Source organism: Canis lupus, chromosome 29, assembly GCF_011100685.1.
Source record: "Canis lupus familiaris isolate Mischka breed German Shepherd chromosome 29, alternate assembly UU_Cfam_GSD_1.0, whole genome shotgun sequence".
Classification (NCBI taxonomy): Eukaryota; Metazoa; Chordata; class Mammalia; order Carnivora; family Canidae; genus Canis; species Canis lupus.
In genome coordinates this window covers 11,859,243-11,931,331 of record NC_049250.1, presented here as the reverse complement: position 1 = coordinate 11,931,331, position 72,089 = coordinate 11,859,243, and the positions used below count along the sequence as shown (strand labels likewise).

General features: G+C 45.2%; 1 long non-coding RNA gene across 1 annotated transcript; it reads left to right on the top strand.

Annotated features, from left to right (window-relative positions):
* The first annotated feature begins 47,285 nt into the window (after positions 1 to 47,285).
* LOC111093137 lies at positions 47,286 to 70,134 on the top strand. The gene is made up of 4 exons (XR_005380991.1): positions 47,286 to 49,011; positions 67,865 to 68,004; positions 68,394 to 68,540; positions 68,861 to 70,134. It is a non-coding gene; the product is annotated as an uncharacterized LOC111093137 (long non-coding RNA).
* The last annotated feature ends 1,955 nt before the right edge of the window (positions 70,135 to 72,089 follow it).

Genomic DNA, 72,089 nt, shown 5'->3' with positions numbered 1-72,089 from the left:
CTGCACCCTGACCACAGGGTTTTACCCCCTTCTGCTGATCCGGCTTCCACAGATCCCAACAGAACACCAGATTGTCTGGAATCGTGCTGTGGCTGTGATGTAGGTTTTAGCACTGGGAGCTGCCCACGCATGGGCCGACCCACCCTCCTCAGGGGAGCGCTCCCCACTTAGGCATCCATCTGCTGTGCAGTATCTCCTACCTTCTAGGGCTATCTCCTTCCCTTGGTCCCAATAGTTCAACTTCAATAAAGGGAAAAGTTAAGCCAAAAAAAAAAAAAAATCTTATGAGAGGAAACTATAAACATCTTTTTGTCAATAAAATTGAAAACAGATGAAATGAACCCAAAATAATAATAATAAACATCAGGCTGATATAAAGGTCATTTGTTCTACATGTTGGTTCACCTGTCAAGGTCAGTCCAGCCCTGATGTATCCCAGAAACTACAACTCTCTTTTGCCAGAGGGAGCGCCTTCCTTGGGCAGTAAGCAGGGGTACAGGGCCCACTAGAGGCAGAAGTGACACCATAGCCAAGTGGTCTCGTTTGAGCTTTTCTTTTCTTTTCTTTTCTAAAGATTTTATTTATTTATTCATGAGAGACACAGAGAGAGGCAGAGACATAGGCAGAGGGAGAAGCAGGCTCCATTCAGGGAGCTTGATGTGGGACTCGAGGATCGCACCCTGAGGCCAAGGCAGATACTCAACCACTGAGCAACCCAGAAAACCCTCAAGCTATTCCAGATCTTGGCTGGATTGAGGACAGCTCACCAGCAGTCCCACAAGCCCCTGAGGCAGGAGTAGTGAGGAAGGGTGGACCCTGCACTCGCCCCTGCCACTAAAACTCCTCTGTTTTCCCCTCCTTACCCAGAAAAAAAGATCCGTATGACAGCGAGCCCCATGTAGGAAACCCTGTCTGCTCTGTGTTCTCTCCCCACTGGTCCCCTCACCGTCTCCTCTCTAAGGTGTATCCTCAGGAAGCTCTCACTTGGTCAAATCCAGGTTTCCATATAAAGGAAAAAGAACAGGAGCTCATCCTGTTGCACACACAGACACACAGCAACAGAACACCCATACACAGCACTGAATTGCTCTGATACTTCACTTCCCACACGCTGCCCTATAACTTGGCAATACCCCCCTGTGGATGGGGTCACTTCCCCACCTCCTCGCACTGGGCTCAGCCTTGTGACTTGCTCTGAGCAATGAGGGGATAGCCGCCGACACAGGGCAAGCAAATATTTTTATCACTGGCTTGCTCTCTTGTACTTCCCAGAAGTAAAGATGTCCCAGAAGAAAGATGAAGGACACCAGGACCAGAACCATTTCCAGCTGGAGCTCAGGGCCTCTGACTTGTAAGAACTAGTAAAGGACTGTGGTTTTAAGCTCTCATATTCGGGAGAACTTTGTTACATAGCATTTTGAGGCAATAGCTAACTGATACATCCTTTTGGATTTTCCTACCCGGGTCTGTGTCAACTTATTGCACTGTAATTTTACTTAAGAATAGAAGACGCTTTAGAGACAGAAGGTTCTGGAAGAAGAAATTCATACATAGCCTTTCACTTATTCTCAGCCCTTCCTCTGTAGTCTCAGCTTCCCATGTCACATGGCAGACTCTTAAATGGTGGAGGTGTTTATACAACAAAAAGGAACAACCTTCTGGCTGTTTTCATTCCTGTCCAGCTTTTCTTTAGAGGCAGAAGGCCTGCAATATGTCCCTAAGTCCCCCAAGACCTAATTGGTGATTGACATCTCCTATTGATAGCCATCAGCCCTTTGGCCAGCCCCATTTTACTGCCAGACTGGGTCACACACATTACCCATGGAGGAGACAGGAAGTCGCTTCCAAAAGAGATTCTGACTCACAGGTTGTGGAAGACAAGCTATGGAGGCCCTAGAGAAGCCAGAGCCCATTACCAAGTTGGCTTCCCCCCCTTCTGGCTTACACAGAGTCTGAGAAAATAGCCCATGAGGTGCTTAATGATGAAGAGCACTGGGGCAGGAATGTTTTAAGCCAGGACTCAGCACCCGCCCTGTTCCACCTCCCCCACCTCCCATGTCCACCTGGCCCCCAGGGCACAGCCTCTCCTCTCCCGACCTGGAAGCAGGGCCTACTGATAGCATCACCATTTTATCCTTAAGGCCACACGCATCTTAGGCCTGGGTTCTGCTCTCTGGGCCAGCTAGTTCTGGCGGGGTTGCACAACCTGTTCCCACACCTCACTCCCTATAACACACAGTATCTCTGAGCCTATGCGAAGATCAAATATCATTGTCTGAAAACCAAAACCTTGCACCGTTCATTGCCTCCGTATTTTATTTGGTTTTCTTGGCCCCTTCTACCCAAATCCAGAAAGTTCTCCATCTTCTATCTTCTCTTTCATAAAATCTTAACTCTGCATCTTCCCTCCATGGTCGGGTCTCGTGTAAAACATATGGCAATTAGTGTTTTCTTGCTTCAACTGCATTTTACTCCTCCTGGAAGCACACCTATTCTACAAAGGATTTCATCAGGAAAAGCCACGAATCACCTTGTCCCCATTCTGTATTGAATTATTAATGCCACTCACGCTGGTAGATTTCAAGTTCCTTAATGGCCAGGAACTTAGCAATCGGTTTGGTTGGTTTCCTCTGCTGTGCAGCTCTGGATTCATTTACTACTTCAAACAGAAAATAATGAGAGAGCAACAGCATAAAACCTCAAGGAGTAAAATGGTGATTTTCTTAAAAGGTACCAAGAAAAATTGGGACAGTGTGGATTATTCTGGTGTTTCTCACCCCAAAAGTGCCACAGAAGTTGCCCTTTTAGCATTTTGCTCTGGACAAGTCCTAGTGTGGAGATGGATGGAGCTGGCGGGGGGGGGGGGGGGCGGAATCCAGGAGGAAGGTGGCCTCTGGGTGGGTAAGGTCCATCCCTGGCAAGATGACACCAGAAGTCCATGCTGAGGGCCCAGCAAATGCCACATCAAGATGTGGGTTCTTGATGACCTGGCTCCACACCAGGCCAGCAGGTCAAGGGAGGCAAGGCCAGGGTGCATAAAGTACCTCCCTTCCGGCGACCCTCCCCACCCCTCACTCATCTTCCCTCCCCTCCTCCCACCCCCAGCTCTTTATCTTCGGCCTGAGGATTGGCTGCCCAGGCATTCCATCCAACTCTGTTCTCCTTGCAGAATCTTCCTCTCCTTCATCTCACTGAAATCCCTTTCTATCAACTACTAGAGCTACAATTTACTGAGTCACTCAGAACTTCATAGACTTGGAGCTCACATATTCCAGAGTTTAAATAAATGATCTCATTTAATCCTGAAAGCAGCCCTACAATGACATACGAGTTATTATTATCTTGATTTTACAAACTAGGAAATTAAAGCCCTAAAAGTTCCTAAAATGCCCAAAGTTACAAACCCAACAGACATTTGGACCCAGATAGCCTGACTCTCAAAACTCTGTCTTTCTAGAGCTCTGCACCCCTCCTTCCGGTGGCGACCTCAACAAAATATTTAGGCAATGTATCTAAGGAATATGAGGAATTTGGGGTAGTGGAGGAGCCTTCCTTTTAGGCAAGGACCTTCTCAGCACCTTGGAAAGCCCGGTGCCTGGCACAGAGTATGTGCTCAATAAACATCTGTTGAATGAACAATGAACACCTTGCCAGTAGCCACCTTCTCCAACACTGCAGAATCCTGTCCCAAAGTTGCTTTGTCAAGATATTCTTTATTTATGTATTTATTTCAGTGAGAGAGAAAGAGAACACTAGCAGGGGAGGTAGGTAGGGGCAGACGGAGAGGGAGAAGCAGACTCCCCCTGAGCAGGGATCCTGACACCAGGTTCCATCCCAGGACCTTGGGATCATGACTTAAGCCAAAAGCAGACACTCAACCCACTGAGCCATCCAGGTGTCCCTGCTTTGTCAAAACGGAGAGTAGGACTTTACCCAGCATTAACTCGCCACTACTATTTGGTAGATGGATAAATGTAAAGTGTCCAAAGTACACCCATGTGTGCAAAGACATATTCACATTTGTTGCTCCCTAACCAAACGTAGCTATCTCCAGAGATCCCCATTTCTACTGATGTTGAAAATTTTAGTCTTACTAATTTCATGATAATTTAGCCAATTGCAATTTTATTTCAATCCCTTTTGGGTACTTGGTCATTCAGACATCACTTCCCATGCCTTCCCATTCTTCCCATGCCTTCTCCCCTTAGGGTGATCTAAGTTCCCGTGGAAAGGAACATTTCTTCTAAAAGACTGAAATTAGGGGCATCTGGGTGGCTCAGTGATTGAGCATCTGCCCTTGGCTCAGGTCATGATCCCAGGGTCCCAGGATCCAGTCCCACAGCAGGCTCCCCACAGGCAGCCTGCTTCTCCCTCTGCCTATGTCTCTACCTCTCTCTATGTGTCTCTCATGAATAAATAAATAAAATCTTAAAAAAAAAAAGACTGAAATTATTTCTGAATAAAATGTCTTAAAACCATAGTCTTGTTAGTAGTAAGTGCTCCAGTCTGCATGGAGACACAGGCATGAGTCTCCTGTGGTTGGCCCAGGGCTGCCCTGCCAGGCATACGCAGTGGATCTGCCACCAAATGGGCAGCCCAAATGTGGCTCTTGAGGCTGGGCTGTGCCAGGGCTTCAATGAGGATTCCAGTGGTTTCTGGAATTACTGCAAAGAGACCTTAGATGCAAATATCTTTCAACAGAAGGGATGGGACATAAGAAGGACTTCCTTCCCCGCAAACTGTCATGGAGCCTACTCTGACTTCTAGGAGCTTGACGATCACACTGATGGGCCCAAATATGAACTAAAATCACCCCCACCTTCATCCTTGTTTTGCACCCTATTATCAGTAAAGGCAACAAATAAGCACCAAAATTTTTGTGGCTGAACACAATCAAAACGTATGTCTCATCCAGATAACTGCAAAACAAGAGCTCCCCTCTAGCCACGTCCTTTCAACGCAAAGTTCGTCCCTCTCCCGGCAGATAGAGGAAAGTGTGGTAGGGGCATCTCTGATTCTTAAAAACCTCAGCCCCGAAGTGACATGTTTCACTTCCAGTTGTGTCCCCGTGACTGATCTCTGTGCCCCTCCTCCCCCCCGTCCCTTCTTCACAGTTGACCCACTTTCCCTGTGTGGCTGCAGGGGCCCCGCAGGAAACCAGACGCGCACAGGGAGGCGACACCTGCCAGGGCTCCAGGTGGAACCTCTTGGCTGCTTGGGAACCTGACGTTAAGAGGCGAACATTGGGGACCAATAAACCCGGGTTAAAGTCTCAACCCACCTCTGCTATGCTAGACAACCTTGAGGAAATGACTTGATTTGTAACTCAAAGGGACGCATGAAGATACACTTAAAACATTTAGCAGAACATTCGGCACGTGGTACATGTTTGATAGACATTAGCTGCTAGGTTCACTGAGTTCTCCTAGGCAGACTGCATGGGCCAGAGCAGGTCCCCAGGCTCTGTGGCATCTGCTTCTGGCCACTGGAACCATCTGGATGGAACCCATCAGTTGGGGGAGAACAGTGAGCCCCCTTGCCTCTTTATCCTCCTCGGAGCTGCCATCACTAAAGAAGAATTGAAGCAGAAACAGATTCAGGGAAGTCCAGGCAGGGAAATGGAGGAGGGCAACCAGCAGATGGAGGATGTGCTAGAAGGGAGTAGGTGGGGGTTGGCCAGGAGTCTGAGTGAAAAGCAGGATCAACACAGAAGACTCAAGCTACATGGGGCATGCCCTAGACTTCTCCCAGTCCAGCCCCTGTCCACTTCTCAATGGATATGGGTATGGGTGCTGACGGTTGTCCTGTCCGAACTGCGTTGGGTAATGATTCACCAAAGCATTCATCTCAAAAATGCACTCACGATATTCACCATTTGTGAAAGGTTGAACTACGTTCCCCCTCATCAAAAAAGGTATATTTCCATCCTAGCTTCTGGTACCTGGTATGAATGTGATATTATTTCAAAATAGGATCTTTCCAGAAAGAAGTCAAGATAATGTCAGCCAGGAGTAGAGGCATGAGCAGAATCTTCTGAGAAGATTCTGAACCTCCAGGAAGGAACCAACCTATTGATGCCTTGGTTTTAGACTTTTAGCCTCCACAACTGTGAAAGAATGAATTTCTGTTGTTGTAAATCATCCAGCTTGTCGTATTTTGTTACAGCAGCCCTAAGAGTCGGATGCAACACTGATGGATTTAACAAATACTGTTAAGACTCTATTACCCTTCAGTATTAGAACGAAAAAGATTTCATTCTTGCCCTCCTAAAGTTTACAGTGTGGTGGGAGAAACAGACATTAATCAAATAGTTCACTATGAAAGTCCAAGGGGCCTCCTCTCCTTTTGCCCCAGTTGTGAGAGCAGAAATGAACTCGTAGTCACTCTTTATTCCTAGACCCTAGCATAGTGCTTGAAATATTATATTAAAGTTTAATTAAAGGTAGATCACATGAAGCTTGGTTATCTCGTGATCAGTCTGCCGCAGCATTGTATTCAAAACAGCAAGGCCTCCAAAAGCCTTAAATATAATGATATAGGTCTTGAGGCAAGAATCCTGGAGAAAGTGGCAAGGGGTGTGTGGGGTGGGGGGCGTACATTGCAAAGCACACAGCAAGATTTCCTAAAAGTCCGACTTAGGATTTTCTTCTTCAGAGCAGCAGCTCCAAATTCCTTACCTTTCACCTGCCTCCCTCTGGAGGTTTGCCCCAACTCCTGGTCTTTTCTCATGCAAAGGAATATGACCTCTCTTGGCTTCTCAAATATGGTTCTGCTTAGATACTGGGAGAAGAGAGAAGCTATCTGATATTTAGACTTCATTCTTTGTGTTTCTCATGGATTTGTGAATTACCATATGAATGAGCAAACAGCCAACTCCAAGGTTTCAGGTCTTCGCTTTCTGCCAAGTAGGAATGATTCTGAATTATTGAAGCAGGCTCAGAACTCTAACACTATGCAAGAGCCCTTCTCCTAGGGCAGGAAATTAACCCATCCATAAAGGATCTCCAATGATCCAGTGTCTTACTGGGTGGTAAGCACTCTAGCATTTTCCTCTGTTTGGCCTCAGCTGACTGCCTGGTCAATGTGCCCTGTTGGAGGCCAGAAGGAAGAACCCTGGACCTGGGATATACAGGTATGGACACCTGGGGAAGTCCTTCCACTTCTCTCCCTCTCAGAGCAAGCTCCAGGTCATGGTCAACTTAGATTATAGGCAAGATCAAAAAGAGCAACCAAAGAGCAGAACCTCCTTTTGGGAATCTGCAAGTTCTTCGTTAACCAGCACCTCGTCAAGCTCCAAGCTCATCAGCGTTGCTTTGATGACAGGTTGCTCAGGAGACTCATGGAGCAGCCAGCACCCATAGAAGAGCAATGACCTGGATACCACTCTCAGCATTACTGGACCCACCAGAAGCCAAGTGGCCAGTGGGGAAATCTCAAATCCTACCATCAGGGAAACGCACTGAAAGACTGCAGGAACTTCTAGAACGGGGCTTGACATGACCTGACGCCTCAATTATCCTCCTCACAGTAAATTCATTCAGGAATGAATTTTTTTTTTAAGATTTTATTTATTCATGAGAGACACAGAGAGAGAGAGACAGAGACACAGGCAGAGGGAGAAGCAGACTCCAGGCCTGGGAGCCCGATGCAGGACTCAATCTCAGGACCCCAGGATCACGACCTGAGCCGAAGGTTAGATGCTCAACCGCTGAGCCACTCAGGTGCCCCCAGTATGAATTTTGATGTCATATATGCAATACTTCCATAAGAATTACAATGATGATTAATTAACATATCATTAATCATCTTTATTAACCCATTATTAACTAATCAATCTTTTTTTAAGATTTTATTTATTTATTCTTGAGAGAAGAGAGAGGCAGAGACACAGGCAGAGGGAGAAGCAGGCTCCACGCAGGAAGCCTGATGTGGGATTCGATCCCGGGTCTCCAGGATCATGCCCTGGGACCGAAGACAGGTGCTAAACCGCTGCGCCACCCAGGCTGCCCTCAATCTATCTTTAAAGTGAAAAGTTAACAATCAATTCATAGTACTTGGATCCTCAAGCCACTGGCAGAGCCTTTATTATAATTATTTACTAACTGTGCAAGGTATTTTTGAATACATGTATTCACAGGTTTCTTCCTGTCCCCTATCTATACATCACTGCTGCCTTGCCAAATAGATTTGTCTAATCAATACCTCAGTGTCCTTATCTTTAAAGATGTCACCTTGTGTTTGCAGCAGTTAGTCCATCAATACACGTAAAGATTTCTGAGCTGCTTCTGTAGCAGTGAAATGTATCATACATTCATTTATACCACATTCATCTCAAGGACCATCCAGATAGGGAAAACATCAGGATCTTTTCTATTAAAGCATGAAAATACTCTCTTGATTGCTTAACACACCTTATCACTGTGTGGTCGATTCGCCAATAAACAAAACCTATATTTTAAAATGTGGATGTTAGAATCAGATTACTTTGAAGGGAATGATATTTTAAGTCCTAGGACTTGTTATGAGCCTGTTTAGTGTATCACCTCAAATATCCTGATGACAAATGAAAAATGAAAAACAATGCAGATATTTGTCATATTCTTACCGGACAATAGATACTGTAAATATACATAGCCCATCAGTTCTCTGTCACAAGGCGTGGAGAGAGACACAACACACCAATGCTGGAGAAACATATTCAGAAAGGAAACCCAAAATGGTAAATCACCGGAGTGTTGACACTTCTTGAACTTGACCTTAAAGGTCTCAACAGCAAAGGAGAGTTATTTTTAAATGGGCCAAACTATAAACTTAATTTATGTGGGGTCTTGAGATATGGACAAGTAAAGGTGACATACATATATAATTATGAGTCGGACAACTCATTTGATTCATTTTATTAATTCCACTTCAATTTTTGACATTTGATTAGCCGTCTCTGTATTTAATTCCCAAATCCCAAGAGCAAATGCCTAACATCTACTATGTTTGTGTGTGTGTGTGTGTGCGTGTGTGTGCGTGTGTGTAGAACACAACCTAACATAGGGTAGTGAGTAGTTTATTGTAAAGTACAGGATCCATATTAATGCACATCCTTGTTGACTTTTATCAGGAAGACAGGGTGAGTCTCCTTGAGATATTGTTTGTCTCACTCATGGGTGTGACAGCATGATATATACGATCTATCATGCTCATTTCCTTCATACGTTCTTTGCCCTATTGGAACAGGCACGAGATGATGGCAATCTCATGAAAATGCAACATGATTTGTTTATTACTGAAGGTTTATTTAAGGCTGTCACCATGACCTGTATCCATTAGTAACCTCACAGGTTCTTAAAGCGACACTAGCGACAATACTTGATGTTTTTTTAATTCTACTGAGCTTTGGGGAAAAGCCCCTGCAAAGGAGGTTTCTTTGCACCCCTTCTCTGCTGCCTTTCCATCCCTTTTGAGATTTATTTTTGAATTTTATCCACCTTTCCACAAAAGGCTTTCAGGACTATATAAGCCAGTGTTACACAGTGAGGCACTCTACAGAGAATAAGAATAAAAGTACTCTACAATCTTTTACAGTGAGACTGAGTTCCTGGGATTCGACCTGATTTTGAAATGTTTATTTACTTCCATGGGGAAAAAAACCACAAATCTGGCTGAAAGCTGTGCTCTTGTTTTCTCATGTCTACTAAACCAAATCCATCACGTGTAGCAGAGCAGTCCCTGTGCTTCCTGCATCCTCCAGATTGCAAGCAAGTGTAGTTTCTGGGGCATTTCTTATGAACACTGTATGGGATACACCCGGTGCCTGAATTCTTCCAGCAAAGAATTTAAGCATCTGACCAAGCGCTCCCTGGGAAAAACAGCTGCATGGATGAGAAGATGAATTGGGCAAGTCCTTAAAGAGCATTTTAGGATCAAGGCCTTCCCTTTCAAAGCACAAGCCCAAAGCTCTGGCCTCAGCCGTCCGTCTGGATGACATAGACAGGTGCAGCAGTACCTGAGGATTGAACTTGCAGCCCCGCAGAGCATAACTCTGTTCAAAATCACGTTCAGGGTCTGCAAACAGATGCATAAAGCACTGTGTTCTTAAAGTGTTTTCATTTCATCATGAAAGTGTTTATAGTGTCCAGACATATGAAACTAAGCAGAAGACAGGTACATCCATTGTGAACCAGGGCTCGCACACAGCAATGATGCTTCAAAGACTTGAGTGTACCTTGTAATTTACCCAGGATTCAGCAGTTAGGTTAGGGACACACACACACCCCCCACGGAGACCTCACCCCACGAAGCCCTGCCACCACGAAGCACACCAATTTTCCTGCTAGGGAAGAAGAGCCTCCGGCTTTTCAAAACAGAAGTCATTCTGGAATACCAAAATACACCGATGGCTGAATTAATTCTCTCACCTTCTGTATGAGTTTGTAAGGGCTGCTGTAACAAAAGATCACAAACTGGGTGGCATCAACATTAGCAGGAATTTACTGTCTTACAGTTCTGGAGGTAAGATGTATGAGGTCTGGGACACCTGGGTGGCTCAGGGGTTGAGTGTCTGTCTTCGGCTCAGGGAGTGATCCTGGGGTCCTGGGATCGAATCCTGTATCAGGCTTCTCACAGGGAGCCTGTCTCCCTCTGCCTGTGTCTCAGCCTCTCTCTGTGTGTATCTCATGAATACATAAATAAAATCTTTTTTTTAAAAAAAGTACAAGGTCAAGGTGTCAGCAGCTTTGGCTCCCTCTGAGGGCTCTCTGAAGGGAGGGTCTCTCTCTGTGGTGTAGAAATGGCTATCTTCTCTGTGTCCTCACATGGTCTTCCCTCTGTGCCTGCCTGGATCCTAATCTCCTTTTCTTACGAGGACACCACTCCAGTTGGAATAGGGCCCACCCTCAATGACCTCATTTAACTTAATCACCTCTGTAAAGACATTGTCTCCGAATACCACCGCCACATCCTGAGGTAGCAGGGGTTAGTCAGGACTTCAACAAGTGAATGGGGGAGGGGGCACAATTCGGCCCATAACACCTTCCTGTAGGTATTTCGATGTCAGACAGCACAACCTTTTAGACATCTTGTTTCTGTTTTTTTGCATAGAAGAATAAGACAAACAAATTAACCATTGGGTTTGGGGGAACTAGTGCATGCCCGGGTTTCTTTGCCAACTCCTTTAAACTCAGTAGAATTTTTAGAAAACCCACCAAATACTGTATTTGACCAGAACTAGAAAACCACAGCACTAAGTGGGGATAAACCAACATGCAGGTGGGTAAGTGCAGGACAGGGTGCCCAGAATCACCTGCTGGCTGCTTAGCCAAGACTTGCAGAACATGAAATGAGAGCAAGACCATTCCCACAGGGACCTATCCATCAAAACCATCTGAATGAGAATAATACCAAGAAGACGGAGTGCCTGGGCGGCTCAGTCAGTTAAGCATCTGCCTTCAGCTCAGGTCATGTTCCTAGGGTCCTGGGATCGAACCCTGCATCGAACTCTCTGCTCAGCTGGGAGTCTGCTTCTGCCTCTTCCCCGGCTTGTGTTCTCTCTCTCTCTCTCTCTCTCTCTCTCTCCCTCTATCTCAAATAAATAAAATCGTTAAAAATAAAAATACCAATAAGACATGAACTACAGGGCCAGGATATTCAGACGAGCTTGCCTTGGGTTACCAGATGGAAGAAAGATGGTTTTACCTGGAAAATGGACAACTTGACAAAATAGCCTTTGGTTTTTTCCTCACACCTCTGACTGGCAAAGAGGAAGGTTCTCAGGCAGGCCTCCAAGAATGGGATTTTTGCATTAAACACAAGCTCAGGGGGATCCCTGGGTGGCGCAGCGGTTTGGCGCCTGCCTTTGGCCCAAGGCGCGATCCTGGAGATCTGGGATCGAATCCCACATCGGGCTCCTGGTGCATGGAGCCTGCTTCTCCCTCTGCGTCTGTCTCTCTCTCTCTCTCTCTCTCTCTGTGACTATCACAAATAAATAAAAATTTAAAAATAAAATTATTAAAAAAATAAAAATAAAAAAATAAACACAAGCTCAGTAACAAGACCATCTAGCACCACTCAGTCTGCTTTTCTTGCATCGAATGAACAATATAGCTGAGGTCTGAATCTTGCTCAGAAGATAAAATGGTCTTAATAATCTTCAGAGATTTGTAACCGAGCTCGTGCAAAAGAACTATAAATTATGTTCCCAGTCTGGCTACTCGTCCTTTACACTTCTTTTCTGTACCAAAATCTGAAGAACATGCTTAGAAGCAATGGGGCATGGAGCTACAAGGGAGCAGGAGAGGTTTCCTGTTCAGGAGAGGGAGGAGGATGGGGAAAATGGATTATTACCACTGTTTGAACCACAGGACTTGGTGAAGAAAGTCCCATTTTTCAAAGAAGGTTCTAAGATCTTGTTTGAATTTATTAATAACAGGGTGGATTTAATGTTGAAATCCTCCTGAGAGGGGATCCCTGGATGGCTCAGCGGTTTAGCACCTGTCTTTGACCCAGGGCGTAATCCTGGAGTCCTGGGATCGATTCCCAGGTCGGGCTCCCTGCATGGAGCTTCTGCCTCTGCCTCTTCTCTGCTTCTCCCTCTGCCTGTGTCTCTGCCTCTCTCTCTCTCTCTCTCTCTCTCTCTGTCTCTCATGAATAAATAAATAAAATCTTAAAAAAAAAATCTTCCTGAGAAAGCACAAAATAGACCATCCCAAACTCAGCAAAAAGCCTAAAACACCATCTGTTGCTCTGTTGAACCATTTGACTGGGCTGGGGGAGGGAGAGGAGATGGCTGACAAATTGGAAGATGCTCTGAGACACACAAATAACCGCTCTGAGGCCTCTGCTTGGGAACCTAACGGAGAGAAAAGGAACTTCCTGGGTGCCTGGTTGGGTTGCCTGGATCTTAGAAATGTGTGAAAGCATGGAAATGGCACGCTTCCACAACTTTACGGAAGCAGGAGAGATTAAACAAAGGTGTCAGAAAAGTTTGGAACGAGGAATACTTTAATGCTGCTGCTTTGAAAGGATTTCCTTCCCAAAACGCACACAGCCATCATTTCACGGTGGTTTATTTATGAAACTATTAAATCGAAAGTACATTTAAACCAGCCTCTGCAACAAGGCCGGCCTGGCGGTCGCCCCTGCCTCCCCAGAATTCAGGAGTCTTGGTGGGGGTGGGGGGGGGGGATTTTCCTGCAAACAAAATGCTCTTTAAAATGCAACACATGGCAAAATGCAGCATTGTCTTTATCTGGGACATCATGCCTTTGGCACCAGCCGCACTGTCTCTAAACATCAGTGTCCTCTTCAATCGGTAACATGCATGAGCAGAGAATGGCTTTTGGTAACGAAGGGATGGCCTCCCGGATCTGCCGGGCAAACAGCAGTTTGATTAGATCATCTGGCCTCTAAGAGCCAGGAAGGCAGCCGCAGAACACTCCAGACCAAAGGTGTCGGCTGGCTTTGCAGCCGGAGCGGAAAACCCTCCTCCAGCCTGCACAGCAAATCTCCCTGCGCTGTCCCCGCGACTTCAAGTTGACCCACAACGACGAAGCCCGAGGGAGCAGTTAGCACACTAGCTGAGAGCGTCGCCCGGGCTGTGATTTCCGCGGTGACCTGTGCGCTGCGGCCCCACTGGCTGCCCGCGGAGCCGGCCGCGGTGCCCGGACCGGCCGGTAGGTGGCGCGCCAAGCCACCGCAGCCGCTTCGCCCCGGCCAGGCGGGCAAGGATCGCGATTCATAAAAAGAATAAATTCTACTTGATGAACAATAATAATAAAGGAAATGGAGTACTGGGCACCATAGAGATGAAATTTTAAAGCCCCGAAATCAAGTTATTTGAGATTATTTAATTTAATTTACTAAATTTGAATAACTGTGCGATGTAATGATGCATGGCAGGGCATTTAGGTTTTATAGCTTCTAAATGCTTCTCTTTAGGGTGATTGCACTCAGTGGCACCGTCGCCAGAGAACTCTGTCCCCATCTCCAAGCTGTGTAAACAAATTGAGGAGAGAATGATTACACGTTGGGAAAAAGGCAAGGAGAATCTTATTGAGAGGAGACAGAGAGAGACAGCCCCCCAGCTACCAAATATCACCCCTTTTCGGATCACAAACTACCTCCCAAGTACTCAAAGACCAACAGCAAAGGTTGTATTCATATTAGCACAACAGCAGAACCCAAGCTAAGCACTGTCCAGGTGCTTCTTGAAGTAAGATCCTAGTAAATCGTAATAAGACAATTAGGATCTCTAGCAACCTTTACGTTCACGTCTCTGGGTTTTAAGTTGGTGAATGTACACGTCTAATAGCTCCTCAACCGACAAATTAGGGCACTGCAAAAATCTAGGAATTGATCCGTGAAGATTTTCCGCAAGCAGAGGTAAAGAAGGGTCCTTTGATAAAAATGCAGCCCCACATTCTCGTCAGCGTAGCTCCAGTGCACACATTCTACATTTGCAAAATGTGCGTGCCTAGCTGCATCAACATAGGGAGCTGCACACACGCGAGTATTAATTCAAATATGTGTGAGTGTGTGCGCATAGACGGGTATATAGATGCTGTCTGTGCACCACTCTTCTCTATTGTTTTCAACATAACTGGTTTTGGCACCCGCTCTGTAGCACTTTGGAAGGGCCTTCATTAGCACTGGGATAGTATCCAAAAGGAATCCAGAAAAATCAACACATGGCTGCTCTTGTTCTCACGATAAATGACAGCTTTGGTGGAAAACAACAACAGTCAAGAAGCAAAACAAAAACCAAAAAGCAACAAGAGTAGCAATAACATGAACAGAGGAAGTCAGACATCACTAACTCAGATTTTTTTTTAATTTTAATTTATTTATTTATTCCATTTTTACAACTTTCTTCCTTTCCCACTAAGCCTCGGGGTCCTTCCCCGCAATTAAAAATATAAATAGTGAAAGTATCTTCGGGACCCTGGGGCGGGGGGGCGGGGAACAACCGTGCGGGCTTCTGTCTCTTCATCGACACAGACATGCTTATTATAATCTTAAAATTGTGTGAAAGCGTGTAAGTGGCCCACTTGTGTGATTTTATTGGTATGGTGTGACAAAAAGCTGCCCATTAAACTATCTCAGCCCCTCCAGACTGAAAGGTGTCCCCTGAAACATCCACACCAATAGAGCACAATTCTTTGGGACCAGAGGTCTGAAGAGATGAGCCTTTTTTAGAAAACAGAACCTCCCTAGTTACTTGAACGTCTTCCCTCAGAATCCTAGATAGGAACTCTTGGGTCATTCAGATGCCACAAGAATGGGAAGGGAAAGCAGTAATCTCTAAATTAGTCAACAACTTCACAACATCCAATGTGTATGTGACTGTACCCTCACACCGTGGCTTAACAGGTAGATAATAAATCACACTTCAAAGAAAAGCAGTCGGGGCACCAGGGTGGCTCAGCGGTTGAGCATCTGCCTTTGGCTCAGGTCGTGATCCCGGGGTCCTGGGATCGAGTCCCACATCGGGCTCCCTATAGGGAGACTGCTCCTCCCTCCGCCTGTGTCTCTGCCTCTCTCTGTGTGTCTCTCATGAATAAATAAATATAATCTTTTTTTTTTTAAATAAAGAAAAGCAGTAGTCAAACTATAGAAGATTCGATTCAAAGAATTGATTCCTTTGTACTTCGGCTGTCAAAGCAATAGTGGGAAACAGAAGTGTGTGTGGCCCTTTAAGGCCGGTGGCTCTGCCCAGGACACCAGACATCCAGGGGGGGACCCCCGGTGGGTCTTCAGAAAACAGAGGTTATGATGCTATTCAGTCCCCCATCAGCCCCCTGACTTCTCTTTCCTCGGTTTCTCAGATTCTGTGAGTTGTTCGTACTGGAGGGTCTTGAAATTTTTCAAGGAAAAGAGGAAAGTGATGAAATGATATTATGAAGAGGAGGGGGAGGAGGAGCCCTGCACGATGCTGGAGGTGAGGGTCCAAAGGAGGAGAAAGCTATGCGTAAGCAGGTGGCAAGAGGAGCATCCGAAGGAGCCAATCTTAAGCCTCCGACATGCTAGAAGGGTGGCTCTGGAGGGATACAAAATACAGGAACGGCCTGAGACGTAGATCCCAGCAGACAGGGCGCAACGCGTCTCCAAAGTAATCCATTCACTCCACAAACGTGGATTCTGTTGTGACGGGCCCCCTGTTAAGCACAAGGCATCCAAAGGTGAACACGGTATTCCTTCTCGAGGCCTTTCTGATGTAGAAGCATGACCACCATTTCGTCTGACTTTTAACCCCATCAGTGCGTGTAATCCAGGGGGCAGAGGCTGAAACCCTATGGGTCTGTGCACAGGGAGGACACCGAGCCCCAGGGCCCGAGGGTGCTGTGTTCTGGCAGCACCTTTAGCTGTCTTCCCTTCTCCCCCTGACCACTGCACACTGAGCACAGACCCCCTCGGGGGCTCGGGAGCTATCGCATATGCAGCCTAAGTATCTGTTGACAACAGTTCATCCTTCGAAGCAGCTCCATTTCACCCTATTGCTGATAATTATTATGAATAAGCTAACACAATCTCATGTTTGACAGAACTGTCTCACTCCCCAAGAAGGGCCAGAAAGCCGATTGAAAGGTTTCCAAAAGGAGGAAAGATTCCAAGTAGAACCGAGGCTACTTCTCAACAGCCTTTTCAATAGCCCTTCTCTCTTTCGTCTCCCCCAAGATGAGGAGAGAAGCAGCCTGGCGTTTGGCAGGGAGACCAATGTCAACACTCTATATTTACTTATTTATTGGCAGTTTGGAAGGCAGCCACCATTTATGGTCCTTCATTCCCAAATAGAGGGAGCGATGATTCCTGCCAACAATGTCTCCACGCCACCTGACTGCCCTCTCTCTACACAAGCCAAGAGGGGACTGGGTCCAGGACGTTCACTGTTGGCCACCATATTTATAACACTTTTAATGCTGCCTGTACTCTAAAGGACCCCAACTGGAGAAGATAGTGGGCTACAACTCCCTGACATTAACCATGTGGTTGAGCTCTCACAGAAGCAAGGTTTTGAAAGGCAGAAGCTGACTCTATCCGTACCCAGCCACACAACCCCAATATTGATGTTCTCTTTGGAGGTGTGATGTAAAGACCTTGGAGAGAGTCCCAAAGTGTTTCACGGACACATGGATGGTGATATGTTTGGGAAATTGTCCTCCTGAGAAAAGACCAAATAAATTGGGATTTGTTTGGGGAGCAAAAAGAGACAGCTAGGATGGGAACGTAGGCCATAGAACTGTCTTTTAGAATGATATCGGGAGAGTGAGATTGTCTTTGAATGAGACCCAACAGAGGTTTTCAACTTCTAGCACAGCTAGAACAAGAGAAATCAGAACATTTAAAAACCAGATGGGCCATTAGCAAGAATCTGGTCTAACCTCTTCATTTAACAGATGATGCAGTTTATTCTTTAGGAAAAGATTCTAGACTAGATGTAGGTCCCCTAAGTCTAAATAGAGTGCTAGAGTCACTTCTCATAAGTGTCTCATAAGAAGAGTCACTTCTCATAAGACAGTGACACAAACACCAGAAAGATGAGCCTAGACATCATCAAAAGCACAGACACATGTCACCAAAAGCACTCAAACCACAAATTAAATTCTAGATCAAAGTAAGCAAGTTTGTTCAGTCAGGAGCACAGCACACCCCGGGTCAGGAGTCGAGAAATCCTGATGATGGGAGAAGACAGCTCTTAGTGGGCTGCCTATCATACTGCTTTTGAAAGCAACCTGACTGTGGCAATAGGAGGCAGAGCAAGTTCCACCAGTCGAGGGCCTCGGAGAATGTCGTCTTCTTAATTGCTGGACCAGGCCTAGTTATGAAATCCCAGCAGCCTTCTAGACAGGCACTCAGCTGCAACTTCCCAGGTTGTCCACACTCATGGGCAATTTCATGGGAAGCAGGTTGTGGACACACCACATAAGCTACAAATGCTCAGTTGGCCTCCACCATGGCTGCAGCATGAAATTTCCCGTTTGCTCCACAACCTCCAAATTCGAAGCGAAATTGCCACCAGCTGTGCTTTCAGCTTTCTCCACTGCAAATGAAGAACGAGACATCTTTGATGATAATGTGGGTGGAGGAAAATTTAGGGAAGCCCTCCTCCACTGAGAACTAGTCAAGGTTGACCAAAGTCAAAGTCAACCATACCCCAGGAGTTGTCATCCACTCTCAAAGATGACATCCTGTGGATACGGAGTCCATTAGCTGGAACAGTGAGATTGGACTGGAGGTCCAAAAAGACGAGAGTTCTCATCTTTCCACTAAGATAGTACGCAATCAAGATATAAGTGTGTCCACAGGAGAAAGGTGACCTGGACGTTGTCAGCAGGTTAGACATTAATTACTGAGGCAGAAATGAAGTAGGTGACAGGCCTTTGGCTTCTGAAACTCTTCACTCTCCTTTTCACCCTATATTTTATGCACACCACTCCCTCCACCATTCCCAACCCATTTTCCACCCCTATTTGGTTAACCCCCGATGATCCTTTAAAAGTCAACACAGATATCTTCTCAGTGAAATCCCCCAACGTCTCCCAAACAGAATTAGGCACACTGTCCTCTGTGATTCCAGATATAAGATATGTATATATTTATCACTGACCACATTAGGCTGTATGAAACAGTAAGGAGGAAAGATAACTGAACTTTGGGATCAGGAATAAGACTCCGCACCTTAAGTCTTCAATTGATGAGCTCTGTGTCCGTGAGCAAAGTATCCAATCTTCCTGATCCTAAGGGCAATTCTATCTGTGCAATAGAGACAATAATGGCCACTTTGGAATATTCTTGTGAAGATGGCATGGCTCCTAGCATGGAGCCAGTCTCACAGTCAGTGCTCTATCAATCAGTCCCCTCACCTTCCTCCTCCCTCCAAAAGCAAAAAACATGTTTTTCATCATGTGTCCTCAGTGTTGAGCACGAAACATACTAGAACATTCTAGGGCCCTAATACATGCAATCATCAGTGAATATGATAACTAAGGACAAATATGGGCCTGGGGTTTTTGAAAAGAATTTATTTATTTGAGAGAGAGAGCACGAGGGAGCTCAAGCAAGGGGAGTGGCAGAGGGAGAGGGAGGAACAGACTCCCTGCTGAACAAGGGAGCTCCAAGCGGGGCTCGATCCCAGGACCCTGAGATCATGACCTGAGCTGAAGGCAGACGCTTAACCGACTGAGCCACCCAGGTGCCCCAGGGGCCAATTTTTTTTTCCCCCAGGGGCCAATTTTTAATAAAAAAATGTCAGGCCTAGAAAGGGCCCTAAGCCAATAGCCTTTGGCCCCACGATCATTACAGAGAAAGCTCAGGAAAAGCAAGGAGCAGGGCAGGAACGAGACCCTCCTCTCCCACTCCCAGGCCCGGACTCTCCCACCGTGCCTCGCTGCCAGCACAGGCTCACCTGCTTCTAGGTGTGATGGACCAGAAGCTGCGTGGGCCTTCCTGGGGTCATATGTCAGCCGGCCTCTCTGCCCGTGGACCTGGAGACCAGCGCCAGCCTTGGTGGCTGTTCTGATATGAATCCCCCCCAGCTATTAGTGGTTACAGGCAATTTCTCATCATCCACACTAACACGGCTTCATTCAAATTGGAAATGATAGATGATTAACAGGCATGAGAAACCGTGTTGTGCTACATTCAGAAAGGATGCAAATGACAAAAACATGTTGCCTTCTGGATAGGCAGGGAAATGGCGTATAGCACAACGCACCCGGCTTCTTGCACCTCCGTGTCTGGCTAGACGGTTTTATGGCATTTAGCAGCGCTGCGCGAAGGCACCCACGGCATACCAGAACTCTCACAAAACAGCGTTTTCATGTGCTAATGGCAGCTGAATCAGAAACACATGGATTTAATTTCCTTCAAAATACCCCCGGGTATAAAAATCAATGCAGGCAAGCCATTTGGCTAACCGTCTTTGGGGCTTTTCTGAGCCCAAAAATGGCGAGAAATTGTCGGAGCTGGCTGGTGAGCCCCAAATCCCGCCAGGTTCAGCCCTCCCCAAGCACGGCCCGGCCTAATGCGATGTGAAGGCCCGGCTGTCTTTTTGGAGAGAGGCAGGTGCTTGCTGCGCGGTACCTTGCCGGCTGCCGTCTCTGCACATTTCCCACTTTCCGCCCTGAGTTCATTTCCTCAGCCTCTCCCGCCACACAGCCATCAGGGAGATCTCATTTTGGCAGCAGATCGGGATCCCTGCCTGAAAGTTGATAGAGGTTGAGCTATTTGCAGAAATAATGCTTTCCAGACGTACTAAACAGTACCCCTCTTTCCAGATGGAGTGGCATTAGTGTTGCTTCCAGCCATTTCCTCACCTTCTGGTATACTTGTCAGTTCTCCCATATGCACCACAAGCCTTCCGTATTCTGGGGAATCTCAGAAAACTGCTCAGGCCCTCCGCCTCTCATCACTTGCATGCACAAACGCACGCACATACACGCACATTTACACAGCCTCCGCTTCTATGGACGCACATACAGTTTTCTTCCCTGCCCCCCACCCCACCCCCGCCACCTCCTGGGAGCCCACGTAGATTTGCAAGAGAGCTAATCACTATATGTGATCGTTGAACAGCCCCGGGGATTAGGAACATCCAAAAAGCCCCTCGGCTTCAGCTTCGGTGGATGTTGCTACCAGCACTAGGCATCAATGATTATTCACATTATTCACATTGCCTTTTGGTGGCCTCTAGTTTTGAATGTCAGAGGGGGGCCTTCGTGAAGAGGCTGCTCCCTAGAGAGGAGCGCAGAGGCCTTTTCCCCCAAATAAATCTGTTGGGAGCTGCGTTAAGCGTCTTTGTATGGTGGCCAATACATAAGACACTTTGTTTGGACGGCGGGACCCCAGAATGTCACCCCCACGTGCTCTTTCCTTACTGAGAAATTGTCCCACTCGCCACATTGTATTAGCTCTGGGTGGTTTAAACATGCCCAGGCCAGAAATCAGGCTACTTCGAACAGGCCATATATCGAGGTCCTTCCCGGCTCTGCGGTCTGATGCTCTCAGGAGTCTGGATGTTGCTCTCATGTCCGGAGAAGCAGGGCACAGGGAGGGTGGCAGCCCAGTAGGGAAGCCATCTTCATCTTTCTAACACTTTGCCTTTCTCCTTCCTTTTCTATTCCTTCCTGAAACTGGGCTATCTTTTTCCAGGGGGAAAGCAGAGAGGGGATGAGAATGCTGTACACACATGCAGAGTTTCTCCTCTCCCATTGCTCTCTTTTCTCAATCTGCCTGACTTCAGTCCTGAGTGTGTTCAGGATGGCTATGCTCTCCCCCCAAAATCTAAGATCTGCTCTGTCTCTCTTCTCACAGAGTAAAGACCCATGCATCCTGGAGTGGATGAAGGGGTCAGGGTTAGCTTCTCAGGAGAGCCTGGCACTGGAAGCTCTCAACGCTACTACATGCCATGAAAGTCAGGTTGAACAGTCAAGGTCAGTTACTAAACACAACAAAGACAGAATAAAACAGAAAACGCATTAAAACAAAATACAAATCATTGGATATAACTGATACCTTCCTCCTCAACTCTTCAATTATTACACAGAGTCAGTATATCCTGTGTGACCTTGGCAAGTTACTTAACCTCTCTGTGCCTCGGATTCTTCACCTGTAAAATGGGGCTAACGCTAGTAAACACCTCACAGGTTTGTTGTAAGGATTAAAAGAGGGAAGGGAGATAAGGCATTTAATGTGCTGAGAAGGTGGTTGGAGTGTAGCGAGTGGTCTCCAGGTGTAGGCTCACAACCAAACCGTAAATTTTCTTTTTACCTCCAGGAAACCTTCCATGCTTTTTGGAACTGAGAAAACCTTGGCTGTCAACCTGGCAATTGCCACTGGTGGATTTGATATGTATCACACTTTTTGGGTCATTGTCTTTGATGCTTTTGTCTTTGGGCGAGTTGGGTGCTTAGGCTTCTTCCTGAGGGATATGGTCCTCAATGATGAGCCACTTCTTCTGGAAGGGCACTGTCCTGGCCATCTCACGAAAGAGCTCACACATTCGAGCCTAATTTCTTAATCCCCACATCTTTTGATCTTGCCAGAATGACAAAGATAAGATCATTTGTGGAATCTTTGTACCCGATTGTGCCAAGAGGACACATTTCGTCCAATCAGGAAAATGGAGAGCTTAGCAATCAAATAATTGCTTTATTTGATCAACTGTGCATCTTCTGGCCTTGATCAAGTCTCCAGATGCCTTGAGTCTTCCTGACCCAAAGCTTGGCAGATTTGCCACATTTGTTAAAAGCCCCAAACCCTTTTCTCTGATGCTTCGAAACACACAAAAGCAACAACAAAAAGCTTTTTACAAGTTTCGGCAATTTTTCTTAACATTTCAGAATGCATCTTACTGTTTCATTGATGCGTCTGTACAGTTTACGGGTACGAATCAACTATTCCATATTCATTTGCTCCATGCTCACACCCTTTCATTTTTGGAAGTCCCAAAAAGCAAATACTGCCCTCTCTAATTCTTTTGCACTACTGCTGTTGATAAAAGGAAATGAAACGTATTAGTCACCACCCCTCAACCCAGGCTTCTGATTACATTGCGGGAGCCTTGCTCATTAATGCAGGTATGGGATGCCGAGCAGAAAGGAGGGGTTTCCATTCAGCCCGCGATGGGAGTAACCAGTTGATCGGCAGGACAAACCAGCTCCACGAGGGGGAATACCTTCAACAATTCTATCAACATTGATTTACTTTAACCAGGTGATATTTTAATGAGCCAACCCCAGCGCTCCCTGGATGACACGACTTCTCACATGAAGAGAGCACGCCACCTTTAAAGGAAAAAAAAATAAAATCATGAAAAAAGCCAGAGAGTTGACACTTGCAGATGAGTCTGATTCCCTTTGTCCTGTGGACATGCGCTGTGTTGGGAGAGCTCCAAGAGCATCGAGCTGATTCTTGCTGTCATCGGAACTGACCCTCGGGCCCCCAGGAGGCCCACAGCCTGTCTGCTCTATAGTGACAGGGAAAGGAGCCAAGCTTCAACTTGGGGTTCTCAGATGTGTAGCACAACAGGCTACATCCAACCCTGACGAGGGCAGCTGGATCACATGAATTTTTAAAGTAAAACAACTGATTTTGTTGGGGGGAGGAGGAGGGGGGGAAACGGGTCTTGCTTTTTCCCCCCTGTGAAATCCCCACGGAAGAAATGCACGGACCCAGCATGTTGATTTTGGCATCGGCACACACGGTCCCTCTGTTCTGAAGATGAGCTGACACGTGCAGATTTGCAGATCAGCCATTTCAAAAGGTTAATTAAATATTACCATTGTTTTCCAAGCTATTAATGTATGTTCTTTCTTCATGTGAAAGGCTTCTCCCCACTCAAAAATCAGGGTTTGGATTTGCTTCCCAATCTCTTCCCCTTTTAAAACCTGGAAAGAGAGTGACTGAGGGGCCTAGCGAGAGACAGAGAGAGAGACAGAGAGACAGAGAGGGAGATTCCCAGGCCAGAGGCAAAATACAGTTTGGAGCTGAAGAAGGAGCGACTGTGGCAGGCATTGTCTGAAGCAGCGCCCTTGAAACACATTCTCAGCTGCAGCTGGGGATTAGAATTATGTCATTTAAGGAAGGTTCTAGAAAGGGGCCAGGAAGGAACCCCTGCTCTTTTCACCTTTATTTATTTGTTGACATAACTGACCACACTGGAGCTCAGTGCAAGCCTTGGCCTGGGCTGGTTCTGGGGAAGGGTCAGCAGGTGCGTCGGCCAAAGGGCCAGTGAGGACTGAGGCAGGGACGTATCCCACTTTGCAACGTCCGTCTGTCCCCTGCTACTTCCGAATGATGTGGTTTGCTCTCTGCCTGAGGCATCCGGAGGCTGGCAGGACAAGGCCTTCGTGCAAACGGGAGAAGCATCCCAAGATGGACGACAAGGGATAATAAGACAGAGGTCAGGGAGAGGACAAGGTTTCTCTCCGGCAGGAAGTGCCACCCTCTGTGACTGCAGTTTACAAGAACCCTGAGCCAGGATGAGCACAGCAGTCTGCAGGAAATCTCTCCAGACAACCCATCTTCCAGGGCAAGCGGGACATGTTTTGTTTGCAAAGTAATAATGCCTCCCTCGATGTGGGGAGGAGAAGCCAACCTAACAGTGTAATGCATGGAAAACAAAGAGGCAGAATGAAGGCAGGTGATGCAGGGATGCGGTGGGCAGGGTGGGGCGGGCACCGATGGAGAGGGGAAGGGAGACAGCCGGTACCCAGTCTGGTCACGGGTAAAGTTGGAAGCGCATCCGCGCAGTCACACCTCCCCTGCCTATCTGCCTGCCCGCCCATCCGTATACCTACCAGGCAGCCTGAAATTTCATCTGCAGAGGGCTACGTGGCAGTATAACGTGGTGCTTACAACTGCACACTCTGCAGTCAGAAGATCTGGGTTAAAAGCCCATCTCCATCACTCTCTGGCTGGGTTTCCTTAAGGTTTTTCATTTCCTAATGTTTCCATTTTTTTAAATACAAATTGCTGATACTGTAGGGTTGTTAAAACGATAAAATGAAAAAAAAAAAAAAGAAAAGAACAAAGTAGGTAGGGTGTCCATTGTACCGAGAGTGCTCTTGAAATAGGAGGAAAGAAAAGGAGAGCAAATCCTGGACAAGCGGAGAAAAGAGGAGGAGAACACAGGGGAAGAGGGGGAGCATGGAAGGGGAGGGCCAAGAAACCTTTGTCCTTCTGGAACCATCTGTTAACTAGCCATCCCAGGGTGTCCTGGGTGCAGCTTCCCTGGATGAGCTCATTTGGATCTCCTGCAGTCTTCACCGGTACCCTGTCCGCTGCCTCTGCCCCAACATGGTCTCCCTTTGCTGGTGGGATCACCTTGACAAGCTACCCACACCCAGGGCTGAGACCCTGCATACATGCAAGGCTTGGTGGTAACTGGGCGGGCTGGGATGGAAGGCGCAAAGGGAAACACATGCTTGAGTGGGCTGAAACCCTGGAGGAGGAAGGACCAGCACACGTGTCCCCAGCACGTTTGAGTGCTGAGAGGCAGCCTCCAGAGAATAGTGCTGGATCTCCTGTAGGATTGTTGCCTGAGGGACAGATGTGAAAGGAAAACCAGGTAACAGAGGGATTTGGGGCTGTACTCTTTCCAACCAGGTACTGCTAGGACCTAAGGCATGCTAGATAGACCCTTAATAAACTGTCGGAACGTACTGGAGAAGCCCCTGACCTCATGGAGGTTATATCACAGCACAAAGGACCAGAGACCGTGAATCATAGAGCACTGTGCTGGGGAGTCGGGGACGTGATCAGGTGCTCAGTACCAGGGGAGAGATCCAGCAGAAAGCCCATTCCAGGCAGAGGAACAGCTAATCTAAATAAGCAAGTATGGTGAACACTCTCAGAGTTGTCTGCTCAGCCTAGTAACCACCCGCACCCCCACCCATCAGCAAGTGAGCAGCAGTGAGGACACGATCTAGCCCACAGGCTACCACTAACTGATGTGGGGGTGGACAGATTCCCAGTTCCCTGGCTCTGGGCCAACTGGCCTAAAAGAGGGCTCCTTCCTGACTAGGGTTGCCAAACCTAACAAATAAAAATTTAGGATGTCCAGTTAAATTTGAGTTTGTGTAAGTATATCTCACAAAACTTTGGGGAGATACTTATAACTTAAAAATAATGAATTATTTCTCTGAAATTCTTACGTGTTCGGGCATCCCATATTTTATCTGGCAACCTGGACCAACCTGCTTCTGTAGGAAGCAGTTAAAAGAGAACTGAGTCAGCCATGCTCCAGGCGCTCAAAGTGCAAAATGTTTTCTGCCCTGTGAAGAAAGCCAACCTACCAAAGGAGAGAATAAAATGAAGTCAGAAGTCAGTGAGAAGCAGAGATGAAGGGAGCAAGGTGGCAGTACCCAGGTTCCAGTCTGCTCCCTGCCCTTCTTACACCTTGCTATTCTGCTCTATTTGCTGGACCCTACTCCCCACCCACCTCACCCTCGCTCCCAGCCCCCTTAGACAAGAGAGAAAGCAGAGGCATTTTAATTCATCAGCTCAAAGGTAATAAAGTCAAGCAAACGCACCTTTAATACAGTAAGTCCAGCGTTACTATGTTAAATGGTACATGGTCAAAGCCATATTACAAGAGGAAATACTATTCTTGTATAGATCAGACAGGGTGTTCTTCAAAAGGAAATTAATCCTCAGGATGGTGAATTATATTTGATTTCCAAATTTAAGGAGAATATAAGCCAGAGTTGAAACACACACCGTCTCCCCATCCCATCTCACCTATAGAGCCAAAGTTCTCTTGTAAACCAAGCAGAAAAGTTCACTGATAAAGCCTGGATACCTAAAGAGCCTAAAGTTTGTATGATAAATTATTTGCCATAAGTTAGATTTCTTGGGTTTCTATCCTATAAAGAAGTCCTATAAACCAGTAAGCAAAACATGATGGGCACCTCCTTCCAAAAATAGGCAAGGGGATATTTGCAAGAGAAATATGAATTTGCAATAAAAAATATAAAAAACATTTTCAGACTCATCATTAAGTAAATAAATGCAAGCAAAAATATCAAAATCCCCTTTTAGACTGTTAAATTGGCATGTTAAGAAAATTAGTTCTACTGAAAGGTAGCCAGGGTACAATAGAGTGAGCACTCTTTTGCACTGGTGATGAATCCCTAAAATACAGTGTACCAGTGGTATGTCCCTAATATGCAGTATACTAATGGTCTATCTCTAATGTGCAGGGTACAAACTGTATATCCCTAATGTGCAGTATACTAACGGTACATCCCTAGTGTGCAGTGTGTGAACAGCATATCCCTAATATACAGTATACCAGTGGTACATCCCTCATGTGCAGTGTGCTAACAGTATATCCCTAATATACAAAGGACTTCTGCAAAATAATAAATGACAAAGACCCCAATAGAAAAATGGGCAAAGAGTTTGAACAGGCAATTCATAGAAGAGATGCAAGTGGTCACAGTAGGATAATAGAGGCATACATTTCCATTTAGATGGGGATTTGGATTTAGATAAGCACTCCTCCTCACAGTCAGGGAAGGTCAAGATGAAATGAGATACCAGTTCTTGGCCTCTGATATCATAAGACTGATAACTTCTATTTCTGAGAAGAGCTTTGGGGACTAGCCAGTCCCACACAGGCTATCGGTAGGCATAAATACCCCTACACCATTTCTAAAGGATAATTCAGCAGAACCAGCTGGGTAGCTCAATAGTTGAGTGTCTGCCTTCGGCTCAGGGCACGATTCTGGGGTCCCGGAATCCAGTCCCATTATCAGGCTGCCCATGGGGAGCCTGCTTTTCCCTCTGCCTATGTCTCTGCCTCTCCGTGAGTCTCTCATAAATAAACAAATAAATAATATTTTTTATTAAAAAAATAAAATAAAATAAAAATAAAGGATAATTCAGCAATATCTATTTAAAGCACCTGAAATCTCTGACAGCTCCCTGTTTCTTCCTTATAGATCGAAAACTGTTGGGGATCCCTGGGTGGCTCAGCAGTTCAGCTCCTACCTTTGGCCCAGGGCGTGATCCTGGAGTCCTGGGATCGAGTCCTGCGTCAGGCTCCCTGCATGGAGCCTGCTTCTCCCTCTGCCTGTGTCTCTGCCTCTCTCTCTCTCTCTCTCTCTCTCTCTCTCTATGTCTATCATGAATAAATAAAATAAAATCTTAAAAAAAAAAAAGAAAAGAAAAGAAACTGTTGTTTACCCTCCTCCTCGTAGAAGGAAATTCCCAGTTCTTACTATCTCAGGAAATAATCGTTACCCTGTGGTCCCGTCTTCTCTAATTTAAGAAACACATTTTAAAATTTTGCAAACCATGGCATTATTTTCCATTTTCGGTGTTTTGATCCATTTTATCTATATTCCGGGCAGTCTTTGATGAATCATCTCTCATTTTTTAACACTCCATTAAGAATGCGGGGACTGACGTGGGCACAATATTATTCTAAAAACTAAAGTTCAAATGCCAAAGACTGTAACAGCAACAACGTTTTCAGCAAGGATGGGGAAACAGTGATTGCGTTCAAGTGGAAGAGGATGTCAGACATCCTGGGCATCCGAGCAGCCCTGCTACTACATGGCCCATTCCTCCTCTTCATTCCTTGGATTTTTTCCCACTGCCCCTTCAACTAAGCACCATATTCCCTCCTTCAAGGTTTCCTTCGTTCCTGGGCAGGAGGCCCTGTGCCTGGAACCCTGCCCCATCCCATCTCCGCAAGCTGTCTCCTGCAATCATTCTACCAGCCTCTGAGATCCTGCTTCCTCCACAAAGCCCTCCCCAGCTGAGAGCAAAGTGATTCTCCTCCAGCTTCCCACCTGTTCTGAGCCACTGCACGCTCCCTCTCTCCTCCTCCCATTGTCTGTACTGAACAGCAGTGGGCTCGGTGATGTCCTGGCCACTAAATGGTTGCAGTTTTCCTTTCCTATGCCTGTCTGCATCCGCAATGGCTGAGGCTGAGTTTATAAATGTGCTCTGCTTGGATCAGCAAGGCGAGAAGCTGTCGAGGGGCTGTTTACATTCTCCAGAGATCACCTTGCACAGCATCACCAAGGATCAAAGTTCTGTGGCTTGGTAAACCGGGCTCACGTTAGGGTCAAGTGTGCTCCCCGTGAGACTTACTTCGACCTTTCTGGGCCTGGCTCCAGTGTCCTTGGGACAGAGCAATGCTGCCTTAAACTGGCAAGCTCTGATAATTAAACGAGTGATTGTGAGTTTAGTGGAACGGAAGAATGGCTTTTTTTTTTTTAAAGTAGTTAAAAATGTCCTTAACAACTGAATCTAAATATTAGAATCCTTCTTCCCTCAATTATATTTTCCTCTTTTGTGATTCAGCATCATTTTAATTGAACTGGATCCCCCAAGACTAAAAATCTGGTATCTAGGACTATAAAACACCTCCAGTTGGTAAAATAGGTGAGAAGTTTTCTTTTAAATCCTTTTTTAGATTTTTTTGTCTCTATCCACCATTAAAATTAATTTCGCACCCATTTTCCCCCTTGTACCTTTGGGAAAGACTCTTGCTTTTATAGCTTTCTCTTAATGTCAAAACAAAAGCTCCCTTATACTTTTTAGAATCTTGAGATCTTTTTTCCAACAAAGAGGAAAACAAATGTGCTCAATTTAAGGCAACTGGGGAAGGACTGGATCACTTCAAAACAGAACCCGACCCTCTTCAACTTCTAAGAACCGGTAGCTCCAGCATCAATAGACAACATGAATGGGAGAATGCCAGGAATCACACAGTTTTCTCACTCACTTATTTTCAATTTTTTTCCTAAAGTGTGGTATGGATTTTTGTAAGCCACACTTTGAATGATATGCAGTTTAGAGTGAGATACAGAGATATTTTCACAATATCATATAAATGTTATTCTGTAGTCAACAATGAAGTGAAGAGCAAGGGGTTTTTTTTTTTTCCTTCCCTACCACCCCCCCTTCCCCACCACCCCCACCCCTGCTTTGAAAGGGAACAAGAGAAACAGAATAAACCCAGGGTCCAGATCTCTGGGCCATGTGAGTAATGTTTTCTTATTTTATAAAGGCTCTGACAAAAATACTCCAAGGAGGACAAACAATAATATATAATAAATTATAGATGCTGGAAAACTGAAGGACATTATGCTTCAGCATTTCTGCCTTCTAATAAACCAGTGGGATGAGATGCCCTTCTTCATCTATCTGCTTGCAGAGCGTTTGTTCATTCACACCCACTGTGTCGTGGGTCACCTGCACAGGACCTCAGCAGACAGACTGTAAAAGGTGAGTGGCCGCTGACTGCTGAACCCTGCCTCCCTCCTCCTCCGGCCATCTGATTTGGTCCAAGGGCATCCTTGAGAGTGGGGACAGATGAGCGATGATTCTCCTCTCTGTTGCAAGGAGGGGCCATGGAGACCCACAGGTCCCAGTCTCTGCAGAACCTTTGTCGGCATCAAGGTCTCAGTCCCTCCCACACCGAGCTGACAATCCCGTCCCCAAATCCAGAAGATCAGCAATAATTGATTTGGCTTCTGGCCCGTACCCTTCTGGTGCAAGAGCAACAGCACAGTTCACTAGCTCTTTCCGATTCCTCCCTGCCCTCCCTTAAAGAGAACTCTCGCGTCTGATTAAAATCGGTAATGCGCTGATCCTGGAGTGAAGAGGTGCTATTTATTTCTGTCAAGTTCTGCTTGGAAGGTTTGAGGCTTCCTCCTACCAGACATTTTACTAGTAAACAGAAAAGTTACCCATATTGTCATGCTTGCCCTGACCTGCAAGCTAGTGAACAATAAATCTTAATTACAGTTAAATGCCAAAATCTGCAAAGAATGAGACAGCACTAGTCAACTGTGAATTGGTCCGACTCCTGCCTCGGCTGGGGTGCAGCTGCAGGAATACATAAATTAGTTTGTGATTTGTTTGTGCCGGAACAATCACTCGAGGCTGTTTCTTAAGAGGGTTTCCAGTATCAGTGGACGCACTGGCATTCATCCTACTGCCATGTCAGATGCAGGTGGCATCTGGGAAGTTTTATTTTAAAGGACTTCCAGCATTATGCTTGGGTTAATAAGAAAGCGCGATTTCTAAATATCTCGGCAGTTTTCCAAAATAGGGCTCAGTCTCCTGACATCTGCTCTGTCCATACTTGGTACCTTTGGGTTTATTCGGGGAACGGCTGAATAACCTTTTGTTGGTAATCTCCTTTTTTGCACCGTACAGGGCCACTAGAGCACGAGGCACGCAACCCATGCAGGAGCTTTTTAATTTTTTTTTTCTTCTCCTGCTGCTGGAAGGCTCATGAGCCCCTTGGTATTCAAGTGTTTGCTTGTCATAATGCTAAATAAAGCCACCCTGTTGTCCCCTTGCCTGGGTCCTCTTGACATATTGGCACCTATATGCAAGAATTAGAAAGGTGATTGCAGACATAACTCTGTTCAATGGCTCCAGGCTGTTCTATCAATTTTGAGACTGACAGGAGATAGGAGATGGAACCCGCAAGGAGGAATGGAGTTTGGGCTGCTGGGTGCTTTGTCCCATGAATCAATCTGCAATTTACTCATATTATTTTAGATGCAGATCCTGTTCTCATTGGGAGTCAATCATGTGTTAGATGCCCTTCCCGGCAGTTTCCTAAACAATAAGGCAGGCCCGGCTTTCCGGGGACTCTGGAAGCAGCGCAGGGTGATAGCAGGCCCCGCGCTGAGGTGCTAGTTCGCTAATTACCAGGTGGCCGTGGCCGTGGATGGAGGCAAGAAGGAAGGGGGGGCACAAAAGAGGCTGAAATAGGTTCTTTCTGTGCTGTTTTGTTTTGTTTTGTTTTGTTTTTTAAGCGAATGAAAGGGGGATTGGCCCGGCCGGTGAGTCTCACCCCGCCCCGCACCAGGCCACCCTCCAGCCCAGGGTGCCCCCCCAGTCCCGCGCACCGGCTCCTCCCGGCCCTCGCAGGGCCCCATCCTGTCACCAGCGGTCCTGCTTCCTGTTTGTGTTGCCGCTTTGTTGCTTCCTGGTGGTCAGCCGAGCCGCCCTTCTGCTGAGCCTCCACCCTGGGGCTGGCTCTCGTCCCAGCCCTCTCTTGCGCGAGCAAATCTGTCTCTGGCTCCGGCTAAGCCCACGTTTTTAAAGGACCCGTCCTAGTGCAGGAGGCTGTGCCCCCCAGGCGCCCCCTCCGCTGGGCTGGGGGCTGGGGGGGGGGTGTTGCGGGGGGCAAGCCTCGCACTGGACCTCCGAGCCTTGGAAGAGCTGGCTCGAAGCATGATCCCATTTGCCCCCCTGCCTGCCCTTTGGCCTTCCTTTGAGGAGGGGACAAGCGTTGTTGCCCGCTTTCACTGAATGAGAAAGACACCCAGAGAGTCTGGGGGGCTGCAGCATCCTGGGGAGAAGTAGGAGGAGCACCCAGTCTGTTGGCCCAGACTGCACCCGGGGCACCCAGATCACGGCTAACACCCACCCGCGTCCAGCCTCCACCGCTTGCCAAGCCTCCACATCCTTTATTGCATTTAATCTACACAAGCACTTTGTCAAGTAGGTGTTAGTTTTATTTTAAACCAGGCAAAGGGAGGTTCACAGAAGTTATTATCTCGCCCAGGGTCATGCAGCTGGCACATTTGCCTGATTCAACTCTTCTCTCTGCAGATACCGCGGAGGTTCCCCCGGTGACACCCTTATTTCCATCCAGGTGTCTCTACTCCAGTGCCACCCCCTCAGAGGAAGCTGCCTTAGATAGATTGCTCTGCCTCACACAGCTCTCTGTTGCTCTCTGTCCCCTCACCCACCTTTATCTCCCTTTGGAGCATTTATCACTAGCCCATATTATGTATATTTCCTTGTCTGGCTGTTGCTAGCATATGTATGAAGTGAGGGACTTCCACTGTTCTGCTCACGCCTAGATCCTCCTGGCACAGGGCATGTACCTGATAAATACCTGTTGGGAGGAAGAAAGGGGAAGGAAGGAAGGAAGGAAGGAAGGAAGAAAGGAAGGAAGGAAGGAAAGAGGGAGGGAGGGAGATAAAGGAGGGAGGGAGGAAGGGGACTGCATTTCTCTCCAGCTTGAAGCTGAAACAGTCATAATGTTTGGCCAGGTTATCAGAAATGACAGGCAACAGTCTGATCTATATATGGAAAACTCAAGCTCAAGGTTGCCTTGCTCAAGATTCTACAGTAAGCCACTGGTAGATCTAGGACTAAACCATCTAACAGACTGAGTCATGCCAGTTATCCCTACAGTGGCTTCCCATACCCTGCAAATTCCTTCCTCCGCTCTGTAGCTGGGAGCTGCTTTATTAAGCTTCTCAAAGTTTTCTTCCCGCCTTCCTTCCTTTCTTCCTGCAAACTCTCTCCTGAGCATCACTAAAAGGAAAACCAACACTTCAGGGGCTCCGGGAAGCAGAAGGCAGCAAGCCTGTTGAGTTGACCTCTGCCTCTTCCAGACAGAACAGGAGTATTTTTTGTAGAAGTCAAAGAATTTAATTCCTCTGTTTGTCTTGATCCTCAGAAGTAACGCCCTCCAGTGTTTACTAACCCCCATCCTTAGAAGATCCAAGAGGAATTGTTTGGAGCAGGACCCTAGTAGAGACCCTGTGAGACTCTATAGAGCAAGCCCCCAACAAGAAACCCCATGAAGGCAACAGAGTCCCTTCAGAAACTGCTCCTTCTTCTTGGTCCTTTAACATTTTACATCAGAACTTCAGCAAGAGAAGGAAAGCAGCATATATGCAAGTCCATTCCTGGCCTCTGCTTCTGGGCCTAGAAACAAGACACCCACAAAAGTCCAAAGGCAGCAGCCTTGATGCACTAGACTAGACGAATGTACTGAACTCAACTGTTCTCTCTTCTTTTTTTCTTTTCTTTCCTCCCCTGCCCCATATATGGTCCTTTCAACATATACACTCAGTAGAAGTGAACCTAAAAAGAACTCACTCTGAACTGAATGCTTCCATCCTTCCTCAATCGTGATGGCCCACAGGAGGCAACACAACGAAGCTTAATTGCAGGTGGTGGCGTAGGGGGTTATAAAATGTGTGAGGCACAGCTTCACACATTTTTGTGCTTTCACTTCAAGGGGACAAACCTTTGGGAGTAGATGAGAATACCCGTTAGAGTGGATTGATTGGAGGTTCCAACGTGACTTAAAGGATTTCAAGACAGGAGAAATCACTCTTGAGGAAATCAGGAAAGATTTTATGGAAGAAGCGGCTTCTCGGGTAAATCTTGAAGGAACGGCGGAATTTTAATAGGCAAAGGTGGCATGAAGGGAAAATGCTCGAGATGGAGGGCATGACAGCTCATTGGAGATAAGAAGTGAGAATGAGGAAAGACTGTGTGAATGTGGCTAGAGTACAGGGTACCTGCCCACAAACTGGAAGAGAAGGCTGCAAAGGAAGTAGGCCAGTCAAAAGCATTTGCACTTAATTTGAAAGGCAAAGGGTGTAATGATCTATGTCTACAGTGGGATACTACTCTGCAGTAAGAAGAAAGAGATTTTTAAATTTTGATTTAATTTAACCAGTGCAAATTCAGTGCTGAAAACCGACATTTGATTCAGTTATTGGAAAATTTTAAGGTATATTTGAACAACCCGCTCAGTGAATCTTCTCTTAGAACTGTAAATCTTATGAAAGCTAAATACAAATTAAATATATCTGATTAAATTTAACTTCTAAATTAAGATGCACTGTAACTGTGAAGTACACACTAGATTTTGAAGCTCAGTATAAAGAAAGGATATAAGATATCCTATTCATCATTCTGATGTGGGTTACATGTTGCGATAATATTTTGGATTTCTTAGGTTAAATAAAAATGCTATAAAAGTGAAAACCAAAAAAAAAAAAGGGGGGGGAGCCATTGAAGGTCTTGAAGCCAGGCTGTCACATGATTTAAATAATAATAATAACTTTGAGGAAGTGGGGCAGTCAGATTACAAGGGAGAGATGAGGCAGGGGGAGAAGAGGCAAGAAAATTTCACTGAAAGATTTTTTTTTAACAGTCGCTTCAGTAATAACCTATGTCAGAGACTCAGAAATATGCTTTTCAGTCCCCAGACGTGGCTCAGAAGTGTACTCCCTAGTTTTAGGGATATTTCCACTGGGCTAACGCTAACCTTTGCTCACTCCCCCAAATACTTCACCCTCGGGGAAAGTTATGGATTCTGTTGGGAGAGGTCAGGTCCCGTGAAGGATCAAAGGTCACCCTGAAGGGTCCTGGACCAAACCTGACCCCTGGTTTGATTTGGAGGAAAACCTGACAAAGTTTGTTATTGCATTTTGGGCTGGAATTTACCATTGGAAATGCAGCCTTTGTCACTGACACAGGGAGAACTGTTTTGCATTTGATGACATTTTCAAAATGGTGTGAAAAAACCTTGACGTTTTTATTAGAAAATCTATAAAGCCCAAACAAATGGTTTCATGCTGCTTTGCCTCATTCTTCATAGGTTCGTTGGCAATCCATCATCTCTCCCACCTCTCCCGTGCCCTCCCACTCCCCTTGAACCCATCAGCGACAACGTCTCACCCATGAACAAAAGGACTACTCAGAGAAGCCCTTTCAACCTTAGTTGTCCTTTGCCTCTCAACTTTTACCCCTTAAATCAACTACAATCATTCCATTTTCACTGGTTCCCTTCCTGAAAGGCTGAACAGTGTTGTCACCTCCTTGCAGAAACTCTTCCCTTAACTTCTCATGACACTGAATTACAGAAGCTTGACCTGCCTTCTCTTCAGTTAGAGACAGGACTCTCTCCAGTCCCCCTTGCCTGTGATGAAACATCTAGTTTAAAGCAAATAATTGGATTCAGAGCAAATAAATGAAAGTATTCTCTCTAGAAAAAAAAAATTGTAAGTCCCTTTCATAGATTGCCATTTTGAATCAAGATCTTATCCATCCTAAATTTCAAATAAGGTAACTTATCTCGTTCGGCCTTGCTTTTGACTATGGCCCGTGCAAACTTACCCCGTGTATCAGAATGCAACTTCTTACCTATGCCTCAGTCTCCCTAAAACTAACTGTGATTTGACTTTCTCTCTCCCATCTGTGGTTTCTTCCCTGCTGACCCTCTCCCAATCTCTGCATCCCCCTCATCAGCACAGGAGCTGACACGGTAGATTCTCAAGCATGGAGATTGTGCTCATTCAATGGACCTTGTCACTTTTTTTGCATTTTTGAATGACTCTGATGCCTCTCCCAACACCATCACCATTTGGTTCTCTCTTGGTTCTCTGCCTAGCTCCCTCATGCCTATTTTGATTAATCATCTTTTCTCCATATTCTGTTATATGCTCACCTACTCCTTTCTTTCTTCAACCAAATTTGCCTAATAGTCACAGTTGCCACGTAATGTGTTGACATAAGTCTTGGGTTTTAATGTTTCCATTGAATTCTCAGAATATCCTTGGGAGGTAGGAAGGGCAGAGGTTATCTTTGGCCAATTTAAAGATGATAAAATGGGGGCACCTAGGTGGCACAGTTGGGTAAGGGTTCAACTCTTAGTTTCAGTCTAGGTCATGATCTTAGAGTTGTAAGATCGAGCCCCACATCAGGCTCCATGCTCAGCAGGGAGTCCACTTGGGATTCTCTCCCTCTCTCTCCCTCTGCCCACCATGCTCTTTCTCTAAAATAAATCTTTAAAGAATAAAATAATAATAATAATATTTATTATTATTATTATAAAGATGATAAAATGGAGGCTCAAAGACAGTAAATCCCTTTCCTAAGCTCCCTGGCTCATAAAGGGCAGAGGCGAGACCCCAGTCTTCTGCCCCCAAACCACAGTGCCTTCTTGCCATACTCGCTGTTTCACTTCCTCAATAGCCGTCATTCCACCTTTTCACTTGTGATTTAGCCTCTCATCTGTCTGATCAGTCCTCTGCTTGGCTTGACTTCACCACATTGCCTCCTCTCCTCTTCATCCCCTGCCCCCCACGCTCCTTTGCAGAGAACCACCAGCCAGTTAGCCACACACGCTAAGCTGAGTGTGACAAGTCAGCTGTTCAGAACAGACAAGTCCTGTTCTGTCTTGGAGCAAATTCCTAGGTTTGGGTGTGAGCTCTTTAGAGCAGGTCTGTAATCTGAACTGCCGTCATCCATGGTCCCCCACCCTGCTCTCTGCCCCCTCTGCCACCCTGACACATCAGTCTCACACAAGCCCATCATACCCCGGGATGCTGGCCGTTTGATGGTGGGTCTGTCCCCTGCATTCCCAAACTACCATGGACTGTAAAACCATGGAGGCTCATTTGTGTTTTCTTCTCATCCTCAGTGTGTTTGGTAGCACTCCCTGGGAGCATACAGATACCAGAGGGAAGAAAGAATAGAAAACCCAGCAGGAAGAGTCTCCAGCAGCACGAGAAACTACCTGTGCCAGTTCAATGGCCACCAAGTGAGACAGTCGACAAACACATACTACACGTGAAGGGAAATGCTGCCAACCAACCAACAGACTGCTTGCTTATAGGCTTTCTCTTTTTAAACTGAGACTTTTGGGGTCACATTTACTGATTCCTCCCCTAGACCAGGAACAGACCCATAGAGCAGAAAATACAGAATCACTCATACACAATTAGCCAAAAGCCAGGGGCAATAGATGGAATTCTTACAGTATGCCAAGCCATCTCCTGCACCACCAAGTGTGACAGAAGCTAAACCAGGCAGGCACACAGAGCCATTGAGAAGAAGTGACACCCCCACCCTCACCACCAGGGGCAAGCTGAAACTTCAGTCAGGTATCCTGGTGTTGCACACAGCCTTGAAATTCAGGTCACATAAGTTCACAGAACAAGAGTGAGTAGGTTCAAGCTTGAAGATGATGTTGGGATAGGAGGGGGCAGGGAGGTAGTGGGTGGGCGCCAGCAAGCCCGTAGCCCCGGCATGACAGAGGGCTCAGTTCTTCCCTCTGCCTGTCCTCTCAAACCTCTACCAACTACCAGCCTCAGTACTGTTAGCAAGAGTAGGACCAGCCCCCTCTGCCCTCCTATTTTATGTCCTCCCTGAAAAAGCCCTCAAGTAGGAGTCCATTATGTGGATTCTTCTTTATGCGGGAGATGGGCAAATCAAACCCTCTGTGCTTCACCATTAAAAAAAAAAAAAGAACATGATGCCTTCCTTCCTATTTATTCCTGAGCTGAGCTTCTCAAAATCACACACACACACACACACACACACACACACACACACACACAGAAGCATCTTGAGGACTAGTAAGCATCCCAAGAGTGCTGAGTTCCTTTCCATGAACTCTGCATGAATATTAGAACATCTTCTTTGACAATGACCACCTGGCTATCTAAGGCGATCCTGTACTGTTTTAAAGGACATGTCTTAGGTTCTTCTCAGCTCAAGAAGAGAGAGCTTGAGTAAAGTGATAGACTCACCTTTCCTTGGTGGCCTGGCTTCCATGGAAGGCAAACAGCATGCCTGTGCCTGAGCCAAGCATCGTCCAATGCTCCAGGAAGCCATTCCCTTCCCAGACAGGGAGCCGGGGACTTGTTCCCAGTAGCAACACAGGAGAGCTGACAATGGCTGGAGACTGGGAAAACTTCCTCCCCATTTGATTCTATTCTAATCAGCACAGATTTAACAAATGCGTAGTGTGGATATGTGTGTGTGTGTGTGTGTGTGTGTGTGTGTGTGTATAAATCATACATATAAATAATATAAAATTTGTACACAGTTGCCTACATCTACATGCTTTATATATAATCTGTTTGCCCTGAGCGCATGCTCCAGACCCCAAGACAGGATTGCCTGTAGGCCTGTGTTTTAGGCAAGGATGTCCCACAGTCATTTCTAGATGCTAATTGTGATGGCTTCCAGGATTCCCAGCATGTCGGCCGGCTCTGTGAAAGCTCTTTGAGAGCTTCTCATCATTAGAATTCCCTGAGTTTTCGCTCCTTCCTAGCAAACCATCTGGCCTCTCTGTACTCCAGCTGTAGCCCCCATCCCCTGCCACTCACACCTGAGCCTTTTTTTTTTTTTTTTTTTTTTATAATTTTTTTTATTTATTTATGATAGTCACAGAGAGAGAGAGAGAGGCAGAGACACAGGCAGAGGGAGAAGCAGGCTCCATGCACCGGGAGCCCGACGTGGGACTCGATCCCGGGTCTCCAGGATCGCGCCCTGGGCCAAAGGCAGGCGCCAAACCGCTGCGCCACCCAGGGATCCCCTACACCTGAGCCTTTGACATCCCCCACCTGAAGCAGATCCGTCCATCATGAAAATCCAAAATTGCAACCAGAAATTCTGTGCCCCCAAAATCTAGATATAAAAGTGTTTCTTTTCCCTTTTAATCCTCCATTAGGTTTCATGCTTCATTTTCTTCTCAAATGCATTATTTACAGTCTTGGAACATACATTGCCATATATGGGGGGAACGTATCTACCTCCACTTAATCGGTTTGCCCAATTAGCTGAGGCCTCTTGCCTCAGTGGTAGGCCTCTTGAACATTTATAATTGTCATTAAGCAAAAGAGTAGAGAAGGTCAGAGTGGAGAGGTCTCTGAGAGTCAGAGGTGGCTCGCAATCGCGTGCAGGCTCACGAAGTCTCAGTCTGCCTCTCTTCAGAAGAAGGTGGGTTACCAGTTAGCCAGTCCTTGCTCACAGTCATTAACCCTGGCCATAGGGACACTTTGAGTGACAAAGAGTCACCAGAGCACCACTCAAAGGAACACATTACTGGTGAGGAAGGAACCTGGAAACAAAGAGAGAAAATAAAATCCCAATAACAGGAGCTGCTACTGCGGGCCTGGTGATAGAACTTCCAAGAGATTGATCTAGTAAAAGAGGGCTTTTCACATTCCTTATCTTTGGACCCAATTCACTCTTTCCACGTCTTTTTCTTCATTTTTGTGCTGATTGTTACTGCTGCCAGTTGCTAGCTTTTGTTTTAATTGAAGAAATACTGAAAAGCTATTTTGTAAAGATTTTGCAAGCGATCCAAATGGCTCAGGACAGATTTCCTTTCATTTTACGAGAAGATAATTGTGAGCTTGTGTTTCAGTGACACAGGGGATGTGACTGACCATGAGAGCAAAATCCAGATGTGAGAGATAATGTCCTAAAACCACCAAGGATCTGTGGCCTGAGGAGATTCACCAAGTCGATTGACCATTTGAAAGCACTGACGCCCCCCCAAATCCTAAGCTCCTAACCGGTGGTGGCACAGCAGGGAGACAGGCATAGGACGTAAGGGACTCGTGCTTTGAGATAGAAGAAAAGAAAGCCCGATTACCAAGTCAGCCAAGTGAGAGCAGCAGGACCACCCCCTCCACAAACCACAGTTGTCTTAGCAAAGTGCAGTGCAGTGACATGCGTCAACATATTTAACTAGCACTTACCAAATGCCTGCTTTATACTAGGGTTTAACATACAGTGTCTCATTCAGCCTTCTGTTATGGGCCGAATTGTGCTCCCGCTCCAAATTCATACATTAAAATCCTAATGCCCAGTGTCTCAGAATGTGACTGTATTTGGAGAAGGAATGAAGGTAAAATGAGGCCATTAGGGTGGGCTTTAATCAAATCTGACTGGTATCCTTACAAAAAGGGATTAGAACACAGACATGGACAGAGAGACGACCACATGAGGACATAAGGAGAAAACGGCCATCTACAAACCAAGGAGAGAAACCTTCAAAGAAACCAATGCCACAAACACCTTGATCTCGGAATTCTGACCTCTAGAATGGTGAGAAAATGTACTTGTGCTACGTAAGCCCCCAGTCTGTGGTATTCTGTATGGCAGCCCTAGCAGGCTGATGAGCCTTCCCAACTGCCTGGGGAGGCCGTCCAGAAGCGAGGACACAAAAGCTCAGTGATGGAAAATAATTTGTCCAGAATTCCAAAACTATGATGTGGTGAAGCAGGAATGAAAACACATCATCTGGCTTTGACTCAGGGGCCTTGAAAAGACAATAGTGTTTCCCAGCCCCCAAAGACAGGAGAAGCACTAGACAAAAATATCCTCTCACCATACATAAGCAGGCATTGCTTTCAACCCACCACCCTGGAGAAGCTCCAGAGAACTTATGGATGGGGAAGTCAGTGACAGGCTGCCGTGGGGCTGACCCATCACCTCCCATTCAGGAAGGAGTGCCCTTCCAGCTGACTTCCCGGCCTGGCGAGGCTGGAGGAGCCAAATCTTAAGCAGCCATTGTGTGTCGGTTCCCCTCTCAGGGTTTCACATAGAGTATACCAGATAATCCTCAGCACCGCCCACGAGCCCGAGACTACTGTTATTCCCACTTTATAGATCAGAAGCCCGAGGAGGCACAGAGATGATTGGTTCAGGGTCACCCACCAGCAAGAAGCAGAACAAGATAAAAGCCCAGGCTGGTACAAGGGCCCAAGCGCTGCCCACTGCACAAAACTGCTTCTTCTGGAGTGTAGGCTCCTGGAGTAGAATTCCACGTTTGGAACTTTTAGAAGAACAGCATAGGGTATTCCAAACTGACAATATGTAAGGTAAATGGGAAAAGATTCTGTGGTTTCGGAGGTACTGTAAATCTCTGTTCATAGTCCCAGAAGGTCAATGAGTAACTAATGACGAAGCTGTGCTAGGGGCCTTCCCCTCACCACGGTTCGGTAGGACTGAATTTTCACACAACAGTCCATGGAAGTCACATAAAGAACAAATTAAAGAGAGAAACCCCCACACACACAACTCTCCAGTTGTTAAGTCTTCGTGATCCCCTCATGAGAGCCTTATGAGGTAGATGAGAAGGTATTTTCGTAATGCTCCCGAGCCCTTCCTTCTCCTAACAGGGAAAATGAGACAGCGAAGCAGATGATGTCCTCACAACTCAGATGATGACAGTGACGGGGCTCCTCCATGGGTTTCAGTGCCCTTTCATGACCTTCCCTACCTCTGCTCCCCACCCACCTCTGTTCTGTGAAACACGTCCAGCATTCACTTCCTGGTTCTCCTCTATGTCACAGGCTAGGTTGTATGGCCTCCTGTCTTCCTCTTCTCTTTACTTCATGGTTTGTCTAAGCCTGACAAGATCTTTTGTCCATCTTAAATCTCCAGACTTTCAGGAATCCTCAAAACACTATGAAATTTGCTCAGGGAAAGAAAAAAAATGCATCTCAACATCTCCATGGAAACTTTCATGTGGTTGCAAGAGGTTCACACACCCCCAAAAGCGTGGATGCAGCTACCTGACTAACAACACTGCCCTGCGTGTTTCCCTCTCCTCTAATAAACTTTAAGTCTTTTCTTTTCATCCATATTTTCCCATGGCCTTTTTCTCTCCAACACATTTTCTGCCCTCCATTATACCGACTCAAGAGAAGTCCATGCTTCTTCCCTTCCTGTCCTGCTGGTTTCTACTTCCTGTCTGATTCTTCCAACAGTCTTCCTTTTAGGCTTCACTTCTCATGAAAAGTCTATTAAGACTCCTTCATGAGCACCTAGGTGGCTCAAGTGGTTGAGTGTCTGCTTTTGACTCAGGTTGTGATCCTGGGGTCCTAGGATCAAGTCCCTTGTTGGGCTCTGTGCAGAAATCCTGCTTCTTCCTCTGCCTATGTCTCTGCCTTTCTCTGTGTTTCTCATGAATAAGTAAAACCTTAAAAAAAAAAAAAAAAAAAAAGACTCCCTCATGCTATCATAACACATGCAACCTGATTGTCTCTTTATTTTCTATAACTGTGACCCCGTCACTTAAACATGCTATCTTACACTCCCACTTACTAGGAGGCCTAGAAATAGATGATGGGACATGAGAGAAAATGTGATGTAGTTACACTCTTGTAGGGCTTATAGATGAGTGACAAAGGGATAAAATCAGACCATTACCTACAAATATGACATGTTACCTTACCAACGTAGAGATGTATGGGGTTCTTGGGGAACATATAGCAAAGGGTCCTAAAGCAACTTGCTAAATGGGCTCCAGGGATTTGAGAAGGAGAGGAGAAGCTTCCATCAAAGTGGCATCTCCAACAAAACCCAAAGAATGAGCAGAGGCTGGTCAGACCAAGCAGGAGGGAGACCAAACCAGGCAGAGTGATGAGCTTTTTGGCAGCCAGCATCAGAGTGAGCGTGGCTGAGCTGAGAGCCTGCAGAACCCCACATGACAAGCTCAGAGCCCGAGGAGTGCCAGGCACACCAGCCAGATCAGGCCACCCTGAAAAGCCACCAAAAGGACTATGCATTATATAGCAAGGGTACTAGGACCTGATAAAGGGTTTTTGATAGACGAGAGATGTGGTCTGCTATGAGGGAGGAGCTGAAAGCTTATTTCATTTTTTATACTAAATTTTTGGTTACCCAATACGTTCTTATGTTTTTCAAAAACCAGAAACATATGAAAAGGCATTCCGTAAAATTTTCCCTGGCCCTCAGTTCATGTCTCTCCTAAATAGATGTCAAGTTTTCATAATTCTTAGGAGTCTTTTTTGACTGCTTTCTGCTTGTACAAGCTAATATGACTAAGAATTCTTGTTTTTCTCCTTATATATTCAAAAAGTAACATACCATGCAGTGTTATGTCCTTGATTTTTTTAAACTACAGATTCAGAGCCCTACACCTACATTTTTCAATTCTAAGTTTTGAGAATCTACATGTTTTTTTTTTGGGGGGGGGGGGTGCAAAGGGAGAGAGAGAGAGAGAATTGTAAGCAGGCTCCACATCCACTGAGCCAGATGCAGGGCTCGATCTCATGACCCTGAGATCATGACCTGAGCCAAGATCAAGAGTCAGACACTTAACCAACTGAGCCACCCACGGGCATTTGTGCCTTGATTTTTTGAGATACCTTTTGACTCTTTTGCATATTGTCAATTTAGCTCTTACATCAGTATTCATATTCGTGTTATTTACCTTTAACAAATGTAGGTCTCTCCTCCCCTACCTTCTGAGGAGCAGAAACTGTGTCTTATTCCATTTTGCATGAGGTGGATGTTCAGTTAAAGGCTGCTGAATTTTAGTAGATGATGAAAAAGTATCTTTGTTGAATGAATCAGTTACTATTGGAAGGAACAAATGCTTCACCTGGCCCATTCTCTCAAATTTTTCACATTTAATTTTGCCACTTTTCAAACATGCATAAAAGTAAATGGAATAGCAAATGAACCTCCATGTACCCATGCCCAACTTCAACAATTGTCAACTTTTTGGCGATCTTGATTCTCATCTCTGCCGACCACCCATCCATTTTGGGGAAAAATGGGGCTGCAGTATTTTAAAAAACAAATTCAAGACATCATGTCATTTCCTCTACAAATACCCAAGACTGAGACTCTTGCTGATAAAGGCTTTGATTTAAGAAGATAAGCACATGCCAACAAAATTAATAGTAGTTCTCTAGTATTGCCACCATTCCCTGATTTTCTCAAAAATGTCTTTATACAGTTGGCTTCAGGAATCGGGAGCCCCACAAAGCCCACAGATGATATTTGGTCATTGTGTTTATAGTCCTTACATCTCTTTGATGCCATCACAGCCACCTCCTCTCTTCTTCTCTCTCTCTTTTATGCCATTGATTTGTTAGAGAAACCAGGTCATTTGTCCTGCATCGTGTCCCACATTCTGCATTTGGCTGATTGCTTCCTTGCAGTGTCATATAACTTGTTTTCCATCCTCCATATCTTCTTGAGCTGGCGAGATTTGTGTTTTGAAAACTTCATCCTGGCTGCTGTGTGGAGCAGTGAATGAAGGGCAGGAGAGAGAATAACAGTAAGAGGCTATGTTGGGTCACCCAGGCAGGAGGGTGGCCTCCAGATGATCGCAATGGCACATGGCTTCAGGGGTTGCATGGACAAAGGGAAATGGGCCCATTCAACAGATGCTTAGAGACAGGACCAACAGGACTCATTGACTAACTGGAAGGCAGCACGCTTCTCAATGCTCTATTAAGAATCTGGGCCTTACCATGTTTTCTCCTGAAAAAACATTTACATGTTTACTGACATTCTTCTCACAATTATCATTTATGGCAAGTTTTAAGGGCATACAAAGTTGTAGTATTATTGTTGGTATTAAATTTTATTGCTGTGGCTTTAAAACATAAACAAAAATAATTCCTTAAGTAGTTGGAAATTGTAATGATACTCTTGGGATTGGATTTTACTGCCATGGATACTGTAAAGCACAAAGATAATAAATTTAAATTGCAGTATTAGTATTGGGAATATATTTTATTACTTTGGCCAGAACACAAAGAAGCAGGATTCATAACTCTTGTTTTTTCCCAGCAGTGCGTTTATATGCAACAACGCTGGGTCTGGTGTGGGGAGGATCAGAGGTCACCAGCATCACAGGTCATGTGACCAGGCAAGAAGCCAGGCCAATAGGATAAGGTATAGAAGAGCTTAATTCCTACAGGTGGTTAGGGCACTGGAAAGAAGCAGATCAAGTGAGGAGGAAGAGATGCACGTGGTCACATGGCATTGAGAAAGGTTCATCTGGCAGGAATTGCTACAAACCCCATTTCACCAAAGTGGTTCTGCACCCCACCCACCGGCACACCCCATGGCTTCACATGCTCACCATTTGAGTCCAGTTTTGAAAACAAGTTCTACACACCAAGGACTGCTTTAGGTTTGGGTGTTGAATGGTCTGGCACTTTGTGGACACTGCCCATGACTTCCTCTGTGTCCATCTTACTGTAAGCCTAGCCAAAAACCTAGAACTTGTTCCTAATGCTCCTTTTCCCTGCCCCTGCCCATTGTCAGTCATTGGCCCTGCCCATCCTGCCTACTCAGTATGCGTCTCATCAGTCGCCATCTGTCTACCCCATCTCAGTCCACCATCAGTTCTCACTGGCATCTCATTCCAGCCACTGCTCCAAATCCCCCTTGCTGTCCACCCTCTATGCTCATCAAAGTAATAACGATCATCATTTACTGATCATTAATAATGTGCCAGGGCCTGTGCTAAGCATCTTATAGCAGTATCTCATTTGACCCTCACAGCTTCCCTATGAAGGAGGGATAACTCTTCTTTCATAAGTTATTAAACTGAGTTCACACGTTAAATATTAAAACACATCATGTACTTATGTAAATCACCAGACAAAAGAAGAAAAGAAATCTTAGGTCCTTCCTTGATCCTCAATACTCCCTGTTGCCATTTCTTCCTCCTTTCCTTCCTTCCCTCCTTCAACAAATAAGCCCCTTGGTATGAAACACAAGAGCACTACCAGTTTCTCCAGACTCATCCATCACCTGGATCCCAAGTAACCACGGCTCTCATTAACAAAGTAACTTGTAGTTCTTGGTATGCCATTTACTCTTGTCCTTTCTCTTATCTAGAATGTAACCTCTTTCCCTGTCATTGTCTAACTACCGTTTATCTTTCAAGATTTATTTTAGACATCATCATCACCAGGAAGCCTACTTTTAAACTATGCACTTCAAAATACCCATGAGCACACAGCCTGCTTGTACACATAGGCACGTGTGCTTGAGCATACACACACACACACCCATACACACACACACACACACACCCATACACACACACACACACAGCTCTCTGTAGCTATCCTCTTGGATTCTACTGTACCCCCTACTGTACCCTATCAGGGTGCTTATCATACTGTATTGGGACCATCTGCTTTATCTTAGAAACACATTTAGCCTGTAATTTACCTGAGGGCAAGGACTATGTCTTGTTGGTGAATTCCCAGAATCCAACACCTGAATTCAGCACATGGTAAATGCTCAATGGCCTTTGCTGACTGAATGCATGAACAAATGAACAGTATAAGATACAATGATTTCAACAGTAATTTGATTTTTTTTAAGATTTTATTTATTTATTTCAGAGAGAGAGGAAAAGGAGAGAGAGAGCGCACAAGCATGAGCAGGGAGAGGGGCAGAGGGAGAAGAAGCAGACTCCCCATTGAGCAGAGAGCCCAACATGGGGCTCAATCCCAGGAACCCAGGATCCTGACCTAGGCTGAAGGCAGATGCTCAACCACTGAGCCACCCAGGCGCCCCTCAACAGTAATTATTAAAACAATAAGACACGGGGCACCTGGGTAGCTCAGTGGTTGAGTGTCTGCCTTTGGCTCAGGTCATGATCCGTGGGTCCTGGGATCAAGTCCTGCATCAGGTTCCCTGCATGGAGCCTGCTTCTCCCTCTGCCTATGTCTCTAACTCTCTCTGTGTGTCTCTCATGAATAAATAAATAAATAATATTTTTTAAAAAAAACAATAAAACATAAGCCTTTTGAACCTGAAAGGAATATCAGACTTTTATTCAGTTTCAGGAATTATATTTATATACTATGTTTCAAATTCATTCTCCAATTACTCACCTGTTTTCGTTCTAAAACCCAGCAAAGGGTTACCTATAAACTCATGGCAGAGTATAATTGGTGGAGAATACGCAAGTCCTTTCCACGCACTTTAGTGAGTGCATGGAGGGGATCCCTGGGTGGCGCAGCGGTTTGGCGCCTGCCTTTGGCCCAGGGCGCGATCCTGGAGACCCGGGATCGAGTCCCACATCGGGCTCCCGGTGCATGGAGCCTGCTTCTCCCTCGGTCTGTGTCTCTGCCTCTCTCTCTCTCTCTCTCTCTGTGACTATCATAAATAAATAAAAATTGAAAAAAAAAAATTTAGTGAGTGCATGGAAAATAGCACCCTGGCAACCACACAAATAAATATTGGGAGTGACACGTACCATGTTATAGCAAACTCAGAATGCAGCAAGTAGTCAAAGAAATTAGAAGGTGTCGTAAGTTTGAATCCTCCCAAATGCCGGTCGGCCTAACTTCTATGAGCTTCTTGTTTGGAGGGGTAACTCCTCCATTCTCAAGTTATGTGAAGCTCTTTTCTTTGTAGCTGGCCCTTGCTGAGGTCATAAACTTCCAGAACCAGAGTATGGAATTCAGGAACATGGAACGCGAGAGAGGCCTGACAGGAACCAGGCCTCTGACCATGGCCGGTTCCTGCCTCTGTTTCTGTTTCCATAGAAATGACCATCTGATCAGCTGAAATAAGTTCAAGATTCCTTTACATTGTTTTCCTTTCTTCTTCCTTTGGAGATAACCCCACAAGGTTTGGCCAATTGGAAAAAAATGGGCTTGTTGGCTCCAAGTCACCATGTTGGAGAAGTTAAATATTCTCCCAGCAGCGACAGCATGCTTCTACTCCAGCTTCACATTGGTCTGCTCCTGTGATGGCTACCACCCACCCCACCACCACCACCATCTGGGGTGAGGTGCTCACAACCTTTGAATCACCAATCATCTTCCAAGTCACTTCCGGCAGTTGGATAACCTTTATGACTGCACACGTTGCTGGGCATTCAGGATGGTCCCTATCAAACTGAGATGAATGTGTTCCCTAATGTCTGTTTTTATTACATTAGGCTGGGAAGATGAAATCAAAAGAACTACTTTCAACAAAAATGTCCTGTGTGGACAGTTCAATACTCTTTCTACAGGCCCCGGTGATTGCCCTCATTGTATGCGGGATAAAGGCTAAACGCGCAGCTACCCGCTAGTTTGACAAGGCTGTTCTCCCGCCAGCAGGTTGCTCAGACTTTTTTTTTTCATAGCAGCCCTCTGATTCCACCAAACCCACTGGATTAACAAAAACCTGAAAGCAAAATAGCACAAAATGATATCCCCCACATGCACCACTATTAGACTTTGCAACCTACAATTACACCAGTTCAATCTAAATGCCCCCAAACATAATTTCATTAATGCCAGCCATTTCAGAACTGGTAAATATTTTCTCTTCTTGGATTTTCTCTTATTATGGGTCTTCAGCCGAGAATGATGAAGCAGATAGGCACAGGCCACCCGAACAATGTAGTGGGGGAACCAACCGCCCGGTCAAGATGACAGGAGAGTGAGGGGCTGGTAGAGGAATGAAGAGGGAAACTGAGAAAGTCAATTTGGAGAGAAAAAGGGGGGAGGGAACAAACAAGCAGAGGAGGAAGAGGGAAGGAGATCGAGGAGGAATTCTGTGGGCAGGTACACAGAGCTGTGCCTGGGACTGCACGCCCGTGGCTGGCATCGCCTAGGGAGCTGGGAAGTGCAGTCCAGCAAAGCTGCACGCCACCTGTGGGCACAGGACCTGGGCCTCAGAGCTGCTTTTAAAGGCCAGCCTTCAAGATGTCCTATGGTCTCCGACTCAAACCCTTTAAAGAGATTTCCTCCTGTGATAGAATCCTTTGACTGATACAGATGCACAGTGGGTCGTTAATTTACTTTATCAGAGAAAAAAAATTGTCCTAACATTCTTAGCTGATCCAAAATCTGCCTTCTGTAAAACAGCTTTCCGGAGTTGGCAAAGAAGATTAGGAGGAAGATTGCAGAGCTTGGGCACACCCCGGCGACGTGTGTGTGCTCTTGGGCAGCCCCGCATCGGCAAAGAGAGGGCAGGACATGTGCACAGTGGATCTCAATGGGTGACTCATTTCGGGGGCATTGCAATGGTCCAGAGGAGGGATCAGGGAAAGACAAAGACCTCAATTTTAGTACCGGCTTTGGCACTTGTAAGCTGGGACATGGGGGAAGCTCAAGTGTGTGAACCACCATTCGGTCAACTGGAACAAAGAAAAACAGCACCTGCCTCATAGAGTTCCCGTGACAACTACATGCCATGGGACAGGTAAGGTGCTTCGCACAGGTCTGGCCACACATCTGCCCTCAAAAGAAGGTTGGATAGTATGATTTGCAGTATAATAAAGAGTGATATGAATAGAACCAGAATAGACTCCCCTTTGGGAGTCTTTGGGAGTGGGAGGCCCGGTGGCTCAGTGGTTGAGCAACTGCCTTTGGCTCAGGTCATGATCCCGGGGTCCTGGGATTGAGTCCCACATCGGGCTCCCTGCATAGAGCCTGCTTCTCCCTCCACCTATGTCTCTGCCTTTCTCTCTGTGTCTCTCATGAATAAATAAAATCTTTAAAAAAAAAAAAAAAAGGAGCCTATGGGAGTAAGGGAAATGGGTTAAAACCAGGTTTAGGGTTTTAATTCTCATCAGCAGATACTGAGACTTGAAGCCTCATTGGGGGGGCGGGGGGCGGGTAGCAACTTTCTAAAATGGGGTGAGGTGCTAGAATGGGAAAGATGTTCTAGACACCTGAAGATTCCCCTCTATACGGTCCCTTCATGCTGCTGAGGATGCAAGTTTGCACCTGTGAGGAAGAGAGGCACCCAGGAAGTGTTTCTGGGGGTGTGGGGGATCAGAATGCAGGTGGGGTTGAAGTGAAGGAGCTGGGAAAGAAATGGCTGGAATGCAGGTTAAGCTGGAAGTTCTTTCCAGAACAACAAAAGTCTCCTCCTGGAAAATGTCACGTCCTAACTTCGGGGGCAGCTCTGGCAGGAGGAAGAGCACCTGCCCACAAGTCCCTCGGGCAGAGCATGAGGGGAAGCAGGGGGTCTTTGGTTATTGTGCACGCTGAGCTGAGCGACCAGCTGGAGTTCACGGGCATTGTGCTAGCCTGGATTTCACACTGTTTGCACAATTATGAAACAACAGACAACAGAAAAGGTGCCAATTCACTCTTCAAAGGCACACGGATGCCCCTTATTCCTAGAGTTGGTGTGCGGCACTCAGACATCACAAACACTGTGCCCACTTCCCTCTCTCGGGGGAACCTCATTCAGAGCCCTTCCTTAGGGGCATCCCCACACCCCCGTCCTCTGTATGGAGAAGCAGCTCCTGGCTGGATCCATCTAGGCCCCAGGATCACCACACATTTTTGTGGCAGCAGAGCCTTTTGCGAACGCTGGCCCCTGGGCTCTGCCCTCCCTGGCTGCTGGGGAAGGAAAGCAGCTGCATCCCAGAAAACGAATCCACTCAACAAACAATGCAATGCCCCGACTAGTCATAATGAGGTCTGGTTCAAATGTTGGCACACACACAAAATATTAATTAAAATAACGTGCATGATAAATAATATTGGGATCCAAAGCACAGGCTCCTCTAAAATCACAGTTGGTAATTATGTGAGAGCCTGCTAACACACACTCAGAATTCCAGTGTTGCTTACATGACAAAATTAGTCTCAGGGAGGTGACCTTGAGAGGTCGTCTCGTGCGAATATCCTCCTGCTTAGAAACTGAACGATGTCTAAACAACACTGCAAGAAGAGCATTCGTCCTCAGTTCCAAGGGCTAAGGGAAGAAATTCCTTAAGAACTCAACAATTCAATTTAATAACAAATATTTGAGCACCGGCTGGTGTAAGGCTCTCTGCTTATCACTGGGGATAAGGGGTAGGGTGCAGGGGGAGGCACAGTTCACATTTTTAAGAAGTAGCTGGTTAAGGGGAGCTTGGGTGGCTCAGTCGGATGAGCGATCAACTCTCGATTTCAGCTCAGGTCCATGATCTCAGGGTCGTGAGATCAAGCCCCAGGCTCAGTGCTGGGCGTGGAGCCTGCTTAAGACTCTCTCTCTCTCCCTCTCCCTCTGCCCTTCCCCTCCTCCACCTCTCCCTCTCTTAAAAAAAAAGGAAAAAGAATAGTAACTAGTTATTGGTTAATACCTCTCCTAGATAAAAAGTCCTTCTATATCCCTCACCTAAATCTTTCATGCTGCTATTAAAAACCAGTGCCACTCGTTTAAGTCCTTGACTGAGGACCTCACAGGATTCCAATTCTAGTGTTTCCAGGGTCTTTATCAGGTACCACGGACTTCAGGGTAGGCTGACAACAGGTAAGTATCCCCAGTACAGCTCATTACTGAGATACTGACCTGAAGTTCCCCACCAACTCCCAACATAATGAAGCAATTGTGCACCATCGACTTTATCTAGACCTTTTAAATTATTACCAAATTTGACATTCATTGCCCCAGTTAATCCAGAAGCCTAACTGGGAAAGGAAAAGACCTCATTATCCTAATTCCGAAACCATTTTCTATTTGTGGCTCAGTCAACATTTCGGCATCTCGTTAAACGTATTTAATTTCATTCCCTTAACAATAACCCACGTACCACACCAGTGACCACAACTTCGGCATCCCAGCCCCTAAATTCTATTAGTGTTCAGGAAGCCTCATGGTCGCAACATAATGTTCAATCAGTGCAGAGAAATTAATTAAATTAAAATTATTTTTATTGTGATTTAATTAGCTTGATTTAATTACTTTGTTCACGGACTGAGCATTCTGTTTACAGCCAGATCCCGGCTCTCATTCGTGGCATGAATGTTCCCACAGAATTACATATTTTCTCTGTTCAGCCATTGGAGCGGGCTGGGGGAGTTTGCCAGAAACTCACGATTTATCACAATCAGCATCATCACAAATTATAGGAAGCATCCAGCAATATGATAACTTCTAAATGAAGTGTCTGAAAGCAGGTCATACCAGCAGCCTCGGCTGTTAATCCGTCATATTTCATAGTCAACCTGACACCCTGTCCAATTTGCTGTGCCTGCGTTACCGCTGGGCAGCTCCTGTGAGCTGCTGCCTCTCGGAGGGCCCGCCTCGGGGTGCCCGGCTCCCACGCAGGCTGCGGACCTGCCTGGCCCTCCGCGGCCTCCCCTAGCCCTGGCTCCACGCAGCGGCCACTCCCCCTGGCACTGCTACTTCCTCTTTCTCTGAGCCGGGGTCCTGCGCCCAAGGTTCACCGTCTGAAATTCAGTATTTCCTTCGACCAGGGGATGTAGGCAGCAAACCACAGAGCATTCGCAGTCCCTGGGACTTGGTCTCAGGGAACACCAGCTATTTCCACGACTACATTGCAGTTACTGTCCATATCTTGGAATACTGTGATCACTACTTGAAAACAATAGCAAGTATTAGACCCCACAGGAGTTCATGCGCATTCTCAACCTTCTTTATGGCAGGCCACGCCACAATACAGTGTGTGATTCCAGCTGGCCGGACAACAGTCCCCTTCCTATTGGTGTCTCTCAAAAATAAAATCAGTTCAGGATGCCTGGGTAGCTCAGTGGTTGAGTGTCTGCCTTTGGCTCAGGTCATGATCCCAGGGTCCCACATCAGGCTCCCCACAGGAAGCCTGCTTGTCCCTCGGCCTATGTCTCTGCCTCTCTCTGTGTGTCACTCATGAACAAATAAATAAAATCTTTAAAAATAAAAACAATAAATTCATAAATAAAGAAAATCAGCTCTAACTTGCCTGTATCAGAAATGTATTGTCTTGATGAGTGCACTCAAGGCTGCATGGAGCTGTTTTTTCATGTTCTAACAACCATATTTCAATAGTTGGGTTTCTCCATGGTCTTAAGTATTTTATTTTACGATCTGAAACCATGTTGCTGAGAATGGAGCCATAGGCTTTGCCAGACTGCTCTAACGAAGAAGCCTGAACTTTTCGTTCCCTGTATGAGTTTTCTGCTGTAACAGATAGATACGACCTTGGTGGTTTCAGGCAACAGAAATGTATATTCTTTTATGATTCTGGAGGCAGAAGTTCAACCTTCATCTCACTTGGCAGAAATCAAGGTGTCATCGGAGCTGTTCTCCCTCTGGAGGCTCTTGAAGAGAGTTGATCTCTTGCCTCCTCTAGCTTCTCGTGGCTGTCAGCAAGCCTTTTGCTTCTGGCCACCTCCTTCCTCTCTCTGCCTGTCTTCACATCACCTTCTCCTCTTTTGTGTGTATGATCTCCCTCTGCTTCTGTCTTATTTTTTTTTTTTTTTTTTTTCTTCTGTCTTATAAGGACACTGTTGATGGCATGTAGAGCCCACCTAGATAATGCAGGGTAATTTCCCCATCTCAAGGGTCTTAACTTAATCACACCTTCAAAAGCTTATTTTCTCCTAAATAAGGGGACATTTACAGATCCCAGGGATCAGAGCCTGATCTTCTGGGTGCCACCATTCAGCCCACTAGTCTCTATGCTTATTTAATTCTTTCTTTTTTAAGATTTTATTTATTTATTCATGAGAAACAGAGAGAGGCAGAGATATAGGCAGGGGAGAAGCAGGCTCCTTGTGAGGAGGACTTGCAGGACTCACTCCCTACACCCCAAGATCATGCCCTGAGCAAAGGCAGACACTCAACTGCTTGGCCACCCAGGCATCCCAATGCTTACTTAATTCCTTACTGGTTGTACAGTTCTGGCCTTCAGGAAGGGGCATAAAATTATCTCAAAGATGTGACAAAATTGGCACCAAATCAAAATAGATATTGATGCCAACACCCATTAAAATCATTAGATAAAAGTTCATGAGATGGTTAAAGAGAAACACAAGGCCTTTGAAAAACAAAGTTATCACTAAGGCCTAGGAGAGAAACAGGACCTCTTTCTTCACATCCAGATGAAGAAAGCACAAGCTTTGCAAACTTTGCCACTGGAACACCCTTGGTTTTGGGGCCCTACCCGTCCCAGAGAGCTAAGGCGGGTAGCTCTGCTTGCCCCTCCTCTGCCTCTCATCCTGCCCCAAGGGTGCCGTATTTATGTGTTCTGCACAGTGTTGAATGAGGAACTTATGTCACTGACCAGAAGTGAAAAAGGGCAGGGACTGTGTGTTTTTCAATTAAATAGAACAAGAGGAAGTGAGTGTTAACTTTAACATGAAATACTTAAGCTACCGATTAGAGCTAAATCCCTATGGGCAGGTGTGCCAGACCAGTTTATTGCTAAATGAAGTTCTAGACCCGCCTCTTCCAGAATCATGAAAATGGTGGATGAGTTGACCCAGGGGCAGCCTGATGTCATTCTCTGGTCTAGACATCAGACCTGGCGTCCTGCCCCAGCTATGCCTCTTTTCATGTGATGTCATTCACAAAACCCAACCTCACCAAGCACCAGTCTCCTCATCCGGGGCAGATAGATTACTACAAACATGAAAAACCATTTCATTGGTGTGGATCTTGACTGTGTCATGATCTCTCCTGAGAGTTCAAACAACTCAGTGATTTTCGTCTGCCATCTTTACCATAGACTACATGGGCTCCTTAAAGGCAGGGCTCTTCTGGGTGCAGCTCTGAGCATATTGCCTGGCACACAGAGGACCCTCAATAAATATTCCTTTACTTGAACTGAATGCCTGCCTTACCTGACTCACAGACTCAAAGTGATATTGGTCACACTTTGATTCATGCCCAGGAGATCTGGCCAAGGGCCTGCTAGGGCAGCTTCGGTTTCTCCTTTGCCCTACCCCATGGCCTCCCCCTTGCCCTGGCCAGCGGCAGCATCTACATCTGCCTGTTAAAGCCAGGAGTAAGGGTCTGCATTGCATTGCTACGCTAGCCAGCTCTCCACTCCTGCCCCCAGCATCCTCCAGAAAATAAAAACAAATAAAAACATTTAACCACCAACAACAACAACCATATATATATATATGGCATGCTACTTCTGGAGGTAACTCGGAAATGCTACACAGACAGAAAGTATCAATATTGTGATGGATCCTGTTCCTCTTGCACAAAGGACCCTTTTGCAAGTTTCCTTCCAGACATATGACACCTTCGCCCCTTTTAAAATTAGCCTCAAAGAATGCCCTTTTGCACTGGGAATGAGTAGACAGAGGTCTCCATTGCTCATGCTCTCCAATTCAGAGGGCAGGCCCTAACTTGCAAACCTTGGTGCTCTTCAGCAGACTGGAAAGACATTTGAGATGATCTAGTTCAACCTCCTCTCTTTAGGGAAAAGAAAACTAGGGACACCTGGGTGGCTCAGTGATCGAGCATCTGCCTTTGGCTCAGGTCATGATCCCAGGGTCCTGGGATTGAGTCCCTGGCTTCTCTCTTCACCTATATTTCTGCCTCTCTCTGTGTGTCTGTCATGAATGAATGAATGAATAAGTATTTTTTGAAAAAGAAAAATTAAGAGTTATCCATCGTCATAGGGCTTGTTAGCAGCAAAGCATGCAAGCAAGCAGAACCCGCTTCTACTGTCTTTCAGTCCACTGTGGTCTCCATTCTCTTGTGCTCTTCCCTGAACCCAAGGCCTTCACTTGGCCTTGTAGATCTGGCTCAGTGCACTACCTCACAGCTGAGTGTTCCAAGCTGCCCTAGTAGGCTGAGTTATGAACTCCTTTCACACGTTGGGTGGTGAGAAACTATGTAGAAAAACCATGACAAGGTAATCTGATGTAGAATATTTTGGTAGTGTGATTTTGTAGTATGCCATTTTAATTCCCTCTTCTTGCCTTTCTTGTATTTTTAAAAGTTATTTTATTAGTCATATCTTAGAGGTTACAGTTAACATCTTAAACTTGTAACAACTTAATTTGAGTAATACCAACCGAGTCTCAAAAGTATACAAACACTGTGCTCATAATATCTCCATCTCTCCCCCTTTACATGGTTATTGTCACAGATTGCACCTTTATACATTGTTTGCCCATTAACATACACTTATAATCATTGTTTGTTGCATTTGCCTGCTAATCACACAGGAGGGCCACCTGGGTGGCTCAGTGGTTGAGCATCTCCCTTCGGCTCATTGTGATTCAGGGTCCTGGGATTGAGTTCCACATCAGGCTCCCTGTGGGAAGCCTACTTCTTCCTCTGCCTACATCTCTGCCTCTCTCACTGTGTCTCTCATGAATAAATAAATTAAATCTTTAAAAATAAATAAATAAATCATATAGGAAAAAGAGAGAAGATGTAAACCACAACCAAAGTGCAATGATACTGGATTTTATAGTTAGTTATATAGTTACCTTTACCTATGTTCTTTGTGTTTTTTTCTAATGACTTTGATTTAGAGTGTACTGTCCTTTCATTTCAGCCTGAAAGGCTCCCTTTAACATTCATCATACACAGCTGATTTACTAGTACTGAACTCCCTCGGCCTTTGTTTATGTGGAAATGTCTTAATATCTCCCTCATTCTTGAAAGATAGTTTTCCCAGATATAGGATTTTCAGTTTTTGGGTTCTTTCTTCCAGACTTTAAATATGTCATCCCACTGCCTCTGGCCTCCATGATTTTTGAAGGGAAATAAGTTGTTAATCTTACTGTGGATCCCTCAAACATGGTAAGTCCTTCTCGGTGCTTTCAAGATTATCTCTTCATCTTCGTGTTTTAATAGTTTGACTATAATGTGCTTCAGTGTGGGTCTTTTTGAGTTTCTCCTGCATGAAGTTCATTGAGCTTCTTAAACATGTATGTTCATGTATTTTTTTCAGATTTTAGAAATTTTCAGCCATTATTTATTCAAATTGTTTTCTTCCCTTTTCTTTCTTCTCCTAGGACTCCTTCCCAAAATGTGTATATTAGTATGTTTCATGCTATTACACACATCCCTCATGCTCAGTTCACTATTCTTCATTTTCTTTTCCTTTTGGTCCTCAGACTACAAGTTCATTGACCCTTTTTTTCCTGCTCAAATCTTCTATTTAACCCCTCTAGTGAGTTTTTCATTTCAGTTACTGTTCTATTCACCTCCAAAATTTCTGTTTGGCTTCATCTCTTTGTTGATATTCTTATTTTGTTCATGCATTGTTTTCCTGATTTCTTTTAGTTCTCACTGAACAGAGTTAAGACAGCAGATTTAACATCTTTGACTAATCATTCCAATGTCTGGGACTCCTCACAGATGATTTCTATCAAATTTTTTTTCTCCTGCGAATGGGCCATATTTTCCTGGGATTCCTCAGTTTTTGTTTATTTTTTGGTAGATTTTGTATTGTTGAGAACTGGACCTTGAGTATTAAATTATGGTAACTCTAGAGATTTAACTCTCCTATCCCTTTAGAATTCCTGAATCTTATTTGTTGAAAGCTAAAGCCAACTGTTACTTTTCCAGACTATTTTCGCAACATATGTATTCCTTGTTTTGTGTGGTGCCTGATATTTCTGTTCTATCTGTAATCAGCTGGTAACCTGACAAAGATTTCCTTAAATGTCCACCTTTCAAAAGGGGTGAAGGGCAGAAAAAAAAAAAACAAAACTGTTCCTGTCTGCTGAAATCCTTTCAGAGGCTGCTTCATTCCATAAATGGGCTGAAAGTTCCTGCCAACTCAATCATTGTTTTGTTGAAGGGACAGATTCCTAGAGCTTTCTACTCTGCCATTTTTATGATGTCATCCAGTAGTGATTGATTTTAATTTAGAAACGATAGAGAGAAAATAATAATTAATTCAAAGTCCAAAGTACACGTGTTTCCCAAACATGAAAAAACATTTCATCCGTGTGGATCTTGATTGTCTCATGGTCTCTTATGAGACATAAAACAACCCAGTGATTTTGTCTGCCATCTTTAAGACATATATATTCTAAATTCTAAAAATCCCTCTAGGAGGCAGGCAAAGTATAAAACTTGCTGGAAGCATGATCTAGAAAAATCTTCAACCTACAAAAGTCTAGCAGGAGGGTCAGAATTGAAAGATCAAAGTGATATTGCTAATAAGAGACATCTTCTAGAGCATGAAGAGGGAAAGCCAGTTCTCAGGATCAAAGAATGCTTGATCAAGAGAAACACTGAGTCTGACCACAAAGGAGTCCCCAACCTCCCAGTACTTAACCTTTCTTTTTGTGCTATGGAAAAAAATGCTATAAACGTTAGAAGTAATCACTGTATGTTGTACAAGCATTTGTGGACGTGTAAAATAAAAGTTACATATAATGAAAAAAAAATGCACTATGCACTTAGCATTCAGCCACCTGGCAGCTTCTAGCATCCTCATCTTATGGTTCTGTTTGGTCACTTAACTTAAATATCATGTGTACTTTGCTCTCACGCAATTAGACCTCTCTTGAGAACAAGAATAATTTCTTAAACATTATAATTAAGCTAAAGGAGGAAGAAGGAGAAGAAGGAAGAGGGTATGGGGAAGGGTGTATTCATTTCCTGGGGCTGCCATAACAAATTACCACAAACTTAAATGGTTCAAAACAACAAAAAATTTATTCTCTCTGGAGACTAGAAGTCAAAAACTCAAGGTGCCAGCAAGAAAGTACTCCCTCCAAAAGCTATGAACTTCACCTTGCTTCTTCTAACCTGGGGCCTGGTAGCTCCAGGCATTTCTTGTCTCATGGTAGCATAACTCCTGTCCTGCTTCTGTCTTCTCATTGCCTTCTCCTCTGTGTATCTCTCTCCATTCTGGTCCTCTTACACAGATATCAATCACTGGATTTAGAACCTACCCTAAATATAAGATAATCTCATCTCAAGATCCTTAATTTAATTGCCTCTGCGAAAACCTATTTCCAAATAGGATCACATGCACAGGTACTATGGGTGTGGTATAATACAAAAATATATTTGGTCTTTGTCCCCAGTTCCTGACACAGAGCTCTTAAAACCCTTGGGATTTCCTGAGTGATAGAGTGTGTTTGTTATTCATAATGTGCCTGTTTCATGACACTGGAGTTTTATGCTAATGAGGTAACTTAGGGCCTCTTGATACCCTCAGCATAGGACTAGTCACCAGAAAAACCAAGTGATTGGAGACTTGGAACTTTCAGCCTCACCCATCAATCTCTTGGAAGGTGAAGGTAGGAAGGCTGGAAATTGACCTCTATAAAAACCCTTTAACAATGTGATTCAGAGTTTCCAGTTGCTGAATACATCAGGGTGATGGGAGGGTGGCACCACCAGAGAGAGCACGGAAAGTCCCTACTCTTGGTTCACACCTTGCCCTGTACATCTCTTTCATCTGGCTATTCCTGAAGTTTATTCTTTCAAGTAAACCAATAAACATAGGTAATCTGTCTTCCTGAGTTCTATGAGCCATTCTAGCCAATTATCAAACCTGAGAGGGGTTTGTGAATAGCTTCCATTTATACCTGGTCAGTCAGAAGTCTGGATGGCCTGAGACTCACAACTGGCATCATAAGTGGGGCAGTTTCATGTGGCTGAGTCCTTAATATGTGGGGTCTGCACTAACTCTGGGTAATACATGTTGGAATGTAACGGAATTGTTGGACAACCAGTTTTAGTGTTGAAAACTAGAGCACTGGGCAGCCCTGGTGGCTCAGTGGTTTAGTGCCGCCTTCAGACCAGGGTGTGATCCTGGAGACCAGGATCAAATCCCACGTCAGGCTCCCTGCATGGAGCCTGCTTCTCCCTCTGCCTGTGTCTCTGCCTCTCTCTCTATGCGTCTCTCATGAATAAATAAACTCTTTAAAAAAAAAAAAGAAAACTAGAGCACTAGTTGGTGTCAGAGAAAACACCCCACAAAAGTTATGATTTGGATGTGTCTTTCGGGGGGGATACATAATTCAACTCCCTATAAAGGGGAAGGGAAAGAAGCCAGATCCTTGTATTCTGACAAAAATCTACAGTACCAAGTACGTATTAATTACATGTATGAATATGTTACTTATGAAATCAACTTAAGAAGGCAGAGAGGTTAATGGTGCTTCATGACAGACTTCTTTTGCTCCTGGTTAGACAGGAGGTCTTTGCACAAACTTTACAGGAAAGATTATAAGACTTCAGTACCTACTTTACCTTCCCATTAATCCTGAGTTTACATTGCAGGTGCTCTTTTGGGAGGACAGGCAGGAAATATGGATAACATTAATGAGGGTGAAATCGGTAAGCAGATCACTGAAATTATGACTGCTGGTAGAGCTAAGGAGGCATTCAAAGATTTGGAGCCAGAATTTGGGTACCTTTTGACTCCATTCTTGGAACATCCCCTGCAGTTTCTCACCACTAAAAAAGAAGTGATTTGGATTCATGCCAAAGTCCACAGCCAGTAGAAGGGAAACCATTTATTGTTCTCAATCTATGAATTTTTCTTTTCTTTTGTGTCATTTGTCTTTCTTTTCCAGAACTACATTTTCTCTCTTTATTTCTTTAAAACAACAACAACAACAACAACAACAAAGAAAACAAACATTTGCTTTCACAGACATGAAGTTTCATCTTGCATTAATACCATGTGGTAGATATCATTATTGCTACCTTATAGAGAGTGAAATGGGGCCTTAAAGACATGCTGTAAGGTTATGCAGACACTCAGTTGTGAAGCTGAGAATAGGACACAGGCACTAAAACCCAATGATGACTCCCTTTCTACTCCTACCGTTTCTTTTTTCTCCTTTTCCCCATTCCAAAGGGACTCACAGGCTTACAACATGCACCCAGGATTCTAAGATCCATGGGTTCCAGCACTCTTGGTACCAGAACTACCTGGAAACTTTTAATGAAAGCTGATGACTGGCCTGATCTTAGGTCAATCAAACCATGACATCCAATGGTGCAGCCTGGACATCAGCATTTTTTTCAAAGCCCCCCATGTGACCCTAATGTGCATCCAGGATTGAGAATCATTGCTATAATGTTTACGCCTCTTATTAACCATAGAAAAGAAAATATTCACTCCCCTCAGACTTAAGCAAATCTCTGGAGCATGTCTTAGTAAAACTGGTTGACAAAAACCAAGGGCAAAGTAACAATGAGACTTACAGATGATAATGTGAGCTGACACATTTAATGCCCCTCCCTTCTCAAATCCCACTGAAACCATAGACTCATCCTATATAGAGAAAAGTCTTTAACATTCATGCAAAATAGGGAAGAATGGTATTGATGCACTAGAAACTTTGAGGAGGTCGGCATGATTTGGTGGAGGTGAAAACAGAGGGGTCAAAGTACTGACAAGAGCTATATAGCGCTGACAAAGAAAGGCTATGTGGGGAGTAAGTGAATGAAATTTCCCACAAAGACCTGGGAAATTCTCGCATGTGAACTACAAGAGAATGGGACTGTGAGACAGTTGGTGGGTGGAGCTTAGGGCAGTTTGGCAACTACACCAGTGTCTCACACAGAACTGCTGGCCACCTGGAGGGATTTGGGGAAGGCCCTCATCAGTGACCGAAGAAATAAAAACTTAAAATTTTCCCTCTGGGACTCAGAGAACAGAAACCAACACTATCACTGACAAAATCATCTCAAATTTCCAAGCCAGGTAAATATAGATCTCCTTTCAAAGAACAAGGCAAATCGAAACAAAATTAAAATCCCAGAACATGAAAAGATTGAGCACACAAAAAAGAAAGAAAATACTTTGAAGAATCAGAGCAAATGTTTAATCTATGAAATAAACTTATTCCAAAGAGCAGGGATTTTTAATTTGGATTTTCAACATGTTGGAAGGACATTATGGAGAAGAGCTACAAAGAAGCAATTGATAAATACTTCTATTGGTGAATAAGGGCAGCCTGGGTGGTTCAGGGGTTTATCACCACCTTCGGCCCAGGGCCTGGAGACCCAGGATCAAATCCCACGTCGGGCTCCCTGCATGGAGCCTGATTCTCTCTCTGCCTGTGTCTCTAACTCTCTCTCTCTGTGTCTCTCATGAATAAATAAATTAAAAAAAACCTTAAAAAAAAAAAAAAGATGTTCTATTGGTGAATGGCATGCTGGCTAGAATCTTGTTTAAATCAACTTTAATCTGAGTTGTGTGGCAGATTAAAACTTCCAAAGATGGCAAATCTCCCAACCCACATGCTCATATGCAATGTGACCTTCCTCTTTCATCAAGAAGGGGAGTCTAGGGATGCCTGGTGGCTCAGCGATTGAGCATCTACCCTTGGCTCAGGGCGTGATCCCAGGATCTACGATCAAGTCCCACATCAGGCTCCCTGCGGGGAGCATGCTTCTCCCTCTGCCTATGTCTCTGCCTCTCTCTCTGTGTGGGTCTCTAATGAATAAATAAATAAATCTTAAAGAAGAGAGGGAGTCTATTTCTCTACATTTTTTAATTTAGGCAGAGAGCAGGAGGATCAGTTTGACCTTTCTGACCAATAGAATATGCTGGAAGTGACACTATGCCAGTTCTGGTCATAGTTGGCCTGACAGCTTTTGCTCCCCACCCATTGAAAGTTAACAGCCATGTAAAAGATATGACCACCTAAGACCACCAAGCTGTAGGAAGCCCAAGCCTTGCAGAGAGACCCCAAAAAGTGAGACACCACAGAGAGAAAGAGAAATTGAGAGAGGCCATGCCTTGGGACTGAGAAGATAGCATGGAAGTGGACCACCCATCCCAGCTGCACTAGCTAAGGCAATGTGATCAGAAATACACCACCCAGCCAAGCTACTAAATTACTGACCCTCAATATTATATGCAAAATAAAACGGTGGCTCCAAGCCACAAAGTTTCAGTGTAGTTTGTGAAACAGAAATAGATAGTAGTAAAGGCAGCCCACAGCAACCTGGGGTGTCCCACAAGACAGGAGGGTTGAGGGAATGTTGAAATCCCAAGCCACCTTCCCTAGCTCAGCTCCCAGAATCCTGGCAGCCAGTACATTACCCTACAGGCAAGACATAGCAGCTCTTCTCTGGGAATTCTGACCAGTTCTAGGGAAAAGACCTAAAGCAACTCACTTGAGAGCGCCCCACAGTAGTCCTACAGAAAAGCTCCTTTCATTAAGACCTTAATCACCTTTCAGTCCCCTTCCCTAAACATATGCAAACAACCCAGGATTCCCAGGCCTGTGAGAAAGCCTTTAATATGAAACACTCAGAAGAAAGGAGATTTAAAGGAAACAGATTATGAGGGGAGGAGAAAAACTAAAAATCAAAATGATCATTATTGTCCCTAAAGAAGGAGACAGAGGAGAAAACACTGCATCCATAAAACAAGAACAGGATGCTATTCAAAAGAACAAGTAAAAAAAAAAAGAAAGAAAGAAAGAAAGAACAAGTAGTCCAAAAACAAAACAAAACAAAAACAGAGCTTTTGGAAATTAAATATATGACAGTATAAGTGAGTAACTCATTCAAAAGGTGATGATAAGTTGGGGAAATTTTTTGGAAAATAAAACAAAAGTCAGAGATTAAAAAGAAAAGAGGAAAGATAAGAAAATTAGAGGACAGGTATAGACCAACAATGATCTGTTCCACCCAAACAATAAAGAGTTCCAAAGAGAAGGAACAGAAAAAACGAAGTGGAGAAGATCACCAATAAGGTAATTCAAGGGAACTTCCCAGAATTGAAGGGAATGACACACATCGAGTCATATCATCATGAAACCTCATATCATCATTTAGAAAAAGAAGATTCTGCAATGAGGTGGAGGGAGGCCAGAGAGGGACAGAGATTGAGAGACAGAAAGGTCACATACAAATGAAAAGTAACAGAATGACTTAGGACTTCTCAACAGCAACAAAGAGCACTAAAAGACAATGGTGCAACATCTTCCAAATTCTGAAACATTCTCTCCACACTGAACTTATCTATGAACATGTGCAGAATGAAGATATTTTCAGACATGAGAAATTAATCTCCCACACACTTTCTTTTAGGAAACTATGGGAGAATGTGCTTCATAAAACAAAGGAATTAACCAAGAAGGAAGAAAATATGAAATCCAGGAAACAGGCTTCAACACAATAGAACAAAGAGAATTCCCAGGTGTTAGTGAAGGGGAAATCTCAGAATGAGAACAGCCAGTTCAGACAAGAGCTGGTCAGAGGACTTCAGGAAAGACTACACCAGAAGTCGAAGGGACAAGATGTCTGATGTGAATGCACATCTCAAGAAGAGATCTAGAACCACTGGTATAGAATTGGGGCCAATAAGTGTTATGTGAATCAAGGAAAGACACAAAACAACTACAATCCAGAACAGCACTCTCCGGTCAAAACAAAGTATGAACAAATAATTTTACATTTATTATGAGTCATATTTTACAAAGAAAGAGCTGAAAGGTGCCTGGCTGGCTCAGTCAGGAAAGCATGTGGCTCTGGATCTCGGGCTCATGAGTTCAAGCCCACGTTGGGAGTAGAGTTTATGTAAATAAGTAAATAAGTGGGCTGAAATTTTTAATTGGTATCAATAACATGTTTTATTTAACCTAATATATCTAAAATATTTCACCATAAAATCAACACAGAATTATTGAGATATTTTATATTCTTTTTTCACACTAATTCTTTGAGATCCAGACTGTTTCGTATTGACAGCCTACCTCAATTTGCACACTCTAATTTCTCAGAAATCCTTGATTTCACCTGAACTTAGTTTTCCTTAAATTTGCAGCTGAAAAGGTTCTTCACACACCAGAGGTGTTCCAAACATACTTAAAATTTTTCCAAAAGCCATCACCTTTTAAATTCAGATGTAGGGATCCCTGGGTGGCGCAGCGGTTTGGCGCCTGCCTTTGGCCCAGGGCGCGATCCTGGAGACCCCGGATCAAATCCCACGTCGGGCTCCCTGCGTGGAGCCTGCTTCTCCCTCTGCCTGTGTCTCTGCCTCTCTGTCTCTCTCTGTGTGACTATCATAAATAAATTTAAAAAATTAAAAAAAAAAATAAAATAATAAAAAATAAATAAATAAATTCAGATGTAAAAGAATTAAAATTAAATAATATTAAAAATTAATTCCTTAGTCACACTAGTCACAGTTCAAGTATTCAACAGCCACATGTCCCTATTGGCAAATGTATTGGATAGCTGAGATCCAGAGAGATCAGAAAGTTATTCAGAAAAGAAAAAGTAATCATTGTCACTATAGAGCTCAGCTTCAAATAACATACTCTGAGTATTCATTTAATCAAAATTATAAGATGAACTCCATGGGGAAGACAGGGATAGGAAACATTCATTGTGTCAAAGGGGGAAGAAGAAAGAAAGCTAAGTCTTAAAGTGTCTAAAACTGAAAAATTAAAAAGTACTAATATAATCCTGTTAAATAGAAACAGAAGTAAATACAAAAGGAATCTATCAACATCATTTCAAGTGAATGCCTATGGGTAAGGAGAACTGAGGGAAAATGGGTTTGGGACTCCTCTATTTCTCTGAAACATCACAGTATTGGTTGACTTTTTAAACTTTAAGATTTGATTTTTGAAAAGACCTTGACAAATGATCAGTGGACAGTCTATCCACAAGTGTGTGGGTTAAGAATTTTCTATGTAATATTCTCACTCTCTTACTCCCTCTTTCTCTATAAAATAAATAGGTATTTTTAAAATGAGGGAGGCCTGGGGGACTCATTCAGTTGAGCATCTGACTCTTGATTTTGGCATAGGTCGTAATCTCAGGATCATGATATCCAGGGTCCCACTCTGCTCAGAGCAGAGTCTTCTTCTCTCCCACTCCTTCTGCCCCTTCCCCTGCTCACACATGTTCCCTCGTGCATTCTCTCTCTTTCTCTCTAGAAAATAAAGAAATACATCTTTAAAAAATAATTTTCCATTTAATATTGCAAATGTAGGGTCATCACTTTAAAATACAATGCCTCCCCATCATCCTCTATAAGGAGGCAGCCCCCAGTCTCAGATGGAAAAGAAAGCTGACAGAGAATGCAGTGCAACATGCATCCCCTTGGCCAAATCCCAAATCTCACTCTCAAAGACCCATGCCTTGTGCAGGCTTAAGAGAGGCTTTGAAGTCATACAAAATGACTTCCTGAGGGTGTCTGGGTGGTTCAGTTGGTTAAACGTCTGCCCCTGGCTCAAGTCATGATTCCAGGGTCCTGGGATCGAGTTCAGACTCCCTGCTCAGTGGAGAGTCTGCTTCTCTTTCTCCCTCTGCCCCCCCCCAACACTCTCTCTCTCTCTCTCTTTATATATATATATATATATATATATATATATATATATATATATATATATATATATTTAAATGGCTTCCTGAGAATCACAAGGGGATAGAGGAGCCAGGGGAAGGGAAGTGTGGTCCTTAGATGAATGTCACACAGGCCACAGGGTAAGTGGGCATTGCATCCCACTTTCTCCACACCTCAAACCTGCCCTTTTGATGGAGAAAAGCTACTCTCCTTATGGTCCCATTGGTACCTCCTCCAAGCCAAGGCCTACCATCCTTCCTGGCTCAGTGCAGAGGTTCTCCTTCCTTTAAATTCTCCCTGACTACTCCTGTCCTCACCAACTATCTTTTTCTTTTTTTCCTTTTTTTTTTTTTTAACTCATGTGGTACATCTCACACAGTTTGGGCCTTAATTATAAACTGTGGAATCGTATACTACAATCTCACACATAATTTCCAAGCTGCATGATAAGAACTAGGACAATACCATATGCTTCTGCATGCCCCCATCACACTGAACATAGGAACAAATCCATAGTATAGGTTTAAAAAGTATTTGATGATCAACTGTTGACAGTGATACTGAAATGTGTTCATGCATTTTTTGTAGTACCTCTGATTTCAGAAGTTATGGTATTTTATAGGTAGGCAGATCCCTGAGAGAGAGAGCATTTTTTAGACATAGGAACTCAGGTACAGAGCTGAGTTCATTTCCCTTACAGTTCATGATACAATATTGGAATTGGGCAATACAAAAACTTCTCCCTTCTTTAATTTAATTTGGATTTTTTCCCCTTTATCCTCAATCCCCATGACCTGTCTCCTTCCTCTCCCCACTCAATAGACAGTTGTCGAATGGATTAGGAATTTGCCCTTGGAAATGTACATATTTAAAAATAGAGTGTTTGTCTATATTATGCTTCTCTTAACTTTATTAAAATAATATGCTACAGATGTTCTTTTTCATTTAGCATTCTTTCTAAAAAACCTGTTTCCATTGCTTCAACTGCTGCATAGTATTCCACCATCAGCATCATACTTCATCTATCCATTCCCCAAATGATGCAACCCCCTGAGACCCAAAATAATGCCATGAGGAACATCCTCACATATCTGTTTCCATATGGACATATGCAAGAGTTTCTCTGGCATATAGTGAGATAGCTGTGTTACAGAATATAAAAATATATAATGTGGCTAAGTATTTTTGAATTGCCCCTCACAATGGCTACACCCATCTCACTTCTACTAGCTGTGGATGAGAATTCGCTGTTGTGTAATTCAGAAACAGCTGTCAAACAAAATGTGACAGAAACAGCTTTGGGAGCATAACTGAGGCCCTCAGCAGATATGATTCTCATCATCTCCATGGAAGGAGAAGACAAAAAAAAGGTGGGGGGAATCACACAAAACAAGGCTGTTGCTTACAGGTTTGTTTATCTGATTCACTTCCTTTTTTTTATTATTTTTATTTTGTTTTTAAGAAAAGAATCTCATTCTCTTCTCTCTCTCTCTCTCTCTCTCTCTCTCTCTCAAGGATTTTATTTATCTATTCATGAGAGACATAGAGAGAGAGGCAATGACACAGGCAGAGGGAGAAGCAGGCTCCCTGTGGATAGCCCAATGCAGGACTCCTTCCCAGGTACCCCGGGATCACGACCTGAGCCAAAGGCAGACACTCAACCCCTGAGCCACCCAGAGACCCCTGGTCCACTTCCCTTTTAAGTGAGGGACAGGACTAAGCTCTGGCTAAGAGATGCTGCTTACCCAGTCTCCCTATTCTCTGCTTCTGACTCTTGGATGTACTAGTTAAGGAACCACTAATTTTTAGACAGTCCTTTTGATTCATATCTCAAAAGAATTCTCCAACTTGGGAAAGAAAGAAAGTGGGGGAAGAAACAAGAAGGTGTTAGTTAAGCCTACCGAACCCATAGGCCTGAAATGGTAAAGGCTCACACGATCCACTAGAAGAGGTAAGGCTCTGAAGTTGACGTTTATTCCCTATTAACAGAGGAACTGACGATCCCTTTGCCAGCAGGGCTGAGTGAAATATCTCTGTCTTTTCCTGCTCACATCCTCGTGTTTCATCACCCAGGGCTGCAGGGTCCCAAGGCATGAGCTCGTTTGTTGACTCCTCTTCCTGCCCCACATCTGGGATTTACCCCACCGTGGCTCCTCTGGGGACTCCTCTGCTGTCATCCTGTGGCCTCATGTCGGAGCTGGAAGATCAGCCAAGTAAGACTCCCTTCTCCCACTCTGCCTCAGCTGCCAGACCTAGGGCGCTGGGTGACAGGACCACAGACTCGGGTTGGGGTGAGGCCAAGGCCCCCGAGAAAGGGCAAACAGCCTTCTCCCCGCCAGGGCACAAGACACCTTCCATGAGCCCCTCAGCTTCCCTTGCCGGATTCCCACCATCTGGGGTCCACCTCTGACTTGACAGACTCCTGTTGGTCACATCTGGCTTCAGAGAAAGAAACCAGGAGTTAGAAGGCCTAAGCTCACAGGCAGCACTTGGCACACACAATAGAAGCAGCTGCTGTTTATAGTCCTTTTTAGGGTGGCCTCAAGCTGGACCTCACACTTCCTCTCCCTGGCTTTCCCCTGTGGGGCATTGTTTTACACAGAGCATCTGGAACCTCGCAATCTTGCAGCTCAAAAGGAAGAAGAAAAAAGAAGAAAAAAAAAATCCACGAATCCCATGCATCTGTGAAACTCCAATGAACTCTCTCCCTGGGAAAAGTTCCCAGACTCGCTCTCGGCTTCCCACTCAGGTAAGGCAGGTCCCTACGGTCCCTGACCCTCACCTCTCTGTCCATTCCATGGGAATACAAAGGCCAGCCATTCGGAGATCCAGTAGAAAAGCTACCCCACAGAGGCTTGTTCTAAAGAACAGCCTAGAAGGCCTGAAACACTTCCAATTTCTTAACTGCCAAAAAAACCCAGCATGAATTCAGGTGGGCAGTTCAAGCCCAGCACCACATGGCGTGGGAGGCAGGTAGCAGGGGCCTTCCCAGAGCCTTCCCGCTTGGTACTGTTATCTGTGTGCCTCCTCTGACCCCAGGGCTTCTCTTCCCTGGTCCTGTCCCCATAGAAACAAGCGCAGAGCTGGCAGGCGCCGAGAAGGCTCCGCGCACCATCTGACTCCGCGCCCCTCCAATACCCACTCCTGATTTCAGACGCCTGAGCTGGCTCCGCTGGGCAAGGTGGCGCCTAATTACCTCCCTTCTGTTTTTTTCCCTCCTCTCGTCCTCTCCCCTCCCCACCCCTCAGAGGACAGCCTTTCCAAGAAATAACACACACGCACACACCTGGCACGATGCGATAGGGAAGCTCACCATGGATACCGGGCTACCATTCCCACTCCGGCAGGGGCTCCTGGGAATAAGTAACTATCTCTAGAATGCTACAAACTCCAGATGTGCACCGACTAGTGCCTTGAGACCCGGCTTCCTTGTCTCATTATGCTGAGTTTTTTCACAAGTTTCATATATGCATATCAAGCCTTCAGAAGGGGAAAAAATGGGAAATGGTAATCTTCCTTTTAATATGCTACCACATGCCAGCCCGGAACAGCTGTGCACACACACCACCATGGACTGGACATGAAATATAGCCCAGGACCATTTTTTAAGCATTCATTCCCAGGGCTTACAAAACACATTTACTTGGAGGGAGGTCACACAGTCTTCCTTCTGCATAAAAAGGTGGCTTTGAAATAGGTACAGCCATCTGGAAACAGCCTCCTCTGCCATTGATATGTAAAATGCACATATTACACCATCTTGCTCGGGACTGTACGGCAGGAGGCAGAGACACGCAGAGGCCCATAATTGTTTAAATATACAGCCTCCGGTTCTCCACAGTGCTTACCTTGCTCTGAAAAAACCATTTGCCAGCAGTCTAGGTGACTCTGGACAGGCTGGAGAGGCAATTTGCTCATGGGGGCGTTCATCTGTGTGCAGGAGGAGTGTCCTGGAGTCCAGATTTGGGGGGAAATTATTTGCACGCTCTCCGGTGCTGCTCCAGCCTTGCTAATAAGAAAGAATATGTCAAGTGCATGACTGGGAGTAAATAGCAAACACCCCATCGAAATAATGACCTCTGCTCTTTTGCTCATTATAGCCGAGCATTTGCTTCCCTCCCTAGAAGACTTAGATCCCACCTTTAATAACTGGCTTTGTCAGGCATTTAAAGGAAAAGAGCAATGGGTCCTATTTCACTAATTGATCTCGATGTAGTCAGGGGGATGTTTCTGTATGTTTATTAACATTTGCTCCTTAAAATGAGTGCGTTCCCCCCACCCCACCCAGCAAGACCTCACTGTTGCAGACCTTATCCAAATAAATTCTTGACCTCTGAAGCTATTGAACTTGTGTGTTGTTTCTTCCATTTTTATTTCCTGGGCTTGGTTTTCATCTCTGTTCATTTAAAAATATATATATATATATATATACGATTTGGATAATATAAATCAGCTGCTTTAAAATGTAAAATGCCACCCCAAAGCTAAACGCTGTCCCTCTAAAAAAAATACCCCTGAAAGAATACAGAGCCCTGGAGTAACTCAAAGGGTTAAGCTGTTAAATGCACAAATAGCAGAGCTCCCGTTAGTGAGAGGAGAGAGAGCCCACTGGAAGGAGGAGATCACTCTAGGTCAGCCTGTCCTTTACATTGTGAAGAGCTAGAAAGGGGCTAATAAACCCAGCAGCCTATGGCAAAGGTAATTTATTTTATATTCCTAGTCATCACACGCAATATTTTTTGGAGGGGGAGAGCAAATATAATTCAAAGAAAGTGATAAACAATAAAAAAAAAAACCACAATGTCTAGTGACACTTCCACCCCCAAGTTCAGAGAACGGGAGCCTCTCTCTGCTTTTGTGGTGCCTTTCTCATCCTGTTTGTGTGTCAACATGTTCAGAGCACCTACCCAAGGCGGGGGTGGGGGCTGGTGGCTCTGCCTAAGCCTGGGGTCGCTAGTCCTTCTTACAGGCTGGAACCCCCTGAGATAAGCGACTCCCAGGTGTGGGCACACACACAGGCACCCCCCAGCCCCACTCCCTGGAAGACACATCCACTTGACTTATGCATGGGCCCCTGGCCGGCAGCAGCTACCAAGTGGGCAGCTCCTCCGGCCCTTCCTGAGCCAGCCTGGGGGACAGCTACTCCCGGGGGGCTGCGAGGGAGAAGCTGGGCCCTCTCTGCTCCCTGCTCTCGTCTGGCACTTGCCACATTGCACGTGGATGAGGTCATTGGACTGCAGATGAGGTAACCGTGCAGCCTGCCCGGGAGCTGGGAGAGGTTGCCATGTGACCGTGGGTGTAAACACAGCGAGGTCCCCGGGGCACCGACAGCTGGGCTCCGCTGCAGCGGGTGGGAGTCTGGGCAGGCTCTTAAAGGGCCAAATCGCTGCCTGAGCTGGGGTCATGGCCACCTCGGACACTGGCCTCAGGGCACGGCAACATCCTCCAGGGAGGAGGGCTGGCTGGTCCTGTGATGGGTTGGGGGGGCAGAGGTCAACAAGTAACACTGCCCCTTAAAAGGGGAGCTTCCTGGGGCAGAGACTGCAGACAGAGGGCTGTGTGGTCCTCTTCTGGTTCAGCTTTAAAATCTCTGCACCCTCCCCCCCCCCGGGTGGTGAAGGTAGTTCTAGCATGTGAACATTCAGTCACATTGTCTAACGGTCTCTAAGTTCTAATGGTCTCTAAGTTTAAAAACAAGCATTTTTTAAAAACCAGTATAGAAATACATTTTTAAAAAGATTTTATTTATTTATTCATGAGAGACAGAGAGAGAGAGAGAGGCAGAGACACAGGCAGAGGGAGAAGCAGGCTCCATGCAGGGACCCCGCTGCAGGACTCGATCCCAGGACCCGGGGATCACGACCTGAGCCAAAGGCAGACGCTCAATCACTGAGCCACCCAGGTACCCCAGAAATACATTTTTTTAAAGCTCTTCTGTATTATAGAATGACAGAGGGCATTGCCAGATGCAGAGCTGTGCAGCTCAGGTGTTCCACGGTCCCGTGATTCTCAGGGGAAGGAAGCTCTTTTCAAGGTCACATCGCATTAACTGAATTCTGTATCTATCCCATCCCTTCCCCAGGTGCGCCTTTTTACTGAGCCCTCCCACGTACAAAGCAGTACTGTACCTTGGACTATACTGAACACTGGGAATTTTTAGGAAACGTGATTGGCCTCCTGCTCTCAGTGCTCACAGCACCAGCAGACAATTCCTGTTAGTACACACTAGAGATCATCTACGAATGACTATGAGAAAGGAGATGCATGCACGAAGGGGAAATGTGAGAACCAGGAAACA